General features: G+C 33.7%; 8 protein-coding genes across 15 annotated transcripts in view; 5 read left to right on the forward strand and 3 right to left on the reverse strand.

Annotated features, from left to right (window-relative positions):
- The first annotated feature begins 9261 nt into the window (after positions 1–9261).
- LOC105115997 (wall-associated receptor kinase carboxy-terminal protein) lies at positions 9262–10597 on the forward strand. Its single transcript, XM_011013125.1, is given in 3 exon segments — positions 9262–10198; positions 10324–10355; positions 10357–10597. Coding segments are annotated over 3 exon segments (843 nt in total). The 5' UTR covers positions 9262–9420; the 3' UTR covers positions 10390–10597.
- Positions 10598–14103: 3506 nt separating this feature from the next.
- Positions 14104–26617, forward strand: POK1 (phragmoplast orienting kinesin 1). 2 transcript variants are annotated; one of them, XM_011013137.1, is made up of 35 exons: positions 14104–14778; positions 14864–15019; positions 15143–15226; positions 15314–15433; positions 15528–15641; positions 15725–15817; positions 15906–16066; positions 16140–16214; positions 16295–16382; positions 16492–16550; positions 16649–16712; positions 16790–16855; positions 16950–17102; positions 17201–17305; positions 17487–17722; positions 17817–17886; positions 17970–18023; positions 18105–18163; positions 18648–18711; positions 18802–18861; positions 19063–21076; positions 21154–21230; positions 21409–22722; positions 22818–22925; positions 23139–23302; positions 23385–23472; positions 23577–23651; positions 24093–24332; positions 24812–24910; positions 25003–25077; positions 25154–25212; positions 25627–25738; positions 25847–25957; positions 26077–26243; positions 26322–26617. In XM_011013137.1, exons 1-35 carry the CDS (start codon positions 14263–14265, stop codon positions 26335–26337), a joined length of 7116 nt encoding a protein of 2371 aa, XP_011011439.1. In that variant the 5' UTR covers positions 14104–14262; the 3' UTR covers positions 26338–26617. The 2 variants fall into 2 exon arrangements, with proteins under 2 accessions (XP_011011439.1, XP_011011448.1); XM_011013146.1 differs by lacking the exons at positions 14104–14778; positions 14864–15019; positions 15143–15226; positions 15314–15433 and having other exon boundaries at positions 15551–15641; positions 15730–15817.
- Positions 26618–26826: 209 nt separating this feature from the next.
- LOC105116021 (calmodulin-binding transcription activator 3-like) lies at positions 26827–33925 on the reverse strand. 5 transcript variants are annotated; one of them, XM_011013164.1, is made up of 13 exons: positions 33510–33925; positions 33235–33354; positions 33009–33124; positions 32421–32509; positions 31927–31972; positions 31352–31634; positions 30607–30887; positions 30132–30515; positions 29284–29981; positions 28220–28799; positions 27564–27872; positions 27142–27213; positions 26827–27012 (listed from the first exon to the last, which is right to left on the reverse strand). In XM_011013164.1, the coding sequence occupies exons 1-12, from the start codon at positions 33553–33555 to the stop codon at positions 27163–27165; spliced, it is 3003 nt and encodes a 1000-aa protein (XP_011011466.1). In that variant the 5' UTR covers positions 33556–33925; the 3' UTR covers positions 26827–27012; positions 27142–27162. The 5 variants fall into 5 exon arrangements, with proteins under 5 accessions (XP_011011466.1, XP_011011473.1, XP_011011482.1 ...); XM_011013171.1 differs by having other exon boundaries at positions 26827–27213; positions 30616–30887; XM_011013180.1 differs by lacking the exon at positions 27142–27213.
- A 3930-nt stretch (positions 33926–37855) lies between these two features.
- Positions 37856–40749, reverse strand: LOC105116046 (S-adenosyl-L-methionine-dependent methyltransferases superfamily protein). Its single transcript, XM_011013199.1, has 9 exons — positions 40501–40749; positions 40269–40382; positions 39879–39947; positions 39757–39776; positions 39573–39625; positions 39423–39453; positions 39241–39319; positions 38409–38548; positions 37856–38209 (listed from the first exon to the last, which is right to left on the reverse strand). The coding sequence occupies exons 1-9, from the start codon at positions 40673–40675 to the stop codon at positions 38165–38167; spliced, it is 726 nt and encodes a 241-aa protein (XP_011011501.1). The 5' UTR covers positions 40676–40749; the 3' UTR covers positions 37856–38164.
- A 3911-nt stretch (positions 40750–44660) lies between these two features.
- Positions 44661–54603, forward strand: LOC105116067 (protein serine/threonine kinase). 2 transcript variants are annotated; one of them, XM_011013249.1, is made up of 16 exons: positions 44661–44931; positions 45038–45138; positions 45468–47618; positions 47840–48164; positions 48252–48467; positions 48590–48662; positions 48755–48960; positions 49049–49108; positions 49548–49756; positions 49891–50002; positions 50121–50642; positions 51117–51424; positions 51519–51762; positions 51832–51905; positions 53750–53888; positions 54332–54603. In XM_011013249.1, exons 1-16 carry the CDS (start codon positions 44797–44799, stop codon positions 54479–54481), a joined length of 5025 nt encoding a protein of 1674 aa, XP_011011551.1. In that variant the 5' UTR covers positions 44661–44796; the 3' UTR covers positions 54482–54603. The 2 variants fall into 2 exon arrangements, with proteins under 2 accessions (XP_011011551.1, XP_011011541.1); XM_011013239.1 differs by having other exon boundaries at positions 44664–44931; positions 47837–48164.
- Positions 54604–56442: 1839 nt separating this feature from the next.
- LOC105116059 (autophagy-related protein 8i) lies at positions 56443–58507 on the reverse strand. Its single transcript, XM_011013227.1, has 5 exons — positions 58292–58507; positions 58151–58206; positions 57282–57334; positions 56947–57065; positions 56443–56813 (listed from the first exon to the last, which is right to left on the reverse strand). The coding sequence occupies exons 1-5, from the start codon at positions 58329–58331 to the stop codon at positions 56725–56727; spliced, it is 357 nt and encodes a 118-aa protein (XP_011011529.1). The 5' UTR covers positions 58332–58507; the 3' UTR covers positions 56443–56724.
- A 3175-nt stretch (positions 58508–61682) lies between these two features.
- Positions 61683–63873, forward strand: MTO3 (S-adenosylmethionine synthetase family protein). Its single transcript, XM_011013213.1, has 2 exons — positions 61683–61795; positions 62296–63873. The coding sequence occupies exon 2, from the start codon at positions 62306–62308 to the stop codon at positions 63491–63493; it is 1188 nt and encodes a 395-aa protein (XP_011011515.1). The 5' UTR covers positions 61683–61795; positions 62296–62305; the 3' UTR covers positions 63494–63873.
- Positions 63874–68408: 4535 nt separating this feature from the next.
- Positions 68409–69135, forward strand: part of LOC105116086 (pleiotropic drug resistance protein 3-like) — a 28725-nt gene continuing 27998 nt past the window's right edge. For both annotated transcript variants that reach the window (XM_011013277.1, XM_011013269.1), the window contains exon 1: positions 68409–68919. In XM_011013277.1, the coding sequence (XP_011011579.1) occupies positions 68597–68919 (323 nt within the window). In that variant the 5' untranslated portion in view covers positions 68409–68596. The remainder of the gene's footprint in view (positions 68920–69135) is intronic.

Raw genomic sequence — 69135 nt, forward strand, 5'->3', positions numbered from 1 at the left:
TAAAATTCTAATTATATATCAAAAAGTCTACATATATATTTAATTAAATAAATTAAAAATTATATGTGCCAATAAATATATATAAAAAATTTTGACGTGTTTATTCATTTCGTCTCATTGCAAGTTGAATAATTTTTAATACAACATTAATATGTAAATATTATTAATATTTTTTAATATCAAGTAAAAATTATAATCATAAGTAAAAAAATTAACATTAACATATAATAAATATTATATGTATTTATAAAAATATGTAAAATCTCAAATTAATTCCTAACGTGTCAAAACATATAATAATGTCATAATTATTATAGTAAAACACTATTTTTTTAGCCTTTTGTATGATATTTTAAAAAATATAAATAAAAATTAATATTTTTTCAAAAAAATAAAGAAAAAACAAAAAACAAATAATGAAAAAATGAAATCAAGAAAAAAATAATGTTAAATAGGCAAAGTGTAAAATAATAAAAATAACAAGTTTAAAAAGAGAAAAAAAAACTTGTTTCCTCTAAAAAAAAAATACAACTACAATTACAATTTTTAATTGAAAAATAATATTTTTACTAGCAACATAGTCTATCAAATAAAAAGAAAAAATAATTAAAAAAAATTAAAAAAATATGCCAATGAAAAAAAAAGTTTTGACGTGTTTATTCATTTTGTCACGTTGCAAGTCGAATAATTTTTAATAAAAAAATAATATGTAAGTATTATTAATATTTTTTAATATTAAGTAAAAAATATAATCATAAATAAAAAAACAACATTAACATATAATAAATATCATATACATTTATAAAAATATGCAAGATCTCAAATTAATTCTTAACATATCAAAACATATAATAATGTCAATTTCAAAAAGTGATTTTTAAAAAATCACTTTCCAAACTTTCTTGTATTTGTTTGTTGTCAAGAAAGTTGATCAATGGAAAACACTTTTCAATCAAAGAAAAATCTGACTTGGTTTTCAGAAAAGTATTTTCCTGGAAAATTTGGACGGAAAATACTTTTTGAAAGTTGTGAAAAAATTAGAAATATCATTTTCTACTGATTATATCAAATTTGATCCCCAAATTTTTTACTCCTATATATATTTTATTTTGAATATTTACTTTTCAATTTAATTTCTTAAAATTTAATTTTTATATTAACTTTGATCCTCATTTTGATAAATATTATTTGCTTCTCTTATTTTTTATTTTAATTTTTTATCTGTCAAATTTAATTCTCATTCTTTTGATTGTTACTTATTTTATTTGAAATACTTTATGAAGTGTTAATTATTATTATTTTAATTTCTTCATTTATTTTTTTTAGATTTGATCTTTATTATTTTGATTATTGTTTATTTTATGTGAGGTAATTTATGAAATTATATTTTTTTAATTTCATTTTTATTTAACTTTTTAATTTATAAGATTTGTTCCTCGTTATTTTAATAAATTTGAGAAAAATAAAACATTAATAAATTATTTTTGAGTTCATTTTTCATAACACAACTAAATATTGAAAAGTGTTTTTCAGTTCATTTTTTATAACATTATCAAACATAAAAAAATAATTCACTTTTCATAAATTTATTTTTTCTAGAATTCACTTTCTAAGAGGCAATAACTTTCCTGCAAACAAATATAATTTTAATATGTTTAGCATTGTAGTATAGAGTGTTTATTAGAAAATAATTAATTAAAAATACATTAAAATTATATATTTTTTATTTTTAACAATTACACATCATGATTATTAAAAATAAACAACTAAAAAATACTTAATATTTTTTAAGGTTAAAAGCAATTTAAAAATCACTCACTTGAAGATACAAACTCAAGTATCTCAATCTCATTTGTGCATTGATTTCCAATAACTCGTGTCTGATTGCAACAACGAAGGTGGAATATTGATTCAATCCCCACAACTCATCAAAACTGTGACACGAAAAATCAATTTAACTTTCCATTTTTGTAGCCTCGCGGGTAAAATCGTGTTTTCATGGAAGCATGTCTACACGCTGCTACATGACCGTTGAGCTTTCTAATTCGTGATAGGATGGCAAGATGAGACGAGTGTAAAAAGATTTGTTAGAATGGCGTGTTTAATGTAATTTTTATCTGTTAAAAAATAAATATATAAACTTTTTAAATATTTTTATTGATAAAATTCTAATTATATATCAAAAAGTCTACATATATATTTAATTAAATAAATTAAGAATTATATGTGCCAATGAAAAAAAAAGTTTTGACGTGTTTATTCATTTTGTCACGTTGCAAGTCGAATAATTTTTAATAAAAAAATAATATGTAAGTATTATTAATATTTTTTAATATTAAGTAAAAAATATAATCATAAATAAAAAAACAACATTAACATATAATAAATATCATATACATTTATAAAAATATGCAAGATCTCAAATTAATTCTTAACATATCAAAACATATAATAATGTCATAATTATTATAGTAAAACATTATTTTTTTAGCCTTTGTATGATATTTTTAAAAAATACAAATAAAAAATAATATTTTTTCAAAAAATAAATAAAAAACAAAAAACAAATTATAAAAAAATAAAATCAAGAAAAAAATAATGTTAAATAGGCAAAGTGTAAAATAATAAAAATAACAAGTTTAAAAAGAGAGAAAAAAAACTTGTTTCCTCAAAAAAAAAATACAACTACAATTACAATTTTCAATTGAAAAATAATATTTTTACTAGGAACATAGTTTATCAAATAAAAAGCAAAAATAATTATAAAAAAATTAAAAAAATAATGACTTGAAAAAAAAGAAGAAAAAGGTATATTCTTAATCAGAAAGCTAACTTTCTTGATCATGCATTTTTTTATTATTTTGAAGAAAATATTTTTTTTGTTATAAACATTATTTTAAAAGCAAAAACTTATGATGATCATTAAATAAAATTTCAATTAAAAAATAAAAATTGTTAATTGATCATTTTTTTCGCGAGAGTACTAGTTTTTTTTTAATATTTACTTGATAAATTAAAACAAAACAATAAAAATAAAATCTTCATCCTCTTTTGATATTAACGAGCGGGCAATATAAAAAAAGTTGCATACCAGGCCGATACATGCTTGCTAATAAAGCGATCAGCAATATTATTATGAAAAGCCCCACTCTTTTTCAAAACAGTTGCACAACTGGACAATCCTTGGATGTAACTTTAATAAATCGATCCAGGTTTTTTTTTTTGTGGATAATCAAGAAGAAAAGGAAAAAGAAAAAAGGGATATTTTTTTTTAAAAAAAAAGGCATAAACGGTCATGGAAGTGCAGGCCCGCATACCCAATTGGCGTTTTGCCCGTCCTATTTTTCTTAAATACATGGCAATATAGCAGAAGACTTGTTGTTTTCTTATTTATTTATTTTTTGATATTTTTGATGGATGAAAAATTATGATTCAAATTTTTAAATTTAAAAAATCTAATTTTATTTAAAAAATACACCAAAAACATAACAAGAACCTCAATAAAACCTGTTTCAAAACCCAAAAATACCTAAAATATCTTAAAAAAACCTCAATTGAATAAAAAAAAACCCTGTGGATCCTGTTTTATTTTTTATGACATGTTCATATAGAAACGCCATCTCAACTCAACTTTTACATCTAAATCAAATTTATTAACACTAAAATCAATATTTTAAATTGAAAACTCAGAAGTAGGAACAACCCTTCTCTATCTCTCTCTCTCTCTCTCTCGCGTCCAGCTCTCCATCCTTTAAAATCCAAGCAAATGAAATGTAAAAGAAATGAGATTGATGACAAAAACGTGAAATTCTGAAAAAAATAAAAAATCAAGGACTATAAATTAAAAAGTGAAAATTTCAAGAAGTAAATTATTTGAAAGAACGAAATAAAAAAATATCAGTGGTCGAAACGAATAATTATTCAAAGAAAATAAAAAAGGCTAAAACTAACAGTGCACGGTGCATCTAAGTCTTGAACAGCAACATAATAGACAATCATACCTTATCTTTTATAAAATCTCACAGTATAATAAATAAACAACCTCCAATTTAATTAAATCACTAGAATTATAATCAATTAATAGATACACTTTTGACAGTACCGAGGTCGATAACCTTACTGGTGACCGTTAATGGGTGTTTATATACGCGGTAGTTTTTAAAGGAAATTATATAAACATTATATTTGGTGATATTAAAACTTATTTCATTGTTTATATGGCATTCATGTATGATATATTGAAACAGCCGGTTTACACAAAGCAATTGAGAGCTGCTTCTTTTCCTGCCGGGTCTATGCCAGGTAAATTAATTCACTTGAAATAATGTCTCTACAATTTATTAGATTGTATTTGATCTTGTAAAAAAATTATTTTTTAAATTATATTTTATTTAAAAAATTAAAATTTTAATATTATTTAATAATATTATATACATTACAAGGACATTACATGATAACATAGAATTTATAAAATTTAATTATAATTATAATTATATTTTTAATAATATGTTACCTGATTCTATTACACGCTTAAAAAACTATAAAAATTATAATTTTATCAAATAAATTTTATACATGATGAAATTATAAATAAATTAATAAAAAAAATTGATATAAAATATTATTTATTTAACGATGTAATGGTGGTGATTAAATTTATAATATTTAAATTAAAAATCATTAATATTAATATATTTTTTTAGTTATTTTATAATCTTAATTTAAAAAATATATTTAATTAAATATATCAAATTATTTTTTTATTCAATTTTAATTTCAATTATAATTATAACAAAATATATATAAATATTAAACCAATATTAATTAAATATACATTTTATAAAATAATTGTTTTCAAATTCTGCTACAATATCAAACAGTGCCAATACCAGGATACAAACGACAGGTCATGAACACAACGCAAGAGTGACAGGTAAGCAAGACTTTCCAGAATGAGGAGCCAGGGTGGCCCATCCACATAAATCACACTCGCACGCGCATAACATGCCCCGGCTATAGCCCCGATACGTGCCACGTTCTCTCCACGCAGACACCCTTTAAACTCCTCTACCGGGGGCCCACCTTCCACATTTCAACGTCACAGTCGCAAAAACAAACAAACAGAGACTTCATTATTTTTCAGACTCTGAAAATGCCAGGCCTTACTTTTGGAGCCCGGGGATTTTTTTTTCATTGAAAAATATAAAATTTTTATTTTTTCAAATTATTTTAATATTAAAAATATTTTTTAATAATTTTCAAATAAAAAATATTTTAAAAAATATTTACTACCATGTTTTCTACCACCCTTCTTCTAATAAAAATCACCAAGTTTTCAACTCTTGAAGGTATAAGGTATGTTTATATTTTATTTCCCATGTTTTCTAGCACCCTTCTTCTAATAAAACATCACCAAGTTTTCAACTCTCGAAGGTATAAGGTATGTTTATATTTTATTTAAAAAAATTATTTTAAAATTTTTATTTTATTTTTAAAAAAATATACACGAGGCCATCAAAACAATAAATACTGAAAAAGTATTAATTTATTAAAAATATTTGCACACCGAGCTTATTCAGATGGCTTCTCATGCTCCGGAATTTGCTAAGAGAGGAGCCAAGCTTTTGGGACTGTCTCGTGACGATGTTTTGTCTCATGCTGAGTGGGTTAGGGATATTTAAGCCTGCACTGCAAGAATCTTTCAATATAAATTATATTTGTTAATTTGGTCATTGGAAAATATTCAACAGAACAATATGTAAAGAATTTTGCAGTTATATGAACTTTGTCCAATAATAATGTTTTCATAGCAGTGATATTTTATGATTTTTTAATAATTACTAATTGTGTGCACAATTTGTGCATGCAGCCTGGGTGCAAGGTTTCATACCCAATTATTGCAGATCCTAGCAGAGAGCTCATTAAGTAATTTAATATGGTGGATCCACACGAGAAAGACTCCCCTGGGCAGAGTGTTCCATCTCGAGCTCTGCATGTTGTTGGTGCTGATAGGGGGGCGAGCTCGAAAACCAGAAGCAACTTTTCCATTTTTCTTTTAACTGACTTGGTTAGCCATAGAAAAAGGACTTTTTTGCTTTTAAAATTTTAAATTATTGTCACTGTATACCGATTGATGTAGTTGATTTAAGCTACTAAAGTTTCGCTAATCAAATTTAATTAATTTCCGGATGGTATCATATGATCGAGCCGAGCTTTCTATACCCAGCGAGCACTGGTCGCCGGGGCGTAGCTAGGTTCATCTTATATGGAGGCCAAAACTAATATAATAATATATATATATATATCATTAAAAAATTTATTTATTTAAATTACAAATATTAAATAATAAAAGATTTTAAAATATTTTACAGGACCCGAATCCCTACTTGTCATCCTCTAATTCCGCCCGTCGCAACATGGATGAAGTAGTGAGAGCCTTGGATTCCCTAGAGCGAGCATAAAAGAATGAGATAGCAAATTGCGATGAGCAAAAATGCTGAAATATTTTTTAGGTATTGTTTAGAAATACAGTGGGAATTATGTTTTTAAAAATATTAAATTTTTTATATTTAACTTTTTTGTTTAAAATTTTTTAATTAATTATATAATAAAAAATATGGTTGCTTGTAAAAATAAGCATTAACTCAACATCATGATATTTGTTTAAAATCTAAATAACTCTATATGAAATAAATTATAAGATTTGATTTTTAATTAATTATAATTAATTAATTATAACTATAACTCGAGTCATAGATTTAATCAAGTTTGATATTTTTTTATAATTTTTATTTGATTATATGGAACAAATAATAAATAATAATAGTATTGAGAATCAAATAAATATATAAAAAAATTATTTGAAATTGAAATAAATCTATAAATATAAAATTAAAAAAAATTATACTGTCCAATTAAAAACAAACAAATCACTGAAGAAAAAAATTGAAAAAATATTCAACAATAAAAATCACTTTTTTTCTTTTTACATGGTGGATGTCTTGCTCTAATTCTCCTGAGAAAAAAAATAGTAAGCGACACATTGCATGTCATGGTAAATAACCTGCCTATAATTTAATGACTGGAAGTTGTTGGAAAGTTGGGTTAGGGGTATTTAATATTAAAAAAATTGATGTTAATTTTTTTTTATAAAAAAATATTTTAAAAAATACACACTATAATAAATCAATTTATACCCTTAAATATCTTTAAAACAGTAAAAAAAACATAAAAAACACTCAAAATCCAAAAACTTTCCCATATTAGATACAGATTTCAGGGAATTTAAGCATGGAGTACCACCATAATAAAATTGTTTTCACTTGGTAGAGTTCTTTGGCAATGATATTGATATTTTTTATGATTAAAATTACTATCAAACAACACATTTTCTCTTCACCTCTATAAACCAATGACTTTTTTCTTTCTTAGCTTCAAACTAGGACTATAATAAATAAATAATTTTTTTATAAAAATATAAATTTTAAAAAATAAAAAAGATGAAAACCATGTATGTTAAAATTTTAAAAAACCAAGGTCAAGTTTTTCAATAATTTCAAAATGAATCGAGAGTATTTGAAAGTGTGATTTTGGTTGTTTTTTAAAATATTTTTTATTTAAAAATATATTAAAATAATATATATTTTTTATTTTTAAAAAATTATTTTTAATATCAGTGCATTAAAATAATCTAACAACATAAAAAATATTAATTTAAAATAAAATCAACATAAAAAATATTAATTTAAAAATATTTAAAAATATTTTTAAAATATAAAACAAACAGTGTCGCGACACTGCGGCTAGTGAGGTTGATTGTCTGCCATGATTATTTATGCTTGGTTACGTTAAAAAACGGAGTTTTGTTTTGGTAGACTCCAGCATAATTACGACTGTGCCTAAAGTTAACAAAAGCGAAAAATCGTTGTTTCATTGCCCGCGTTCCACACCATCTCCGTGCGGAGTGAATAATCCACTTTGCAGCCGGGCTATGCAGAGTGAATTAAAAATCACTTGCACAGTTCGCCTGAATTCACTGTTAATGGCTGAACTGGGTTCAGTTTAAACATAAAAATATTAGACCGAGTTCTTACTGATTAAAAAAATTAATTTTTTAATTATATTTTATTTAAAAATATAGTATCCAATATTATTTAGTGATGTTATACAAAAAAAATTATATGATAACATAATATTTATAGATTTTGGTCATAATCTTAGTTTTATTTTTGGTAATATTTTACCTGATTTTATTACAAGCTACAAAAACATATAAATTACAGTTCTTGTAGAATGAATTTATATAAAATATTATTTATTTTATGATATAATATCATTAATTATATCTATAATATTTTAATTAAAAATTATCAATATCAATATATATATATTTTTACTTATTTCATATTTTTAATTTTAACTATCGATATCAATATATATATCTTTTTTACTTATTTCATATTTTTAATTTTAAAAGCATTTATAATAAAATATATTAAATTATTTTTTATTTAATTTTAATTTTAATTAAATATATATAAATATTAAATTATTTTTAATTAAAAATAATTTTTATAAAACAATTTGTTAAAATCAAAAGCACATAAACTATTATACTGCCAGACATACAGGCCTCTACCCACCGGCTTTTTTTTTTTTTTTTTTTTCCTTACACCCTGCATTTCTGCATTTCAAATTTACTATCCCTTGACAAGATAGAAGTAATTAGGTTTTAATTTGGCTATAAAAGGATGCAGCAAACAAAAACAAAAAAAATTAATGACTGAAAAAAAAAATTCAACTGTGAGAATCTATAATGAAATGTTAGAGATGCTGCCTGTCATGGACCAATAATATTTTCCCGTGTCTTTTAGTGATTTCATTATTATATAAAATTAACCATTATCTTATCAATTTAATTAGTTTTAATTTTAATTTTAACTCATCTTGTTAGTCAATCTAATTTTAATCTTAACAAGAAACCTTCTTGGCAGGATTACTAAATGGACGTTTTTTCAGTGGAAGACTGCAACTGCCTTTTCGAAATATAAGAATTCAAGAGCTGAATTTTCAATATTAACTCAACGCAATAAATTAAAATCATCTTGCATTCGGCTCTTGCACGTTCTTCAATTCTTACACCTGGCCGCTATGTTTGAAAAAGACTAGCCAACTTTTCCTCCATTTTCAACTAGTGGATCCCAGCACCAGGCTGTCTCATTCATAACGGTCAAAAAGCTCCCCATCCCATCACAGCCAGTTCGAGTAAATCATGGAGATATTGCCAGTAACTATGCCTGCCTTTCACAGGAATCGAAATGGTGCCAAAGTCATTGATCTTTCCCCCTCTTCAAGCTCGTATCATAAAAAAACCTTTTGCCACATTAATTTTTCTGGTTCACAAACAAAACTATCCAAGAAATGCCTACAGTAGCACCACTCATCATTTTCAAGCTGTCCATATTCATAATCGTAACACTTCAGCCACCACCAGCCCTTTCTCTCAGTCCCTGCAGAACCTCCTGTGGAAGCATCGCCATAAACTACCCCTTTGGCATCGATGATGGGTGTGGCGCTCCGCAGTTCCGGTCCATGCTGAACTGCAGCACTGATTTGTTCTTTTTAACCCCCTCGGGAGGCTACAAGGTCCAACACATAGATTACGATAAGAAAACAATGACAATATATGATCCTGCTATGTCAACATGCTCCATTCTACAACCCCACCATGATTTTATCATGACAGACATTCAATCTGTCACTATCCCTCCAACTCCAGATACTGTTTTCGCTCTTCTCAATTGCTCTATTGACTCCCCGGTACTTAACCATTACAAAAACCTTTGTTTCGACTTCTCTGGCCATTCCTGTGATGAGCTATACGGCGCGTGCAATGCTTTTAGAGTTTTCCATTTCTTAACAAATAGTTCTCCACCTTGTTGTTTTACGGGGTACGATACTGTGAAGTTTATGAGAATGAATATTTTGGACTGCACGCATTACACTTCAGTGATTAACACTGATAATTTGCGGGGTATTGGACCTTTGGACTGGGTTTATGGGATCAAACTTTCTTTTACTGTGCCTGAAACAGGTTGTGAACGGTGCTCACAGTCTGGTGGGACTTGTGGGTATGATACTGAAACTGAAGTAATGACGTGTCTGTGCTCGAGCACCACTAACTACACGAGAGAATGCGGTAAGAATTCTTTAATCTTTGCTTGTCAAGAATCATTGGAGAGGTTATTTGAGCGAAATGAATTTATTGTATGTTGTGAGCACTGAGGTTTGCTGGCTAATTTTTTTATTCATCATCTGTTTCAGCTGGAGGCAGTCTTACCGCAGGTGATCAGAGAAGCAGCCATTCTCCGTGGACATTCTTCCATGTAGCTATCTTGCTTGTTTTGAGTTTATTACTAGTGATTTAATGATCATAATCGTATTGTAAATCATCTCTGAATCTCACTGTTTCTCCCTGTATTTACTTCTCTGTTTTGGCCGAAGTTTTGGAACTTGGAAGTAGAAAACACTCACAACATGGCCAGTGACTTGAGAAAATGTACTGAATTTCTTTTAATGTATGCAAGGTTGTTTTGGTCTCGCAAAGATAACAGCAGGAAGGAGCTTTCACGAAAAATTGCTTTCGCATCCAATGGCGAGTGCCAACAACCCTGCACTAACCTTTTATATATATATATATAAGCTACATTAAATTTTAGCGAATCTTGTTAACTGTGGCGGTATTTATAATCAAGGTTGTGAATTTTATTTCAGTAGGTATTTTGTTTTTTTAATTGAAATAGAAGGTTTTGGATACGGAGGGTTTCGACATGATATTTCAAGATCACACACACACACACATATAATATTTAAATTTAAAATAAATTAATTATAAATTATGTAATAAAAATACAATGTTAAAAAAATATAATTTTAAAATTTAAAATATTTATGAATAGTCAATATTAAATAGAATTTTAATTTAAAATAAATTAATTTAAATAAAATTTTAAAATATTATGAAGATAAAATATTTTAATATAAAAGAAACATAAATAAAACATTATCTCTATCATTAGTATAGAAATAAAAATCTTTATCTTGTGGTAGTACTAAGAGAAAATTAAACATTCAAATAGTTAATTATTTCCACTAAACTCATTATCATCATCAAAACATATCTCTATAAAGGTACTTTAATAGTTTTCCATCTTATATTCTCCGCAACCAAAAAACTCTTCAATTCAATGGATTAATATTATTAATACTAATAAGATCCAAAGTATAATTTATTTTGCGTATAAACATAAAAAAACAACACAAACATAAATTATATATATTAGTGATAAATTTAAGAACATAAAGTGATAAATTTAATTTTTTAAAATTAATATTATTGTTAATGAATAATAATTATTATTTTCAATATTATTATCAATATTATTGTTATTGAAAATAATAATGAAAATGAGCCTTTTATACCTGGGTAGTTTAGTTAATCAAATTAAATTAGATTCAATGATTTTTTAAGTCAAAAACAAAATATATGAAATAAAATCAGAACATTTGGGTTAAAACTTATTTAAAAAATTTGAAACGGACGAAGATTTAAAATAAAATAAAAATTATTATTTTTTAAATTAATGTAAAATTCAAAACAAATTTGACAATTTTATTTGTAATATCCTGTTCTGATGTGATGCTCGTCCTCTCCTGAAGTTCCAGACCGAGCCAAAAGCCCGAGTTTCCGACGAATGTGTCGTATTTGGCTGTTGGCTTGGATCTGAGGTTGAAAATTGTTAAAGCCAGTTATATATTGTATGAACTGTGCCAGTAGAGGATAATAATCACTACAATCAAAGTTTATGAGAAATATGCGTGGATTTCATATTAAATCAACGACACAAGCATAAGAATCGCTGGAATTTTGCTCCTGTTCCTTTCAACAGAAAATCGTCTCGTCTCTACTTCTTTTCTTTTTTAATGTCTCTCGTTTTTTCATCTTGACAAAATTTCGAGGATTCCATTTTTTTTTAACCTGTGATTAAAAAAATTAGCCAGTCCAGGGCTTCTTGCTCTTTGGATTTCTCCATGTGTTTTAGATAACGGGCTTTACGTTCTATTTCTTTTACAACTGGGCAGGGCTTTACCAGTCTAGCCCACCTAATAATTTTTTTATGCTGTTACAAAAAAATACCAAAAATATTTAGTAGTTTTTCTCACGTAAATAGTCATGCCAGTGGCCTTTAAAATAGTGCACGAGAATGAATTGTCCTGTAAAATTGTAAAGGGGAAATGTCACTGCAGAAAAAAAATACTAAAACTATCGGTTGTTTTTAAAAGTAATTTTTTTAAAAAATATATTAAAATAATTTTTTTATTTTAAAAAAATTATTTTTGATATTATCAGGTAAAAATAATATAAAAAATATAAAAAATAATTTAAAAAATTCAAATTTTTTAAAAATAATTTTAAAATGTAACAAACAGTTACTATATTTTTGAAAGATTCGTACAGTTGTCTCGGTGTGGGCCATCAGTCGCCACGTTGTTGTGCTTAAGCCCGCTCACGCTCCTGCAGCCGTTGATTTGAGTGCTATGATCCATGGCCTTTTATATTTTCGTTGCCATTATGATGGTACACAACCATTTGGGCCCATTAACAATCATTGAATTCAAAGCCCACCTTTTCTTTAGCTCACTCTTGGACGGGTGCTTTAAGACGTTGGATTCTCTTCCCCGCCAACGTAAATAAATAAAGATGCGAATTTTGGATTTTATGCTCAGAATACCTGGACCCCGTAAGCAACTAGATTTTCTTTATTCTTCCACCTTTCTATCGTTTAATTTCCCTCCAAGTCCGTTTGACACTTGACAGGGATAGCGCTCCCAGGATCTAAATCTGTGCTTTAGGGACAAAATGTACCGATTACCATCATTTCTCTCATTGAAGTTATCGTTGTAATCAAACAAAAAGATGTTATGCTAATCACATCTAATCTTTTAAGCTCATGATGCATTGTGGTGCTGCTCACATCCAATATAATATTGTTTGATTTTTAATTATAAATATATTAAAATAATATATATTTTTTAAAAAATATTTTTTAAATATTAACATATTAAAATAATTAGAGAAATAAGAAAGAATAATTTCAAATAAAAAATTAAATTCATTCGAAACACCGTTTGAAATTTATTCCCAAGCAAAATTTTGGTAATAAAAATCACCTAAATTATATTTCGTAGCTTTCACTTTTATAGTAAATGTTAGCTAAAGAGATATTTAAAAATATAGTAATAATTATTTTTCAAAGTATTTTTTATTTAAAATATATTAAAAAAATATTTTTTTAATTTTAATTTTATATCAACATATCAAAAAATTTTGAAAATGTTAAAAAATATTAATTTACAACAAAATTAATTTAATTTTATTAAAAAATATAAAAATAACCAGATTCTAGCTATGGCTTGTAATATATTAATAAAACTAACTTGTTCGCGGCGAGCAAGTTTGTTCTCACCGTGAAACAACAGTGTTAGAGTAATTAGTTTTGTTCCAAATAAATATAACACTAACCATTTAACCCCTGCAATAATTAATTAAAGACAGACATCAAGGTTTTAACGCTAGTCAATTTGATTAGTATGATCTAATAACAAGAAGTTTGTGTTTTTCTTAATTTCTAAATTCTTCACTTGAATGAGTTTTAGACAACCCGTTCATATTTAAACTAATGTATTCGTAATTTTTTAAAATCAATGCCATGCTTAGGAATGCTGTCATGTGCAACCCAATTTTTTCAAACGAATACTAAATCTAATTGATAATATATAGAATAAACTTACTTACCATATAAGCTATATAAGCTAAATAATACCGCACAATGATGTTATAAATCTTAACCATACAAAATATACAGAAAAGACACATGTCGATAAATTTATTGGATAAGCAGAAATTAAATATATTTTGTTTTCACAATATTGCGACAATTGGACCCAAAATATTTTAAATCCGTTAGGGTCAAATTTTCAATTCTAACAAGTCAAGGACCCACTTCCTAATAAATTGCAAATTCAAATTGAAAACGAGCGGGCCTGAATCCATCCATTGCTGCTGCTCTCTCACCACCACCAACTGCTCAGCTTCATCTTTCAAACTCTATTGACGCCACCCTCTCATAGCACAAAAACGAAATTTTCAGAAACAAAATTACGAGCTCCATGTTACATTTTCAAGCTTAAAGGAAAAAAAAAATGTCCAGCTCAAGACTTACCGTAGCTCGAAACCCACACTCTAGTAATCAACAAGAAGAACCTTCAACAAAAGAGAACGAATTCGAAACCTCTTTGAATTCTTCAGCTCACTTTCCGCCGCCGCGAACACCACTAAATTCGATTCCAGATCCAACTCAGTGTCACAAAGAAACACACGAGTCCGGTTTTGACGGTAAACTCGAAACTACTCGATCTGGCAGATTCTCAACTGGAACCCCTAGGGTTTTGATTCGCCATGGGAAAGCAGCACAATCAGAGCCTAACTCTGCACATAACACGCCTGCTAGGAGTGTCTCAAGAGCCTCGCTCGGTGGTGCATTGGGAGGTTATGCTACCGGAACTAGGAGTTTGCAGTTTACTAAAGGGAAAGATGTGAGTTTTTCAAGCTCCAGGGTCTCCAGAGGGATTTCAGTGGCGAATTCGGATTTTTCTGTTGAAGTTCCACATTTCGAGCTCGATGAAGATCCTTCATTTTGGAAGGATCACAATGTGCAGGTTTTTTTTTCTTTCTAATTTTATGTTTAGTCGGATAAATTTGAAAGTTAGTGTTTTGTATAATTAGGAGATTTTTGTGGTTTAGGTTATGATAAGGATCAGGCCATTAAGTAATATCGAAAAGGTTTCGCAAGGGTATGGTCGGTGTTTGAAGCAAGAGAGTGGACACACATTAGTGTGGCTTGGTCATCCTGAGACTAGATTCACATTTGATCATGTTTCTTGTGAGACAATTTCACAGGTGATGTTTCGATAGCTTGTATTGATTCATGAAGAATTTTTGTAGTTCATTTTTTTTTTCTCAAACAATGCGTGGTACGTGCGTGGATTTTTATTAGGCGAACTGTTTGATTTTGACATATAGGAAAAGCTATTCAAGGTTGCTGGACTGCCTATGGTGGAGAATTGCATGTCTGGTTATAATAGCTGTATGTTTGCTTATGGCCAGGTAAGTGTGTCAATGCGGGTTTGCACAGTGAGAATGGTGCTGTTTGGGGGTTAGACTACTTCTGATGTTTAATATGATGCCTTGCAGACTGGAAGTGGCAAAACATATACCATGATGGGAGAGATAAATCAGGTGGAATGCAAGCTCAGTGCGGATTGCGGGATAACGCCTCGTGTATTTGAGCACTTGTTTTCAAGGATTAGAATGGTATGCTAATAATTATTCTGCAGCTTTCTTGTCCATGGATTTTTGGCGGCAGGGGATAAGTGGATGGTTGTATCAATATAATATATTTTTGTAGGAAGAAGAGAGCAGAAGGGATGAGAAGCTAAGGTTCAGTTGCAAATGTTCTTTTCTGGAGATATACAATGAGCAAATAACAGATCTCTTGGAGCCATCATCAACTAATTTACAAGTAATTTCAAAATTTTAACTGATTCGCGGTGAGAATCCTATATTCATCTGCATGTAATAAATCCTCAGCTATTTTTTTTTTAGCTCAGAGAAGACTTGAATAAAGGTGTCTATGTAGAAAACCTCACAGAATACAATGTGATGACCGTTAATGATGTCATCAAGCTTTTGCAACAGGTGACTGAATTTTGTGCCTCCATCGTCATTTACAGTGTATTTCATGTTTGCACGGAAAATTAATTTTATCTACATGCACACTATGCAGGGCGCTGCAAATAGGAAAATGGCAGCAACCTATATGAACAGTGAAAGCAGCCGCTCCCACAGTGTTTTCACTTGTGTCATTGAAAGCTGGTGGGAAAAAGATTCCATGAACCACTTTAGATTTGCGAGATTAAATTTAGTAGATCTAGCTGGTTCTGAAAGGTAAGTTGCTCTTTTTTACCCCCCCTTTCCATTTCATGTTTCCATAATGCTGACTGAATTTCAAATTTGTTAGGCAGAAGAGCTCTGGTGCTGAAGGAGATCGTCTGAAAGAAGCAGCAAATATAAACAAATCCTTGTCAACTTTGGGGTAATTTGATCACAGGCCTGTTTCCCAGTTTGTACGTGTCATTAATTTGCCTGCATTGATTGGTTATGGTTTGCTTTTAGCTTGGTGATAATGTCACTGGTTGACTTAGCGCATGGAAAACACAAGCATGTTCCCTACAGAGATTCTCGGTTAACATTTCTACTTCAGGTTGAAGAAATAAAACTCTCGAACTACGATTCTGCCTAGTTTAAAATGTTCTAATCTTCAACTTTGGTACGTAAATGTAAAGTGGTTATATCTACATCTTTGAATCCAGGATTCTCTGGGTGGGAACTCAAAAACAACAATTATTGCGAACGTCAGCCCATCAACATGGTCCGTCTTAAAATCAAATTGCCTCAGCTCGACATTCATAATTTTCTTTTATTTGGCTCGTGACACTTCTCTGTATAATTCAGAATCTTTCCTTGCAGCTCTGCACATGAAACGCTGAGCACCTTGAAGTTTGCCCAACGTGCCAAACTCATTCAGAACAATGTACTTACTTGGACCTAAGATACCACTGTTTTAATCAAAACTAGGGCACACTTAAATCTTCTTTATTCCCTGTTTAGGCTAAAGTGAACGAAGATGCTTCGGGTGATGTTGGTGCACTTCAGAAGCAGATTCAACAACTAAAGGTATGGGTTAGCAGCATGTTTGTGGCTATGTGCTAATTTTATCTTAGAAATGTTATGGCTATTAGAATTAAACCGTTTTTCTATATTCATGCAGGATCAATTGTCCTTTCTAATGAAGCATCATAACCTCTCAAGGCCTCTTTTGAGTTGTATGCCGAGTTCTGAAGGGCCCAAATTGGCTGATCATTCCTCAGAAGACAGACGAATAATTGACAACCATAGTATGCTTAGTATAGAAAATAAGAAGGTAACTCCATCACTCCCATGATTAAACGCAAAAGCTTCTGTCCAAGGACTTGCATGATATTGATGTGGACCAGCAATGCTAATATATCTAAATGTCAGGTGAAATGCATGGAAGCTATTTTAGCTGGCGCTCTTAGGAGAGAAAAGTTGGCAGAAACTGCATTTCAGAAGTTGGAGAATGAAATGGAGCATGTGAACCAATTAGTATGTGATCTTACAAGAAATAATTTTTTTATCCACAGTTTCTTTCTTTTTTGCTTTTTTGCCAATTCTCTATAACTTCCGTTAGTACTAGGACTAAGTGTATTAGGCACCTATTCTGTAAAAACCTAAGCAAAAATAGTCATATGCAACGGGAGAATTTATGTTAGAAACTCTCTTGCAGACTTGCCAAAAGGAGGAGGAAGTGCAGCATACTAAATTGATACTAAGGTTTCGAGATGAGAAAATTAAACAACTTGAGTCGTTAATGGATGGTTCATTGCCGGCTGATCATTATCTCATGGAGGAAAACAAAGCTTTGAAGGAAGAGATTCAGCTACTTCAACCAAGGCTTGATAAAAGTCCAGAATTGACACGTTTTGCTTTGGAAAACATGAGACTTCTCGAGCAGCTTCAACTGTAACTCCATTAATCATATGCTAATATTTGCTATGGATTTCGTCTTTCTCTTTCTGCTGACAAAGAACTCGCCTTCACATACTTTTGATGCCAGGTTCCAAAAATTTTATGAGCAAGGGGAGCGAGAAATGTTGCTAGGTGAAATTTCAGAATTGCGTGACCAGGTTTCAGAATAACTCAAGCCTCTTCTTCTTCTATAAATACAATTCCAAAAGTTACATTACAATTTCTTTTTCTGGACACGCAGCTCCTGGTTGCACTTGAAAGAAATCTTAAGTTCTCCTCAAGACATGAGAGTCAGGTAGTAAAGCAATCCTCCCACCCCCCTCCCCCACAATTCTACCATTCTCTTGTCTGTAATATCTACACTCTGACCCTGCAGGATAATGACACTGTAAAAGAGTTGGAGGATTGCAGGAACATGAATTCCAAATTGATGAGGTATCATTGTAAATCCGTTTATTTTCTTGGTAATTTTAAGGTTCAATCGACACACTTGATTAGAAAAGAAAATTCTCGTCCTTGACTTTTCTTGCCTTCTCATTCTTTTTCTTTGATTAATTTAATTGAATTTTAGCTCTCCTAGTCCATCTCCTGAAAACAATCTGCACATTTCACTGCATGGAAGAATAATTGTGGCTTTAGGTGCTGTGCATGAGGTCTTAATGATTGCCAAGCATGCCATTTTTCAGGCATTTTTATGGGCTATTCAACATAGCTTGATGTCGATGTGCTAACCCTTTATTCTAGTATTTATATAGTTCTGTCATCAATGTGACTGCGTTTGTCCTAAACTCTCATTTCCCCTTGTTTTACAAATGTTAGTTGGTGCTAAGAAGATCTGAAACACACATTAATGTTCACACACTATTTTCCTTCATCTTTTCTTTCAATATTATTACATTATTAATGGATTTGCCTACAGAGAGGTTGATGAATTACAAGAACTCAAGACACACCTGAACGACAGTCAAGCTGCATATGATAAAGTAAGGGTAGATAGCAAACTTTTGTAAGGAGTGGCTAGTGAGATAGCTTGGTCTTGGCAGTGGGTAATTTATGTTTTGTATCCCTTTCAGGGAACAGATTCATGTTCTAAGGATCCTGAGGAGATAAGGCAAATTGATAAATGTTCTGTGGTGAGTAATATGCAGATTGCTTTCTGCTTACATTTCAAATAATTTTCAAACCTAATGCGCTTTAATTTACCATTGCACATGAATAATTTGATTTAAAAGGGAAAAGGGGTTCAATAACATGAGTGCGCTACATGAATTCTAACATTTGCACGATTCAGTTTTCGTTAAACTAACCGGCACCTTTTTTAACCACCATTACAGGTTGAAATGATATCTGACGGCAGTGAATGGGGAGATGAAATGACATTTGTAACCCCAACAGATTATATTTCTCCTCAAAACAAAAACAATCTACGCACAAGCGCTGCCTCTATTCATTCTGGCAACACTCAAGCCGAGTTGATGGAAGCTAGACTGTTAATTCAGGCAATGGAATCTGAACAGGTTCGTCTAATTGAAGAGCTGCAGCTCATGCAGGAGCATAACAACATGTACATTGAAATCTTAAAGAAGAAGGACAACAAAGTAAGAGAATCTGTGCTTGAAACTGGAAGTAACTGTCTAGAGTTAAACAATCTAAAAGAGCAGAATGAAGTTCTGGTAATGGAGGGGAGCAGAGAGATCAAGAGCAATCCTTTGCAAGCCAAGCTGGACAAACTGAATAAGGACCTCGAGGAGGCCAGATCACTCAATTACCATTATCAAGAAGATCAGGCATCAAAATTATATCAACTGCATCAAGCTGAATTAGTTTGTGAAGAAGTTGAGACAGAGACCACCAGAACAATTCTTCATTTACAGGAGGAGATTACTGCTCTTCAATTGGAGCTTGATGAGAGATTATACTGCATGACTCAAGAAAACACGGGACTAAGAAACACGGTTGCTGCTAAAGAGGCAGAGATAAGGACACTTTGTGGGGAGTGGGAAAGGGCAACCTTGGAACTAACAAACTTTCTTACAGAAGGTTCTAAATCTCTCAAAGACGCTTCTGGTCAGATTGAAAGTATTGCCAATGCATTTCCTAAATTAAATGTTTGGATCGGTGAACATGCTGAGAGGGCTGCCAGAGCTTGCGTTGACAAGGAGGAAACAATCTTACAGCTAGAGAAAAGCCTGGAAGACGCTCGCAAGATGGTAATGGATATGGAGATGAAGTTAAATTCCTTGAGAGAGGCAACAATGGCTTTGAATGATTTTCCGCAGTCAGATAATGATGAAAGCTCAGAAGAGACAATCCACTCAACCATGCAATTGAATGAGAAGATCAATATGGTAAAGATGTTAGAGAGTGAAATCAAGTTGAAGGAGATTCACATTAATGAAGCAGAAAAACGTGCCGATGCTGCTTTCTTGGTTGTAAAATGGCTATATGAATGCCAAAAGGTTGCTCACAGTGATGATACCAGGAGGCGCATTCCCATCTCAAAGCTTCTTTCTTCCACTAATATGGGCTATCATAATACTTTTGATGAGAAGGTTGATGCGTGGTCAGATAACGATGCACCAGCTGGGTGGGAAAATTTAATTTTGGAGTCTGAAAGTGCTATTACTGCTTCCTACAAGGATGTAGAAGTGCATATAGCTGCGCTTCAAGCAGAGGTTCTTGCAGCTTTCGCTTCTTACAGGGACTTGGTTCAGGATCTGGTGAAAGAAATTCATGAGATGAAGGGTAAAATTATGGAATTAAAAGAAAGGCAGATGGACTTTCAGTCTTCTACCATGAATTGGAAAGCATGGGAACCGCTTGAATTTTTGAAGTTTGATAATCAGTTGCACATTTTGCAACTAATAAGAGTTGAACTAGCTAAGATTAATGATAGAATGGAAATTGTTTCTGATTTTGTTGAAAAAAAAATAAGCTCACACAACTGCCTGTTAAACAAAGAAGATTTTGTGGAAGCAGATGGCTGGAGCACTGATAGTTCTGCATCGTGTTATTCCATGATAGGCTCTGATCTTTTCCCTGAAAGTGTTTCTCTAGGAAACAAATTGGATGGAAAGTCACATGGTTGCTGCTCTAAACTTTCCAGGAAGATAACTGAATACATGGACCTGGAGTCTCGAAAAGGATCGGTTGTCCAATCTGAACCAGAAGATTTTCAGTCTGGATCAGAATACTCAGAGAAGCCTTTGAAAATTCCACATCCCACTCGAACAATGACATTAGAGATGAAAAGGGAGCTGGATTTGACATTTGATGCATTCAGCAAAATCTATGTTCATTTAGGCACAATTTTCAATGAGGATGATTTGATGCATTGCACTTGCCCAGGTACATATTTTTTCTGAGCAATTGCATGTGTATATGATAAGAAAATTAGTAAAGAACTTGACTGGTTTAATAAATGGCAGATATCAAGGAATCATTTCCATCTCTTGGTTCAAGGATGAAGATCGTTGAAGCATTCTGCCATAGTACTGGAAAGGTACAGTTTGATTTTGAATAACTAATTCATTTGACCTTTTGCATGTTTTCGCAAACTAAATATGAAAATTTGGTACATAATAGCATTGCTGTTACTTTTGTGGTTTGATTAATACCAAGTTACCCAAATTGTTCAAAAATCACGAACTTCTATTGTGAGCAATATTTCAAACATGCAGGTACTTGCAGATGATAAAGTAAGTCATGCTAGTATCTTCTTAAGAAAATGCGAGGAAGCCAATGCAACCATGAAAGAAGCTGATTATATGTTGAATGCATTGATGGAAGCAAATGAAAATGCAAAACATTTGAGTGATATGTGGAAGCAAGCCAATGACGAACTGATGGTAGACAGGTCACGCTTGGTTGAAGAAAACAGACAGCTCAAGTCTTCATTATGTTTGAAAGAAGAAGAAAACAAAGTACTGTTGGATGAAAACTGTCATGGTTTGGCAGAAGTAGCAAATTCTGTGTCTTTGCTTGAAGCATGGTTTCTGCAAATGCAAAGGGAAGAAGAGGAAAGGTACAAGGTCATTTATTCAGATGTCTTATCTATGGGAAGAGAGATGCTTTCCTTCATTTGCACTTCAAGATCATCGGTGGAAGATATTTTCTCTGAGATACTGGAGAAGGGATTTGCTCGCAGCATCATGTACCATTGCCTTGTAGGAGAGGTTGTCCACAAAATTCCAAGCTTCATCGAACAACAACGTTTCAGTTCTTTCAGCCAACAGGAACGCCACATGGTAATGGATACTTCACAAATAGTTTGCTCGACTGGTCACACTGAAAGCATTGTCAATAATAAACAGGGAAATGAGGAACAGCATCTAAGAGACTCTTTCACAACTCCGGAGGAAGGGGAGGGGCCATCACATGATAAATTGATGTACGAGAATTTGTCTCTTAAGAAGGATTTGGAAAGGAAAGAAAGTCTACTGAAGGGCTTGCTTTTTGATTTTAGCTTGCTGCAAGAGACAGCCTCTAATCGAACAGACTTCAAAGATGAAACAGAAAAGTTAATTTTTGCTTTAAGTGAAGTTCAACATGAGCTAGAGAAGAAAACAAGTCAGATTGATGACCTGTTGGTTCAGCATAGAAAAGTTGAAGGCTATCTTACGGATGCCGAAAATGCTTTATTGGTATCGATATCTGATCTTGCACAAGCCAAGGAAACAATAGATACCTTGTCAGATGAAAATGCTGAGTTGAGAATGCTTCTTAAAGATATATATCTTAAAAAATCTGAAGCTGAAGAACAAGTGGAAGAACAGAAAGAGGTGACCAAAAGCTTGGAAGATGAAATTATTCACTTGACTTCCTCTACCGAAAGTAAATTGCACTCAGCAGTTGAAAGCCTCGAGGAGGAGTTAGAAAAGATCAGAAATGAGAGAGACCAACTCTGTGAAGAAATCCGCTCCTTCAATGATAAGCTTGAGATGGCATATGGCTTAGCTGATGAAAATGAAGCTATTGCTGTTGAAGCTCGCCAGGCATGTATTATTGCTGTTGAGCTTGTTCTTTTGAGCCCGTAAGATTATCGCAGCTTGATATAAATACGCATTAATTTTTTGTAAAAATATTTCAGGAGTCAGAGGCAAGTAAAATATATGCTGAACAGAAGGAAGAGGAGGTCAAAATTTTAGAACATTCCGTCGAGGAGCTTGAGAATACAATAAATGTATTGGAGAAGAAGGTTAGTTTCCTGGCCATCAAAAGTTCACGGGGTACCCACTAAAAAGTGTCTGGAATCAAGCTGCATTTAGATTATCCAAAAGGAGTCAATTTTGTGCCTATTGGAAAACTAATATTTTTTCTGTGCTTGCTGCTGATTTTTAGTTTTTTCTTTAAAGCAACTGAAATGCTATTGAAAAGCTATTATATTTTATTAATCGTTTCCCTCTCTCAGGTGTATGAAATGAATGATGAGGTAGAGAGACATCGATTGATCAGAGACTCATTAGAATTGGAACTCCGAACATTGAGGCAGAGATTGTCAACAGTTGAAAACATCACTGACATTGCAGATTCTGAAGATGCAGATTCTGTACAAAAAGAAGATTCTATAACTAGGTGAGCAGTGCTTTTTTTCACTGGCATGAAGTGCTGATTTCTGCCTTATTTTGTTCTTGGATTTAAAAATTATCTGATGCAGGCAACTGCACAATAGATTACTGGAGCTTCACGGGGCTTATAATCGGATAAGACTTCTAGAGAGGGACATTACAGAAAAAGATAAAGAGGTGCCGCATTAGCATATTGCTGGTTTTGTTAACTAGAAAATTTTAATACAATATACTCCATCTGCATTTTCTTTTTCAATAACAACGTTTTGTCCATATGTAAGATCAAACAATGCAAAGAGTACATCTCCGAACTTGTACTACATTCTGAAGCTCAGGCATCACAGTTTCAAGAGAAGGTAACTTTCTCAGATTTAGACTGTTCATTGTGCTATCAAATTTTGTAATATGCAAATTCTGAAATCCAAAGTGATACAAGACACAACTGGTCTATATCTTCTAGAGCTGTCTCGATCCTTTAATAGCCAGTGGACAATTCTGAAACAGGAAGCTATATAAATAGGAGTCCGCTTATAGTGCAGATTTTCTTGCGCATAGTTTGGTGATCCAACATTCAGTCAATATTGTCTTATAATATATTATGCCAAAATTCAAACAAATTCTATGAAGTATTCATACCAGAATAAAATGGAAAGATAGTTAGATTGTTGGGAGATTCGATTGTAAGGTTTGAATATTCGATGTTGACTTTCAACACATGTTTATCGTGTCAAATTGTTCTTTAATGTCAGTTTGACACATGGATCTCCAGTAACCTTTTTGTCTATTCAATTTGACAGTATAAGACTTTGGAAACCATGGTTCGTGAAGTAAAAACATATTCGTTGGACTCAGCATCAGCTTTACAAGTGGTAGAGAAAAGTGAAAAAAGCTCAATCAGAACTAGGGGTTCTAGTTCACCGTTCAGATGCATTGCAGGTTTGGTTCAGCAGATGAATTTGGAGAAGGATCAAGAACTGTCGGTGGCAAGGCTTCGTATAGAAGAGCTAGAAGCAATGCTTTCTAGTCGGAAGAAGGAGGTTAAGTAGTTTTTTCTCCCAGTTGCATTTATTGTTTCAGTCGTTATGACTATATCAAGCTCTATTGGTTGCAGAAGTAAGAATTTGGTTGATCCATGAATTGAGATATCTTTACCTGACTAAAATATCGAGGTTTTAACATCTCATAAATAATGCCACTTTAGAATTTCGTAGCAGCATGGATATGAGTGAAGTTTGACTCTCTCACTTTATATATATTATTTTTTAGATTGAATTGTGAGTTATATTCGTTTTTCAAGAATATAATTCGTTTTGTGGATGGCTAAGCCATGTTGCTCGTGCTCTCTCTCTCTCTCTCTCACACACACACACACACACTCACACGTGCATGTGCAATCATGCAAATCATACTTGGCCAGAGCTAGATGCTTTGCGTGTATCTGATTCTTCATGAAGTAATGTTCATGTACTTATTTAATAATGAGAATTAACTGCTGACTCAAGCTATACCGGATCAGGTATGCGCACTAAATGCTAGACTGGCTGCAGCAGAAAGCATGACACATGATGTCATTCGAGATTTACTAGGTGTTAAGTTGGATATGACCAACTACGCAGTAAGCTTCAAAATTTCCATTTCAAACATGTTAATTTTCTATTATAACTGCATTGCTTATCTGTGTTCATCTTTCTTGTTGGCATATTGTAGAACCTGATTGATCAGCACCAAGTTCAAAAATTAGTAGAGGATGCTCATCAGCAGACAGAAGAATTCCTTGCAAGGGTATACCGAGTCTCTTCGCTTGATTATGTATTGGGTTGAGATGAGATGCTGATTACTATTCTTTTCACAATTCTAGGAGCAAGAAATCCTGAACTTAAGAAAACAGATAAATGATCTCACTGAAGAAAGACAGAGGTAAAGACTTTATCCACAGTATAGAATCAAGTTTTGGACTTTAGTTTCCCTGTAAAATACACTTCAAAATGAGAATTGCAATTCACAAGTTGTGTCCCTAAGTTAAAAAAACAACGTCAAGAAGAGGAAGTTATTTGGCAGACCGGGCCAATAAACATAACACTCACAGACAAAATATAACAGTACCCCCGCATGATGATTTATGGATTCTACGTAATTTTGTCTAAGCGGCTTTTATTTATTGACCTAGATTATGAATGGGATAGCAGTCTCGTAGAACAAGTCTACCTAATATTTTCTTATAGAGAAGGGAAAAATCTAACAGCAAGAGGGGTGTGCCATGAAAAGTGAGGTGCCTACATAACTTTTCTATTTGTCACTGATATACTCTTTATTTGTCTGAGTGTACTGCAGTTGTATAGCTGAAATAAATCTTAAAGTAGCTGATATGCTTGCCGCCCAGATGGCTGTAGAGCAACTTAAAGAGCGAGATCAGTTGCTTTCAGCGCAGAATGAAATGTTGAAGGTGTCTATAATTTAACCGTTTTAATGTGCAACCATGTAGCTGTTACTGGATTGCATGCTGCCTTCAACAGAGTTCTGTTCACATTTGTTGTCGCATTTGTTTCTGCAGGTGGACAAAAGTAATCTACTCAGAAGAGTTGCAGAACTGGATGAAATGGTGAAAACTCTTCTTGGAACTCAAATTACCCAACAGCGAGCTCCACCGACATCCAGTGCCAAGGCATGTGTCTAAAATTTCAATGTCTCGATTGCTTGCATTTCGTGTCTAAAATTTCAAAAAATTTCAATGTCTCGATTGCTTGCATTTTTGAGTAAAACATAGTTTTCACGATCGAACAGGAGAAACGTGTATTGAAATTGGGTGGTGCTGATTTAACCAAGAGGCTTGCGCATTCTGAAAAGCTTTTGTCTCGGGTGAACAACGAACTTGCTCAGTATCGCAGCAGACCTGATGCTAGTCATCCATATGTCAGGACTAATGGGCAGGGCTTGGAACTAAACAACAGGTAAGTTTATCAAGAATGGTCGGTCCATTGACATTATCTTGTTGCAAAACCAGGGCTGTAACCTCTGATTATTTACAGGAAGGATAAGGCTTAACACAATTTTGCAGAGACCTCTTCTTCTCCATGCCTTTCCATTTTATCTTCTGGAGGATCGCCTGTGCCATTTTGTTAGCTGAAAAGTTGCGCCCAGTGAATTTGTGAGATCATGTGTTGAAGTGATTTACAGTGGCTCCTCAAAACTTATTTTTTAATTTCAACAGTTTCTTCAATGCATTGGCTTTTACCCTGTTAGAAATTAATAGGTGTACATGTAATTATTTGTAAATTGATAAAGCATGAATTTCCTCCTCCTCTGTGAAACCTTTTATATTTCTCACCATCAATTTTTTTTTTTACTGTGTGCACACTGCAAAGAAAACAATCATTTCAGAAAGAGACATTCAAGTTGAAAAAACACTCCCATATGCAAAAAGCATGAACATTCCCATAGCAATAACGGGTAGATGAGTGGAGTGATATATCGATAGAAAGAAAGTGAAGTGTGATCAAGAAATTTGAAAGCTGCAGATGCATTTGGTATAAGTTTTAGTTGGTAAACAAGAAGTAAATTTCAGGGTTGCAACTCCTGAAAGCCATTTCGTTCTTTCAGTGACGAATGTATCGTTCTGTTCCCCACTATATTCCTGGTTTGAATTGACTACTGCTCATAAGGACAAATACATGTACAATCTCCCCCCTATCTTCACCTTTTCTCCTTTTGCTTCCTTACCTAAATTTTAGTCACAGAGAACCTGTTAAAAGTTAAAACATGCTACACGACAATTGCAGGTAGAACAGTTACTACTAGCAAGCACATAATTAATGTCAATTAGTTGGATCATTGATCAGCTGTAAATACATGAAAATCTTGTATTCCGAGCTATCTGGAACTTTCATCCTGCTGGGACACACTACACCCTTCGTCACCCATCTGTTGAGTCCAAAAAATGCATTATAAAACAATCCATAGCAATTTTTTTTTTAAAAATGCTCAATCAGACCAAGCAGGAAGGGTCAAATAAGAGATAAAGCAGATTAAATTTAAAAAAAAAGATTCTCTGAGATTCTTCGAATATATGTCATGCCATGTATCAATTTAGAGAAAAAAATGCAGCAAAATCCAGGAGGTGGCAGGTATGCTTTGTGCCTTTCTTTTGCAATAAACAGGAGAGCAATGCAGCAAACAAGAACCTTTTTACCACAGGCAATATAGATGGTGACAGCAATTCAACATGCTTTGGCAGCTTGGAGATCTCAATGCTCTGAAGAATAAAGCATTACCTTGATATTCTCAAATTTTGTAACCATCCTCATGTACTGCTCACGTGCTTCTGGATTGCGAACCATTGATGTTACTCTTGCCAGAGCCTTTTCAACTCCAGCAAATTTCTGTTTGCGGCTTAGTCGCAGGAAATCATATTCGTCTGCTTTCTCAGATTCTGGTTTCACATCTCCAATTTTCTTTTCCAACCGAAATCCCCGCAAACCAGTACGTTTCCGCCTCCATCGCAATATGGCCTTTTCAACAATGCCAACTGACCAAACTACCTTTTTGTACTGCTTTCGAACTTGATGTCCCCTCACATGAGCCTGAAAGCAATCAGCATTTGCTTTTCTCAGATATTGAAACTAAACTTAAGTTGATTGTTCAATATGCTTACAAGGGGGAAAAAGGAAAATCACCTCATTTGGTAAGAAAAAGCAACCACCAGAAACATCAAAAGATAAAAGAGAACTACAATTCATGTGGAAAAAATAAATTTGGTTCTAACAACTCAGACAAGCACACAGGTCAACTAATCACAGTACATCTAAATTCATATCCTCTCTCTAAAAGGTGATACTCACAATGCAAGCAATTACTCGGTGTAAAGAACAAGTAATTTATGGTGAAAAATGGAACACACATGGCATGGGAAAGCACAGTATTGAAGTACCTGAATTTTTACAATTCGATTGCGTATTTTCAGAAAATCTTTCCTTCCCTTCCAGCCACGATACTTTTGCTGGATCTTTACAGCTGCAGAATGTAAATAATCTTCAAAGTGACCCCTCCTTTGAACCATGTGTAAAGAACCAAGGGCAGCTAGGTCAAGTGAAATTTCAGAAATATCATCACTGCTCTTTGCTAATTGTCTTTGACGGAAAGAACTTGTTCGATAGGCAGCATGAATGAGAGCCACTGCACGAGCAGATTTTCTGACAGCAGCCAGAGACCCTTTCAAGGAAAGAAGTTCGTATTCTCCCTTACTTGACAAAGAGGCAACTTGGGCTGCAATATCAGTTTCCTTTTCAGCTGCCATAGCTGCAGTATCATGATCCATCTCATTTTGGTCAATATTCAATGATAAAAGATGCCTACTTAAAAAAGCTTCAGCCAAGTATCCAGAGATTCCCTTGTGGCCACGACATGAAGCTAAATCAGCTGCACTTTGTCCTCCAGGAAATGCTGGAGTTGGATCATCAACAGCAGTTGGATCCGCATCCAATCTAATGAGTGCAATCACTGTTTGTTCTCTAGACGAGGGGAACAGCACAGCAAGTTTCAGTAAACAGTCATTAAAGAATAGAAGCAAAAATTTGGACATCAAGGCATTGATGATTCTTCTAGCATACAATTCACACCAAAATGTCAGGATTGGGGCAGCAGAAGTGGATAATTATCCCTTTTAAGCATTTGAATTGTAACACCTGCACTCTATAAAGATATAGCACAATAGGAAATTCTCCAAATAGGACTGCAGTCCTGAAAAGACAAATCAATGTGATCGCGCACGCGCACACATGTAAATAAATGCATCCATGCATCATGCATGTATGAAGTTAGGAAATATAGTTTTCCAACAGAATAAAAAGCCATCGCTAGCAACAGCAAATAATATGAGAAATCAAAAGAATGATTAAAAAATTAAATAAAACCACAACAATAATGTTCTAGAACTAGGAGCTATAGATAAGGTTTTAAACTGCAAGACAGTAGAACTCAGAACAGCAGTCTGACCTCCCAAAATATGATGCCCAATGAAGTGCAGTTCTACCTCGTGCATCTCTAAAATTGGGATTGCCACTAGCAGCAACTATGAGGTCCATGGCCCATTCATAACCAAGACTGGCAGCCAAGTGGATGACTCCTTGACCTTCTCCATCCAAAACATCCGGTCCTTTACCTCCTTCATGAACTTTACAGGCCAGCCACTCACAAAGTCTGTCCATCAGTAAACTTTGGATCAACTTATCTCTAAAACCAATGCCATCACCTAGAGCGACCAAACAATTATCTTGGACTTTTCCCAAATCCCTTTTACTATCATTTCTCAAGGAAAATAAAGTACTTCTTATTTTGCATCTTTCACAATCCTCGATGGAGCAATTCAACGACTTCATCCCAGGGCCTAAATATAATAACTTTGATAAACGCATTTGAAAGAGAATTTCCTCCTGTTGACCACTTTCGGCAGGCAAAGAAGCAGTTCCAGAAGGATTTTCACGATATTCAAATTCCCTCACCTCACTGCATGATAGTCTGTTACGACAGGTGACATAAAATGGAACACGCCCAGGAGCATGTTGAGGAACTTGACATCGGATGACACAATCATTCAAAACCTCGGCAGAAACTTCAATCTCGCCAAACATACAACCCCATTTAGTTTCACTGGAAAACTTCTTGCTTCCCAAGAATGTACCAATGATCAGAACCTGATTAAAATCAGCACAAAGCATATTTCAGATTCTTGGTAACAAATATTTTATTGCAATAAGAAGCTTGTAAGTGGTTTCAACTCATCAGCAACCAAAACCCCCCACGAACTGCAGGGGTAAGAAGGGATCAAGATCAAGTATACAAACCTTAGTGTCAACACCAGAATAAGCCCAATCCGGTGAGAAATCACGGATGCTAAATAGCTGGTCCTGGGAAAGAGAAGGGCCCAGTGAATCAATGTCCAACTGCATATGGTGCGACAAACTGGAAACTTCCTTGTCTTCATTCTCAGCACTCAGTGTACTCCAATAATTGCCGGAATCCGAAGCCATCAAAGAATCATCACAATCTCCACCAATTTCTTTATCCATCCATCTCCCGAAACTGTCGAGTTTCTTTAGCTCACCTGATTCAATATTATTTGCACCTCCATCATTGGTTTTGTTCTCAACTTGGGCAGTAGAAGCAGCTACTGTTTGAGTCCCAGAGAGATTATGAAGTTGGGGAGAAATCAAATTGAAATCAAGCTCCTGCGACACCAACAAAAGCGTAAAGTGTCACTTTGCAAATTTCATCACAGGAACCATTAATCAGTCTAGCATATTAACGCAAACAGCAGACCTGGATTACATTTTGAGGAGTTGCTGTTCTATCAGTGATCAATCCAGTTTCACCAACCACAGTATCCGGAACTGCAATACCCTCTAATGTAGCATCTGTTAGCTTATGAGTAATGAACTCAGCTCCATGAGGTTGGCCAACAAAAAAATTCTGGCCAGGCAATATTGATACACTTCGTTCAGAGCTGCTAATTTCAGGCAACAGAGATGATTGTGTACCATGATCAAATTTTGCTCCTGCAAGCCATGATCCAGGAGGATTCTTTGGTAACACATGGAATCCTAAAAAGTAGCACAAACAAAGTCATGTGATTAAGGTCTAAAAACATGTGAAAAAAGAATCAAATAATATGCAATGACATAGAAACATCTTGTATGCACGTAGAAACTCATAAAACTTGTAACTTACAAAATGCAATCAAGCAAATGGGGAAAAAGCATCGAAAAGGGATGAAATTTTGAGTAACAAGAGTTATTCAGGTGGCACATTAGCAGTGATAACTGTGACAGTGAAGCAAACAGCAGTTCTACTAGCTCAAACACCTGTATAGACCACTTCAATCTTACTTGCTAATAGCAGCATCAAAGAAAAAGTGAACACACATACAAAGACTTTAAATTCTTTTATTGATTATTTTGAGGGTCTTAGTGAAAAGCGACATTAGGAAACACATTTGACATGCTATCAAATGTATTTAGCTGCACCAAATATACATAAAATGTATTATTCATGCAATGTACCTTACCTTCAACTCTGGGGGAAAGTAAAGATGAATTGTGTGACATAGAGCCATGAATTGATTGAGAGAGAGAAGAGGTTCCTGGACCATTCCTAGAATCCACATCCTCAAATTCTGAAGATAATGCTTTTCCATTCCAGTCAATTCTGTTTGGACTTGATGCATAAGATGTCTGAACTGTAGATGCAGGTGAGGCTGCTTGTGCAACGGAAGTCGCCGGACTGGGTTGAAGGTTTTCAACCTGTGTACCTGAATCTTCTAGTAAACGTGATACACCAGACTTGTATCCCTTCATCACAGAAAGAATAAAGGAACAAGTATGAAAATTCTAATAGCACATGAAAGTATACACTTCAAATTTTGGCCATTATAACAAGTATTTATAATAGAATACTGAGAGACAAAGAGATAGGCACCTAAATTAGCACAATGAATGCCTTTATCACTAGAGCAAAAACATATGATTCAAGTAGATTCTTAGTTTCTAATGATTATTATTAAACTTTAACACTGATTTAAAATTTTAAAGCACATTACCATAGAATCCTGAGATAGATAGAGTGTAGATCAACAAGGTATACCTCTTTCACTTCTCTGTAGTGTACAAAAACAATATGCTCTAACTGCCTGAAAACCACAATAAAAAAAAGAAAGGTAAATGGTGTAAGCATGCAAAGCAGTGCTTATTAACAAATAATTAATTCATGGTCCATCATCTTTATAATTACAAAATATGAAGAATAGCAATACAAAAGAGTACCAAGTCCTTGTCAACCATATGCAAAAAAATCATGTTTTTTCCACATTTAGGGGTTGGGAGAACATATGAAAATTAAATGCACTTTAGACAAAAAGGCTGAGAAAGGGATATGACTGTCTTAACTATGGAAGAGTTAAAAACTGTGAAATTCATTTAAAACATCTTTGTACCGTTGTGCGTGTTTCCTCCAAAATGTCTATGGGAGAACAGTGTCCCACGTACTAGGCTGTCAAATACTTTCTACATTGACTATTAGAAGTGGTGTGACATTGTGAAGAGTTCCAAAAGCCACAACAACAAAACTAACAGACTCACCCATCAAGCATCCAATAGCACCGCCGCTGAAAGTTCTCATTATCCTCCCCATGGGCATAGTAACAGTGGAGAACATCCACACTGCCAGCCTGCAGAAACCAATTGAGAACTGAATGACTAAATAGCCAAAGAGATTTACTAATTCCAACCATCCACGATGAAGAGATTTAGTAGAGCATCAAATTTGAACAATTAAAAATATAACACTGTTACAGCAAAACATTTGAAATGTCGCTATATAACCCTATAGAGAACGATTCCTACTGCTGGACTTTGCATACAGCAACTCACAATGACAAGGACATCTCAAAATAATGTTCCTCTGCTCGTTTTTCATGCCAATATACAATCAGCACTTTATATGAAATAACTAATGCAAAACTATAACCAACATTTGAGGCTTAGGTAAGCTAAAGTAACCAGCATTTGAGGCTTAGGTAAACTAAAGTAACCAGCATTTGAGGCTTAGGTAAGCTAAAGTGACTCAATAAGTTAGAAGTTTCTGTAACACATATGGAATCACGTTATCACAAATTCACAACTAACCAAAAAAAGGCGAACTTACAACTAACAAATTGAAGAGCACACCTTCAACTTTTCGTGAGCTTCTCGGACAGTTTTCCCATCTTTTTTCTTCCTCCAACGATGACCATCTTTACGAAAATATCTAAGTGCTTTTCGATCAAACAAGAACATAGACCCAGCTGAAAACAACAAGCATATAGAACACAAAATGAAACCCAATGCCCCAATTTCAGTAGCAAGAAAAATGATCACTTGAATCAAATAAAACAGCATGAAATAAAATGAGAACCTGCAGGCCTAGCTGGTGGCTCTGCAGTCAACTTAAACTTCTGGTAATTGCGAAGAATTTCCAATATTTCAGTAGGTCGAAGCCAACGGTGCTTTGCTTCTTCCAATATCTGCTCTATATCTGCCAATTTTGTTTTTTTCAACACAGATAATTAAACACACATACACAAAATCCATTTCACAATTGAAACTCTTAAAGCAACAATATTTAAATAAATATGAAACCACATTCAATGTATTGAACACACAAACAGGAAAAAAGAAAAAGAAACTCACTTATTGTATGATCAGGGATGTATCTTCTAGTCTCAGCCATCAACATAAACCCTTAATTTCATCAAATAGTAATAACAACAACAAACACCTATCTCTAATTGATTACAATAATTCGAGAATAAATAAAGCAGTAAATAACAAAAGATTCTCAGAAAAAAGAGAGGAAGAATTTGAGAAGAGAGTGAAACTAAGGAGAAAATTAATTTTGACTATCGAATCGAAAATAAAATAAATAAAAAACCCTAAAAGGAAGCAAAGATTCTAAATTTACAAGCAGGCCTGAGACGAGGGTGGGGGCGAGGAAGGTTGAGACGAGGGAGGGGAGAAAGGAACGTGTGAAATCCACTGCATTAACAGGGGAGAAAGGAACAAAAAGTCAAATGACTAAAGGGTTTGTGTCCACATTGGCATGTGGAGTGAGGGAGGAAAGAGGATTTATTTGCTGGATTGTGGGTCATATCTGACGTGGCATGGCTAGAACATAGGCAGGATTTCTGGTACGGTAACCTCCGTATCTGGTCCACTTCGGTCTAGTTACTTGCGTCGCCTGGTTTGTGTCGTTGATTGGCTGCCTCTTCTCTTCGTGATTTAACGGATAATTTTTATTTTCGATGTTTTTATTTTCTAGAAATTATTATATATGCCAGAAATTGCAATTCCGTCCTTTTCCTTTCACAAAAACACAATATTCACTATAAACATAATTTATGCATCCTGTGTTTTTATGAGAAGAACGAGTTATTGGTAATTATTTATCCATGGCTAAATCAACTTTTAACTGATTCTTTAGTGATTTATCTCTTTTATTGCTTCGATTTAAATCTAAAATCATCCATAATTATATATAAAAATACAAATTCTATATCAAGATATCTTATTTAATAAAAATGCGTAAAAGTGTTGAATTAGATCTTGATTTTCTTCTATTTACATGTACTAGATCCATTTTTGTTGTTTTACGTTAATTTTTTTATCCTCTGGGACAGAAGATTCATGAAGTTTTTGTTAACAAAATAATTCATAAAATTCATGTTCAAGCCTGTGTTTTCAATTTCCATGCACATATAAATATAATTAAAATCCAAACATAACAAATTACATTAAAACTCAATAAATTATTAAATTTGTCATCTTTACTGCAATGGTCGAGTTAATCAAATCCTCACAGCTCTTCCCGGGGCCCGGCATTTATTTCCAGGTGATGAGATCGCAGTCACGAAGTGGCTGGTGTAGCTGAGGGATACGAACTAGGGTGTCAGAACTTTGCTTGAATCTGTTCCCTTCACGGAAGGAATTAATATGCACGGCAAAAACAGATAATTTTTGTACTAACGAGTCAGTATATCTCAGCTATACTGCGGATAGCATTGAAATGATTTTCCGACACGACAAAATAACGTGTTTTTCTAGTGTTACAAAATTTGTTCAAGATAATGTATACGCACAATGGAGCTGTTAAAATATATATTAAATTAATATTAATTAAATACTAGAATGAAAGGTTGATATTTTTATAAAAAGTAAAAAAAAAAAAGAATACAAATATCTTGTATCAAGTTTTCCTTTTTCCTTTTATATATTTTCTTGTATTTATCTTGTATTTATTAATATTTCTGTAAATAACAATGTAGATACTACTATCAATAGTGAATATCGTCACTTCTATTAACAATGAGATAACCAAGATTTCTCTACTAAACATTTTTTATATATTTTCTCTTGATTTTATCTTACATTGCAAACCCTTATCTTACGTTGTACACTCAAGTTTTCCTTGCATTATTTCTTTCCTTTTATTATTAACATAATAATATTGAAAAATTCTCCTTCCACATTACATTTTTTTTAAAAAAAAAAATATCTAAGTTCAAATATGAAGCTCTTTTAAAAAATATCTAAGTTCAAATATGAAGCTCAACTTGCACGTCTTGGCCCTCAAAAACCTAATTTCTATGTGAAGCTAAGCACCCGTCGTGTCCTAGCTTGTAATGTTAATTTTATTTTTTTTCATTATTTTCGATATTGGTAAATCTTAAGACACAATATTTCGTATGAGCGACGACAACAGCTCGCGTTGCCTTGCTGATTCAGAGAGTGCCTGGAAGAGCTAATACACACTTGTGTCAAGGTGGTTGGTGTGTCATTATTGACAATGTACACGTATATATGTTGTGATTTTGATTAATTAACAATATTAAAATTTTGATGATACAACTCTCAATTTTTAAAAAGGAGATTCACCAGCATGGTTGATTTTTTTCTTTTTACAAATATGCATGAATATAAACTAACATGTTATGTGGAACCCTTGTAACTGAATTCAATTTCGAGAATTAAATCAATTTTTATGTTTTGAACTCTTCTAAGTATATTGATTTGAATTCCAAATGGAATTCAAATCATAAACATTAGACAAAAATAAATTAGACCCTCTAATTTATAAATCAATTCCTCCTCAAATTAACACTGAAAATACCATTTCAAAAACACCCTCTTTCTTTCCCTCAACAAAATCTTGATTTGTTCGGGAGGTAACCAACGAAGTAACTAATGAAGTTGCTATGGATGATGTTTCTTGTATCTTGGCCACTGTCATGGAGTATATATAGCATTAAGCACTGTTCGGTATCAGTTCTTTTGTCTCTTACATGTATTTTAATGAGTAATTACAACATTACGTGCTGGAACTGAAAAGGTACAAGGAAACGGGATTTCAGGACTGTATTATTGGTGAACGAGGGAGTAGATATAAACCTCATATTATCCTACCAGAGACTCGTACTTCACTGGCCAGAGCAGAGGAGGTTTCTACTGCATTGGGTTTTGACACTGTTGTTAGAGTGGATGCCAATGGTTTTGCTGGTGGTATACAGGCTTCATGGAATTCTCAGACGATTCATGTCTGTGTTCATCACATTCATTCCCGTTGTTTAACTTTTGTCAGCGGTGGATTATTCTGGGTTACAATGGTTCCGCTATGCGAGCCCTCTCTCTGTTTTCAAGGATAAATCATGGACTCGTCTCCATGAATTTTCTGCTGGTTTGCAGGAGCCTTGGGCCTTGGCAGGAGACTTTAATGGCTATTTTAATTCAGCTGAAAGGAGATGTGGCCATTTTAATTTGCTTTAACGGACCCTTGCATTTTAAAGAGAGGATAGATTGGATATCGGCTTCAAGAGGAATAATTTTGCTTATGCTCGAAAATGCCATAATGTTAATGCTGCTCGTGTTCGGTTGGATAAAGAGGTTTGTGTACTGAAAACTGTCCTCTTTCATTCCCTGAAGCATTTTCAGTGTTAATTTTAATGAAACTATTATCATTACCACCTACCTTGATGTTTTGTGTGCAGTGAATTGCAAAGTTCTTGAAGAAGACAATATCTTCAATGTGAATAAATACCAAGGAAAATTGTTACTTGTCCTTTTCCTTCTTTATTTGCGGACATTACAAAGATATGGAAAAATATTCTTTTGAAATGGGAAGAAGACAGCTAAACATATCTTTTGCAATACAAAATATAAATAAATAAAAGATAAAATAGTCAAAATTGCTAATTCAATTCAATCAATTCCATAGGTATTTCAAATGGTATAATTGAATTCAATTATGTAATTTAGAATTTTATTCCAATCATGATAATTATAACAAGTCATCACTAATTATTAGTGTAATTGAATTCAGTTTTACTTGTAATTTGATTCAAAACAGGCTGTAAAGACACCACTGCAAAGGAACCAAATGGCATCCACGTGATTGTGTTCCTCGAAAGAGATTTGGTTAACCCAGTGGTCAGCGATTACTTTGTTTACCGGAGACACGGTTTTGAAAGAGTCGTAGGCCACTCGGGGCACCAATGGGGCCAGATGGCCCTTGTTTCCTGCCTTTTTAAGACCTCAAAACAAGTTGAATCATGTTGAGATGATAAAACTTTGTGTTAAAGGCGTGTGATCATCGAAATTCTTGTTTCATGGAATGTTCTCCAGGTCTCGGTTCAAGCCTGTCATGGCCCACATGACGAATTTTCACCGCTACGACGGAATAAATTATTAAAAAGGAATTTGGCCTCATGTAAATCTCAAAATTCGTCGGTGACAAACTGTAAGCGTGCCCGTCTGAAGAGGAAAGGAAACTAAAATGAACGTGGTAACCAATCTTTACATGTATCGATGCACCATTAATCATGGCTAACCATCCTGCAGCGAGTAATCGTCATCTACTTGACCAAATTATCTGCCTAAACCCATCACAAGCCGACCCTTTTTCCGATAGAAACATGCCTCCTTGCAGGAAGCCCCTCTGGGTGTTGAAAAAATGGACCAACCAAAGCCCCTGGGTGTTGAAAAAATGGACCAACCAAAGTGCAGATTTACTACAAAAATGATCAATTTCAACAAATAATCCCATGCATGCAAACAATCCAAAATATCAATAGTGCTATAGGCATCACCCCTTCCATGCTATGTGACTGCAAACTAAAAACAGTTCAATTACAATCACAACATGGTGCCAGTGGAGAAAAAATCACATGATGGCCTATCATAACACAAAGAACAAAGGTAACCGTTGTTGTTTCACCAAAACATGTCCGAGTATTTCCATAAGTAGCATAAACGAACTGCAATGCAAAGGGTGTGGGGGATGCTACTAGTTCCCGCTAAACTAGCTCTTCATGCTTTTGCTCGGGCTTCAAAGATTCATCCTGAGGGGGGAGAAAAAAGGTTTCAGATTGCAATCTATCCAAAATACATAACATCTCGGACTTGACTGAAACCATTGACAATTTCCCAGATGCACGATAGATAAACTATTGAGAGTATCATTTCCAAAGTTTTTCAGGTGATCAAGTTGTGGCTAGCAACAGAAAGGAAGTGCAGAGAGGGGCAATTGCTTTCACCAACCTTAGTACAAACATAAATGTAGTGAACATCGGGATTCTTTCCAAGTACTGCTTCCACCGAACTCCCATTGTCATCTATCGGTACAGGATTCGTCAGCTCCTGAACTGGATGTCGTGAGCCTTCATCTGAAAAAAGTTTATCTGCCATCAAAGACAGCAAGATGAGAAGCATTTCAAATTCATTGCTGTCAATACTTAAGGCTCATTAAGAAAGCTGAACACACACACACACATGCATATATGTATGCATGCATGCATGCATGCGTGTGTGTGTGTGTGTATGTATCTGTACGTATGTATGTAAACTATTAAACAAGCAAAGTCTAGTGCAGGAGAATGGTGCAAGACTAGTTTTTCTTTGGTGCTAAAATCCTAAGCACTAGAAATTTCTTTGATATGCACTAGAAATTTCTTTGACATCAATTTTTATCCCTTCTTCCATTTTTTGGAGGTACATTTGTAATTGGCTTGCAAAAAGAAGTGAATGGTTAACCGTTCCACAATCAGTAACCAGTATTAAAATGTAAATAAAAGACTTAAAATTTAAAAATAACTTGCTATGCTGTAAAAGGAAGATTAACTTTCTTCAACAATCTAGACATTGAATTCCCCAAATCTTTTCAAAGACAAACATGTGCATGCTGTATACACAAGCAAAACTCAAAGAACAGAAGAATAATTTTAACACAGGACTTCAAAGATACAAAAACTGAAATAGGAAAAACAACTACCAAACAGGTCCCAGAAAAAATAATGCATTGCATAATGCAACAGTGTGATAAGAGGAATACTAGGAAAAGACATCTGAAACATCGGTTACGAGTTTAATAAACCTATAACATGGAGCTTTATCCTCCACGAACATGATTCCCTTAATAATTGTAAGCGATACAATGGAGCTCCATATGTAACCTGCAATCATTTATCCCACTAGCTCAGCTAAAGGCATAAAGTAAAAAAGCAAACACATCATATTGTTTTTGCTGGATTGATCAAGCAAGTAGAATGCTTTTACCAGAATATACACTCCATTATCCTTGAGAACCCTATAGTTTGTCATCAACTGCTTCAATATATCGTGAACATATCAAGCAAAAAAAAAAAAGAAGTAAAAATAAAATCAAGAAACAATTTGAACATTGCTGTTTACAGCTTATCATTCTACCTCCAAACTTCATTGAGCATCTTGGGAGCATTTTTTCGTGAATCATTCCCACACTACAAAAAAAAAAAAAAAAACAAGCTGATTGCTGTATATCTATCCAGGATACAAATCCCAAATTCTAATTAAGTATTAAAAATCAGCTAACTTAATCAATACCAAAGACAGCATCCTGCTCTGCACTTACCAGGATAGAGTCCAAAGTTCCTGAAGAAAAAAATCATATCAAGCAAACATTATGAAATGCCTTGTTACAGCATTTCGCTTAAATGTAACCCAGTTATTCAAAAGATTCATTGAAAACAGTACCTTTATCAATAACAGCATTAAATGAACCAGATTGAAATTCACTCATATCTTGTGCATCCATTCCAATATCTGTTAAAAAAACGTTTACTGGATAAATAAGTCTAAAAAAAAAACAAAATCATGGGTTTAATTTAAATTTATTGTTCTCTCGAGTGTTAAAAATACATCCATTCAGTCATCTGCTTAAAAAGAGGACCTTCATTGCATAAAAAAGACTTCCATAACAAGCCATGGGTTTAATTCAAAATGTTGAATTTCTCCCCAGTGCTAAAAATACATAAATTTCAACTGAGAAATAACAACAGAACACTTACTTTTATTGCATAAATAGCGTTCTTAAGAAAAAAAGAAAATCATGGGTTTTCTTTAAAGTGCTAAAAAATTACGTACATTTCAATTGAGGACGATTGCTATACTTCTTTTTCATGGCCTCAATTACCACAGAAGATATATCAATGTTAACCACATCTTCATATCCATCACTCACCATCCCTTCACTAAATGCTGCCACGTTTCAAATAAACAAAAACACACACCAAAAAAGAAGATTAAAGTAGGTCTGATCTTGTGATTCGGCGTGTCAAATAACAAGGAGCAGATAATGCAAGGGCCGAATTCATACCTGAGTTGCCACAACCAACGACGAGGATTCGAGGATGGACATGACGAGGGATGTAGAGGTTGATGAGAGGAGCCAAGGAAGGATACTTTTGGTACCAATCAAATGGTCCTGATTCACTGGAATATCTCTTGTCCCAGTACCATGGCTCGCCGTATGCTTGTGTAGATGTTCCCATTGTCAACTACTCTTCTCTCTCTCTCTCTCTCTCTATCTATCTATCTATCTGGTTTCTCAAATCTTCTTTGTAAGTTCAGACAATCAAGAGTTGCAATTAACTTTGCCATCACTTGGGTGTAAATTTTGTTGTTGTGTAAGGGGATTATTGTCATTTCGAACCATGATAACGGAAACGACAGGTCATTCATTCAACGAGTCCAGGTCACGATAAATTCTACACTGCTCCAGACAATCAAATCCTCTTGTTTTTTTTGTACTTTCATGATGGGATCTTGGGGGAAAGAGAGTCAGGCCACGTCTGTCTATTTTTTAACGGAACAGATTATCGATAAATTATATTTTGGTACCTGTAAATTTAGTAATGTTTCGCTTTGGTTTTGTTGTTTACAATTTTTCAGTTCCGTTCTCTCTGAAGCTACTTGGCTGGCTCAAAAAAGTGCGTGGGCAAAAATTGTGCTGGGATTGTTATAATAGAAGAATGGGCAAATACATGAAATCTCGATTCTATATTTCCATCCCGAGAAAGGATGCAATTGTTAATTTATAGTCTACAATGCTCACTCAACAGTCTTTCACCGAAGATAATAATTATACAATCTTTACTGGGCTCCATTTATTCACTAGGAAGTAATTTTGTTTTTTTAAAATAATTTATTGAAAATTAGATTTTTTTGGATAAGATCATAATAAATAAATTAAAAATATTTTAAGTATTTAACTATACTATACAAAATAAATTAGAGAAAAACTTATTAATGCTTTCATTTAAAAAAAAATATTTAAAGAATGAGGACCAATGATTGATAAAAAAAAAATTAAAGAGTGATAAAATAAAATAAATAAAATTTTAAATAAAATAAAAGGTAATAAAAAATAAGGATCAAGATAAAAAAATATTTAATTAAAAAATAATAAGAAAAAAAATAACAATAAAAAAATTAAAATTAGATTTGATATAAAAACTAAATTAAATTAAAACCCAAAAGACTAAATAGAAAAGAAAAAAATTAAAATAAGATATATAGTAATTAAAAGTTTAATAATAAAATTTAATATAATTAATAAATAACATGATATTTTTTAATTTATTATAACTTTTAAAAATACATCCCATCCAAAATAAAAAAAACTTTACTTAGAATTAAGTAAAGCTTAACTATTTTGTTTAAAAATATTTTTTATTAATTGTTTTTTATAATAATAAACCACCAAGAGAAAGTTTCGAGAATAATTTTTAGAAGACAGTACAACTATAAGACGTTATTTTACAATCTAATCAAACACAAAGTCCAGCACTACATGCATCTTATCATGCAACCAAATGCAGTGTAATAATTCATCATTTTTCAACTATAAATGATCTGTTAGGGATGGAAGGGAGATAAATTATTTTATCGGAGGAGTGTTATCATGCAGAGATGCTCCTTTTGTTTTGCTTTCGAGTTAGCCTTCTTCCTCTCTCACTCTCGATAACGATGTGTGTGTTCAAACATATCCTTTATACATTCTCTTCCTCGTTGTTTCATCCTTCACAGAAGAGAAGAAATGGATGGAAGCTGCTACGGTTGTTCTTCACAAAAAGGAAGAGAAGAAGTTTATTTTAGCTTCCTCTTTATTTTATCAAGAGTTGTAGTGAAAAACAGGAAGTGGGGAATTTACCTTTGACTCTTGATAAAATACTTATTTGCTTGCTGTTTTTTATTTTAGCTTCCTCCTTTTGAATTTTTTAATTCCATCTAATTTGAATTAAAAAATTCAACTCTTGATAAAATGCAGAGATGCTCCTTTTGTTTTGCTTGCTGTTTTTTATTTTAGCTTCCTCTTTCACTGTTAAAAAACCAAGCAACTGCATCCACCTGTGTTGGAAGTTTATTGAAATAAGTTCTTGGCGTGTTTTATAGAGTTGAATTTTTTAATTCAAAGTAGATGGAATTTTGAGGATTTTTTATTGTCTATAAAGAAAAAAAGAGGAATGAACTTTCCAGTCCCATTCAGTTTCAAATTGAAAACTTACCAAACACATCACACATGATCAGCTAAATTTTCCACTTTGTATCACTATTTGCTGTTTTTTTTTGTTGAAAGATGATGTTACAACCTAGGACCTTCAAGGGTTTAACCACCCATTTTTTATGAACAAGCTAGCCATGCTCTCATGGCTTTCAGTATAGTCTCCAGATTTTAATGGTGAATTTTGAAAGATATTTTCCCCTCTGGGAAACTTGGCTATCAAGGGCTAAATATTCACGAACAGTCTCATATTTGTGAGGAATTTTGTCCTCGAGAGCGAGCGGTATCTTTAGCATTCATAAATCTATTTTACCATTCATGGCTGAATAGAACTTACAGTGATATTGCATAATTTCCAATGGAAGATTTGGAACCAGCACAATTGTGTCTCTCTTGTGAGTTTTCCAGAATGAAAAAAACGAGCCCATCTGATATTTCTTCCAGTATTTTCTATTTTAGATGATACTGAGAGATTGTTGGTGTTGATTTTGAAGGTTTGAGCACCTCTAGACATGACTGCATATAACAATCATCTTACGTCTTACGGAGTGTTCCAACCAAGTACAGGTACATCTTCAAATAAGCCTTGCCGACTAATCAATTCTCTATCACTGAGTGCTTTTCTCCCATGACTGGTTTTGATAGGACATGGCCAAGTTGCTTGAACTTGTATAGGTGTTAGCTGTCCCCTCTATAGGAAAATCACAGACCAGTGGAAGGGTGGAGAAAAGAGCAGAAGGGAGGCATTCTAAAGAATAAATTGTGTGTGTGTGTGTGTGTAGAAGAAGTGGGATGATATTGAACATGTGGGTTTGGCTTGTTGAAGAAAAAGAAGGAATCGTGTGAATAAATGAAATAAATTGTATTCCAAATGTTTAAGATTTTATCCTTCACTACCCGTGTTCAAATCAGCTACTATTTGCACAAGTAGCTAGCTTTACAGCACATTTGGTGCCCTGAGTTATCGAGCAAGAGGTAATACTCGTAAAAGATCACAAACTGTGTTGAGCTACTTCTTTAGCTTTATTTGTTTATTTTATTTATTTATTTTGAGTTTTAGGTATGAGAATCCAAAGAAAAAAAATCACATACTCAAATTAGGTTTAAATTTTTCTTGGAACAATGATGATGCTAACAATTCCTTTAAGATGAGATTTTTTTTTAAATCAAAGTCAACACCAAAAAAATATCATAGAAAACAAGTTTAGTTTGAACATGATTTTTATTTTGCCATTTTTCTCCAAATAAAAAACAATATAATATGAACATATTTTTTAGTTTTTTGGGTTGGAAAAATGTTATGAAAATTTTAAAATAAACATCTATTTTTATTTTGTTTTGAAGAAAAAAAAACTATAAAAAGAGAAGAAAACTGAAAAAAAAAAATTAGTGTTATTGAACATGGCCTTAATCTCCTCTTTCAAAAGTTTCCAAGGAGTACTAATTTCGTTTACAACATGTTTAATATTTTTTATAGTATTTAGAAATTCTAAAGCAAGATGTATACTATGGATGAATTTAGTAATGAAAATGGAAACCCAAATAAAATTGGAGAATTCTACGAAAACTATTAATTAATATATTTAAAAGAATTGAGATGTCAAAACTTTCAGATCTTGACATTTCTTCAATCTCTTCTATGAAGGTATAAAAAGGATTTTGAAATAGTAGCAGTGATTGCTTTTTAGAGTATTTTTTTTAGAAATGTATTAAAATAATATATATTTTTCATATTTAAAATTTATTTTTAATGTTAATATATCAAAAAAATAAAAAAAATTATTTATTTATTTCAAAATTTCTTAAAATTTTACATCCACCGCTGCAGTACGTGCTTCAAGAAAAAGAAAAAGAAAAAGAAAGTGAAAGGAATGAGGTCCAATTAGAAGGATATCAAAAGTCGAAGGACGTGAAAATCAATTAATCTTAGTTTCCTTAAACGACAGAGACTGGTTTAAACGACACGTACGAAGAAGGCAAAACCTGCAACAAACCGTGCTCTTCAGTCGGTAGTCGTTCATCTACCCATCAACTCAAACTCAGTGACTTGTACCTCACAGGCAAGAGCAACAAAAACCAAAATTTCAATCCAATAAAAAATGAAAAGAAATGGAGCAAGAAGAGCAACAATCTTGCTTCGAATGCCTTAAACGACGAATCAATTCCGATTTCTCAGACAAGCTAATCTTCTCTTATGCTCTCTCCGATTCTGCTTTCCCCTTCGCCTCCTCTGCCGTCGTGCAGGTACTTATCATCATCTTCTTCCTCTTCTTATTTTTAATTTTTTCTGGTTGACGTATTTAAATTAGCAGCATAATAATTGGTGTCGTCTGTGTTCGAAATGGAGCAGGTGTCAAATTCTAATGGAAATTCATCTACTTCGGCTCCGGCTTCTCAGTTTGTGCTGGTGCAGTTGCCGAGTCATAAACACAATTGCTTGACCGAATACGTGTAAGATCATTTTCTCACGACTTCAATTTTCCACTGATTATGATTCCTTCCGAGGCTTTAAGATAGGTTTATGCATGAGCTGCTTAATCTGCGAAGAGATTCGAATTCTCAAGTGAACAAGTGCTGTTGCCTAACTTGCCTTACCAATCTCGACGATGAACAACATAAATGAGATTTCTAGCATAACCGCATGGTTTTTAATTTCTCAAATCATGACTTTATTTATTTATTTAGTCCAAAGGGCATCATCATAAACTATGCAACATACGAGTGTGAAGCATTTGCACAAAATAAACTAATCTCAAATGAATTTTTGTTCTCATTGGCAGTAATGAGTGTGTTCTGCAAGATAATGAAGAAAGCGATGGTCATGTGATTGGTGATAACCAAGATCAGGCAAAGGTCAATGGTCTGACTGCTGGGCCAGCTACATCAGATTCTTCATTAGATCAATCTCTGTGTTTACAAAACGGTGACAAGATAGCCAATGTAAATCATTCAGGGTTTGGAAGTTCTACTTGTGCCCACTCTAGTAGGTTTGCATGTGTCCGAACAATACCTGCATTGGTCCCAACTGCGAATATTGGTATTTCTTCCTATTCCAACTTCCAAAAGATTGCTTCTGACTTCTTGTCTGGGTCTCTGGAAGATCATGTATTGCGCTCCCTCAGTCTACTTATTGAAGGAAAAGCTTCAGGGAGAGACGGTGTGAATTTTCTTCGATTAATTGGGCTACCTTCATTTGAGGAGAGTGGGATTCCAGGTTGCTTGAGGCATCCAAACATAGTTCCTGTTCTTGGCTTGCTCAAAACATCCGAGCATGTCAATTTGGTGCTTCCTAAAACTCCATGTACCTTAGAAGGCATTCTGCATTACTGCCCCAAAGCCTTAAAGTCTGAGTGGCATATAAGGTTTCTGGCATATCAGCTGCTGTCTGCACTAGTTTATTTACATGGTTTAGGGGTTTCCCATGGTAACATACACCCATCCAATGTAATGCTAACTAATTCGTGCTGGTCTTGGCTTCGTATCTATGATAAGCCTATATCAGGATTGAATGCAAGTTCAAGAAAAGGTGAATCTGATACTCCTTCTGCCTCTGCAAGATTATGCTGCTGCACTGACAGCTGTTTTTCTCAAGTCCTCTATGCGGATTTGAAGCTTTCACCTTCTGTAGAGTGGCATTCACAATTTGATCAGTGGTGGAAGGGAGAGCTGAGTAATTTTGAGTATCTGCTCGTCCTAAATAGATTAGCTGGGAGAAGGTGGGGAGATCACACATTCCATACAGTAATGCCATGGGTTGTAGATTTCAGTACAAAACCAGATGAAAATTCTGATTCAGGGTGGCGGGACTTGAGCAAAAGCAAGTGGCGACTGGCAAAAGGTGATGAACAGTTGGACTTTACCTTTTCAACATCTGAAATTCCACATCATGTATCAGATGAATGCCTCTCCGAATTAGCTGTCTGCAGTTACAAAGCTAGGAGGTTACCCCTGAGTGTTCTGCGTCTGGCTGTTCGTTCAGTGTATGAACCTAATGAATATCCTTCTAATATGCAAAGACTGTACCAATGGACACCTGACGAGTGCATCCCAGAGTTCTACTGTGATCCTCAAATTTTTTATTCTCTACACTCTGGCATGACTGATCTGGCAGTACCTTCCTGGGCAGGCAGTCCAGAGGAGTTCATCAAACTGCACCGAGATGCTTTAGAAAGCGAGCGGGTCTCATACCAAATCCATCACTGGATTGATATAACCTTTGGCTATAAAATGTCAGGGCAGGCTGCTGTTTCTGCCAAGAATGTTATGCTGCCTTCATCAGATACTGCAATGCCAAGGTCAGTGGGACGCCGCCAACTTTTTACACGACCACACCCTGTGCGCCGGGTTGTTGCCAGGAAGAAAAATGATAGTGCCAATACTTCTATGAATCATAGCCAATTAAATGTCGCAGAGAATGATACACCTCTCCTTTCTGAAACTGTTCATTTGCAACAATTAGAAGAAGTAACTGCATTTTCTGAGCATGCTGGGTATTTGAGTCCCTGCTATTATTACAATCCAGAAAACATTACAAAGAATGTGCCTTCTGTTAAAGACTCAGCAAGGGAGACATTTGAGAAAAGCATATGCAAACCACTTGAAATGAGCAGAAACCACGGGGTGCCATGTAATATTAATTTAAGCTATCTTCTTGAGCATATGGAGGTGGAGGGTGAAGGTTCCTTGGGATATCAAGAATTATTGCTATGGAGGCAGAAATCATCTTGTTCAAGGGCCCTTTCAGAAGATTTTGCGAAGGACATATTTTCTGTTGGTTGTGTCTTAGCTGAACTGTACTTGAAGAGGCCCCTTTTCAATTCAACTTCTTTAGCTTCATACATTCAAAGTGATATTTCACCTGGATCAATGCAAGAACTTCCTCCTCACACTAAAGTACTTGTTGAAGCCTGTATCCAGAAGGATTGGGCAAGGTATTGGTTTTTACCTTTATATATGTACTAGGTTTTGTTTTTCTTAAGATAATGAAATAACATGGTTGGGAATTTTGCTCTTCTCATCCAATGTTTTAAATGATTTTGTTTTACTTATTTATCTTATTCATATGCACATGGGTCTACTTTTGCATGTGTTTGTGGCAGTGTGCATGCATCTGAGCTATATCTCTTCCTTTATCTCTCTTAATGATCAGGAGGCCATCTGCCAAAAGCATTCTAGAATCTCCATATTTTCCTGCAACAGTGAAGTCAGCCTACTTGTTTATTGCACCACTTCAGCTTCTAGCAAATGATGGATCCCGTCTTCAATACGCTGCAAATTTTGCAAAACAAGGAGCATTGAAAGCAATGGGGACTCTTGCTGCTGAAATGTGTGCACCTTATTGTTTACCTCTTGTAGTCAGTCCTCTGTCTGATATTGAAGCTGAATGGGCTTATGTTCTGCTGAAAGAATTCTTAAAATGTTTGACACCAAAGGCAGCAAAGGGCTTGATCTTGCCAGCTATCCAGAAGATTCTGCAGGCTAGTAATCAACTTTGTTATTACACATCTCATTTGTGTGCGGAATTTTCGTTTCTTCCTTTGTACTTATTTAAATATTTTGTTCAGACTGCAGGTTATTCACATTTGAAGGTATCTCTTCTCCAAGGTTCATTTGTGCAAGAGATATGGAACTTCATCGGTAAACAAGCATATTTGGAGACAGTACATCCTTTAGTTATTGCGAATTTGTGTATTGCTCCTCACAGGAGTTCAGCTGCCGTTGCCTCTGTGCTACTGATTGGCACAAGCGAAGAACTCGGTGTACCTATCACAGTTAACCAGGTTCATTATATGTAGAGTTTTGGCCTTTGTAAATGGTGGTAGAAGAAATAAATTCATACGCCCAAATCTACTTGGATATGCATTTTTTTTCCTTGTGGCTATAAGACTGTCTTTTGTTGCAGACGATCTTGCCTTTGATATACTGCTTCGGAAAAGGACTCTGCCCTGATGGAATTGATGTGCTGGTTAGACTTGGTATTCTCAATTCTTTGGTTTATGGGACTATTGTCCTCTCTGGAATTTGCACATTCAGCTTACTAAGATACCTTTATGCTTTGATGTTTCAGGTGGTCTTTTTGGAGAAACCTTTATTATCAGGCAGCTGTTGCCATTGCTTAAACAAGTTGCCCGTTCTTGTGTCGATGTTTCAAATACCACTAAACCTGAGCCCGTTCAGAGCTGGAGTGCTTTAGCTCTTGTAGACTGTCTAACAACATTAGATGGTCTAGCTGCTCTTTTGCCAGGGGAGGTGGTTGTAAAGGAGCTGGTTGAAGTATGGATGTCATTTGCAGCTCTCATCAAACTTGTTCTCTTCACAATGAAGACTTAACAATCTTAACGTTGCATCTTTGATCATGCAGGATAGAAGTTTACATGTTATGGTTCTTACACAGACCAACTTGGAAATTTCAGTGCTTCAGGTGGTCCAAAATTCAAAGTTGTTTTCTTCATGATGCAGTTGCTCTTGATTTAATTTTTTTTTCTTGAAGGCTTTTGTAGCTTATTGATTCCGTATCTCAAACGTGATTCATATGAACCATAATTATTTTTCATGCATCAATGTTTGAAGCACAACTTCTACCTGTTCAACGCTTGCTTATTTCACTCTAGCATTTCTTGTTAGCGAGATGCTTATTAGGCACTTGAAAAGTGCACTCTTTGATGCTTTGAGCTGGAGAGCTGTCTTGATTATATTTGTTTATCATCCAACTGTCATTCAGTTAGCTATTCTGAAGTTCCCTGCCCTCATTTATATGAAGTTGATTATCTTAATGTGCCATGACTTTTATTCCCACTTTTTGTTGACCCTAATTGTATTTCTGTGTCTCTAACAAGTAAAGTGACCTCTCTGTTGGCTAGGTTGCTGCTACTACTTTGTTAGCAGCTTGTCAGAGAATTGGACCAGATTTAACAGCATTGCATGTTCTGCCACAACTTAAAGAGTTATTCGATGAGCTTGCTTTCTCACAGGAAGCAGTGACTGGCTCTGGGTCTTTTGGCCTAAACTTGAAAATTTCCAAATCGAAAGTAGATGGGGAGGTTCAAATTGGAAGCCGTATAGATCTTGTGTGAGTGTCAGTCATACTTATTATTACTTTTCCAATAAACCTATTTGGCTTGGAATACACCTTGCACTGATAGCTGATTTGTTTTATTCATGCTTGTCTCGATCTTTAATATGGCTCTGCTTGTACTTATTCAGGTTGCTTTTGTATCCTTCTTTTGCATCTCTTCTTGGGATTGAGAAACTTCGCAAATGTTGTGCCACATGGTTGCTTCTTGAGCAATATCTCCTACGGTATCATAATTGGAAGGTATGCAGCCATCATGCTCTTACTGCTAACATGAAACTTTAGTATGAAAATCTGTGTGACATGCATTTGCATTCATGAGCTCTTTGCATATCATATTTCTGAACCTGTTATGATTCAGTGGGAATATACAGGGGAATCACCTCGAAGTGGAGCGGAAAATACAACTCCTAATAGATCTTCTTTGAACAAGGGTTCAACATCTGATTATAACCCTGCCAAGCTGTTACTTAATGGGGTTGGGTGGTCAATTCCACAATCACAAGGGATTAAAGGTGCAAAAAACCTGATGCCTCAAAAACGATTTGATGACATTCATCAAAGGCCAGTCGAAAGCCATGCTGCAACTTCAACCCTTTTGAAGTCAGAACCCTGGTTTTGGTTCCCCAGTCCAGCTGCTAGTTGGGATGGTCCTGATTTCCTTGGCCGTGTTGGGAGTTTGAAAGAGGAATTACCATGGAAAATTAGAGCATCTATTATATATTCAATCCGAGCTCATCATGGAGCCTTAAGATCCCTTTCTGTTAGCCAAGATGAGTGTACGGTTTTCACAGCAGGAACTGGTCCAGGGTTCAAAGGAACTGTTCAGAAGTGGGAGCTCTCAAGAATAAATTGTGTTTCTGGCTATTATGGTCATGAAGAGGTTTGTATCTTCTATTGTCTCATACATAAGCTGTTGCCTTCTGTGTTGTAAACTAAGCAATCTTTAACTAAAAAAAAGTATGTTAACATGCAAACTTGCACATACATAAACGCTGGTACTTGAATACTCAATGGGAATGCAGTCACGGTAGTTTTCTGCATGCTCCTATTATCAGGGGAAAGTAACAAAGAAGATATTTGTTTGTTCTTCTCTCTGTACCTTTTAATTTAAGATTGTCATGTTCCTTATGGAGTGAGGATGGTATTGCACGTATTGGTTTATAAACATAAGAACTAATACCAATGGCTCTGGTATTTTCTAAAACCTGAGGCTGTAACTTTAGTTTCTAATGTTCCAAAGTTGCTCCTAATTCTTGTCAATTATCAGCTTTGCATTGATGTTTGCCACACCTTAAGCTCTTTTTTTTATGTGGCATGGTTGTTTCCTATAGCTAATTGGTTATGATACCCTTAGGTTGTGAACGACATTTGTGTATTATCATCGAGTGGAAGAATTGCATCTTCTGATGGAACCATTCATGTTTGGAATAGTAGAACAGGAAAAGTGGTATCAGTTTTTTCTGAACCATCTGTTTATTCTGCACATATTTCAAGTCCATCATCTCAATCAAAGACAAATGATCACCATTCGAACATGCTGAACTCTAATACACTATCAAGTGGATTATTGACTAGTGCATTTGATGGAAGCTTATACACTTGCATGCATTATTTGGAATCTCTTGAAAGGCTTGTGGTTGGCACTGGAAATGGTTCCCTCAGGTGAATTTTCTTTGTGATTCCATCTTGAGTTGATGCGGAGAACAGTCTTATTATGATGCAGTTAATAGTTTAAAAAGTTTACTCAACTGCACAGGTTTATTGATGTTTCCCAAGGTCGAAAACTTCATCTTTGGAGGGGTGAATCTGCTGAATTTTCTTTTCCTTCTCTTGTCTCTGCCATATGCTCATGTGGATTTGACAAAACGCCAGCAGATGGAGCTTTTGCTCAACCTTCTTGGGTTGCAGCTGGGCTAAGTTCTGGTCATTGCAGGTTATTCGATTTGAGAAGTGGAAATGTTATTGCCTCTTGGAGGGCTCATGATGGATATGTGACTAAGGTATGATTAAATTGCCGAAGAAAGATATTTAATTTGAAGTGGTATTCTTCTTACTTTCCATGCATGCAGTTGGCTGCACCGGAGGACCATTTGCTTGTTTCCAGTTCTCTTGACAGGACCTTGCGAGTTTGGGACCTGAGAAGGTAGTGTCAGATTTTCTTATTTACATCTTTTGAGTGCTTTTAAATCCCTTACTGGCATATTGCATCTATTATGTAATCTATGGAGCTTAATTTTGTTTTAAATTAACAAGAACCTAAAGCCCGTGGGAGAAGTACTTAGAAATGCCTTTATTCAATATGGATTGGATCAGTGAAATTACTTTTTTTTCCTTGTAAAAAAAATGGAATTTTCTATTAGGGGTACTGTGGTCTATTCAAATGGTTCATTGGTCATTATAGAATTGATCGGGGTAGCTCGGTCTTTTCATATTTTTTCATAGTATAATTATTTAATTCCTCTCAAAAGCAAAAGATTATTTAACTCGGATTTGGGAGCTTTTTCAAAACAACACAGTTAAATGATTTTATTGCCTTTAAAATGAATTTTTTTTTGGCTTGCTCCAGCAGCTCATGCATCAGCTTATGGTGGCCAAAAACAGATTCCTTGGTCTTTTTGGAATCGCCATGGCAAGGCCTACCTCCCTAGGCAAACGTGTGGTGTAATTCTCTCTAATTGGGTGCCAGTTGACTTTTCTTCATTTTGCCCCTTCTTTTCTCTCTCCTTAATTTTCATGTCCAACCTTCGAAAAATTCAAGGCAACCCTTGAATTTGTTTTTCTTTCAGAATTCGTTCTTGTTCTTTCAATTGATATTTTATTTGAATTAATTTATAGAATTGAAATTTTTATCTGTCAGATGTGATTTACATTTCTTTGATTGCTATGTATTTTCTTTGAGATCATTTTCAAAATTTATTTTTTTATGATTCCATCCATTTTTTATTGATTTTTTTATGTTTGCAAATTTTTTAAATTGATTTTTTTTTTCATTTTCATTCTTCAATATTAAATTGAGCTTTTTGATTGAGCTCATGTATAGGATTTAATTGGTTGTGAATTTAAAATATTAACTTAAGTTTGGAGATTCGTCTGAGTTTATTTTTATTTTAAAGCTCATGTTTTTTTAGTTTCATCATTAATTTAATTGGTAATTGAGTTCTGTTATTTTTTTTAATTTACTTTCTATAGAAACTTTCACTAATTTTGAAAATGACAAGCATTATCTTAGGCCTTTCATTTGTTGTTCTTTTGTTAAATTTAGCTTTTTGCAAAAGAAATTTTAGTTTCGAATTAAATTAAATCAATTGCTTAAATATAAGCATGATATGCTCACTTTATGATATTTTTGTTGGCTTAAATATGGCTGTTTTGGTTTTTTTTTTAATTGAATGATTTTTTCATTTTCAGCCTTTAATATTTGGTTGATTAGAATTGGGATTTATATTTTGTTTTGACTTGGGTTTTCATGGGGGTTAACCATGGTTTACCTGAGTCGAGCTAATGTATTGTTGTCTCAATATTTTTTTTTTTAAATGTTGTTCAATATGTCAATGACTCAATATTTTTAGTATGCATCAAATTTTTTACTTTCTAACATCTTTATAATTTTTTTCAAGGTTAGAAAAAAAATATTTAACACGCGGAGCAGCGCGGGCTAATAATCTAGTGAATTCTATAACAATACAAATGCCACTACTAAATTGATGAAACTTTTACAGTGTCTGCTAGGTTTTAAGTATGCAAGTCTTTTTTTTTTCCTTGCCAATTAGTTCTTAATGAGTCCTGTCCCTAGATCAATGTTAGAACTTTCATTCTCACTTATCTTTATGCTAGTCTTACAAATCTGAAATATTTTCCTTTACATTACCGTATTCTGATAAATTTCTTTGAAAACATGATGGTCCATTCTGACTTGTTTCTGTCATGTCATTTTGTGTTTTCAAATTCTATTTTCCAATTTAATGGACTTTTTAATTTTTCTTGCAGGAATTGGCCTCCACCACAGCCTTCTGTTTTAAGAGGTCATACAGATGGTGTATCTGGTTTCTCAGTTTGGGGTCAAGACATTATTTCCATTTCCAGAAACAAGATCGGGCTCTCCACCTTATCTAGATCTACAGAAGAAGTACGTTAACAGCCTTATAATTCAAACGATTCTTGTTTAAGCACATAACTTGCATCAAATGTATGAATTTATTTTCATATTGTTTGTACTGATTAATGCCAAGCCTAATCGTAAAAACAAGATGAAAATATATGCTCTCACCTCATTGAAAAACGTGATGGAACTATCAGGCTTTCTGAGTGATTTAATTTTTAATCATTGAAACAGAATTGGTAAAAGCAGCCAAATAGACTAGTGCCATATGATTGATTTGTTCTGATATTTATAGTAGTAATAGTTAATTTGTTTTGATGATTTCTTAAAAGCCGCCAATAGACAAGTGCTTCTGATAATTAACCAAGAATTGCCCAGCTCTTTATCAGATGCACTTTATCAACTGTCGTCAATGCATTCATTGCTCTCTCTTTCTCTCTAAGATGTTTTCAATGAATTCCATTTGGCAGGATGGGCAGCAGCGGATCACACCTCAGAAACTATACGCGGCAGATAATGGAACAAAAAACGTCTCAGTATTATCGAGCATAAGTATTCTTCCTTTCTCACGATTATTTGTAGTTGGATCTGAAGATGGTTATTTGAGAATATGTTGTTAGTTGTGCCTGCTGATAAACCCAACTTGTTCTTTTTTATACTGAATGGTTTTGGTAATATTTTTATTAATACTTTGTAAATAATGATTAAATTTGTAATCTTTGATTCGTTTTCTATGGTCCGAGATGGCTTCTGGTTGCATGAAAATAACAAAACAAATCAGGCTCATTAACCAATTTACACTAATCAATGGGAAATGCTACATGCTTCTCTGTCAAAAAAAACCTAGGCAGATATGCACATGATGAATCTATCACATTTGTTGAACAGGAAACGGTACTTGTAATTTCCCACAGCTTGTGAGATATATAAATTGGCTAGTTCCGAGGCCACCAGCTGCTCTTCATTAATTTTGAAGATTTATTGTCAGGACATAGTGTGGTATTTTTTTCATGAACATGCAAGAAGATAAAAAAATATTAGGGCGTTGTGTTACAAGTTTTAGGGAGTGTTTGGGTAAACTATGTTTTTAAAAATTTTGATTTTTTTTAGCTTAAAATAATTTTTTTTATGTTTTTATATCGTTTCGAGGTGTTGATGTTAAATAAATTTTTAAAAATAAAAAAAATTATCGTGTTGATGTTAAATAACTTTTCAAAAATAAAAAAAATTATTTTTATATATTTATAAGTAAAAAATACTTTAAAACATCACTGTTATTACAATTTTAAATATGTTTTTTAAAAAATATATTTGGAAGTAGGTTAAAATTACTTTTAAAAATATTTTTATTTAAAAATATATTAAAATAATATTTTTTAATTTTTAAAAATTATTTTTTATACTAGCATGTTAAAATAATTTAAAAGTATTAAAACAAAGGTATATAGTCAGCATGTGTAGTTTAGCATTTGAAGTTCGACCATATCGTCACAATCCGACAAATACCTAGGCTGAAAGTGCTTTGATGCTCTCAATTTGATTGAGCTGCTCTGTAGACTGTAGCAACTATTTTTTAATTATATTTATTTTTGTATTTTAAAAATATTTTTTAAAAAAATTTAAATTTTATTTTTTAAAATTAACTTTTTTTCAATATTGTTATATTGTTTTGCTATGTTAATATTAAAAATATTTTTTATTTTTCAATTATGTTTGTTTTTGTATTTTAAAAATGTTTTTGGAAAAAAATAATTTTTTTTTTTATTTTTTAATTGTTTTGCTTGTTAATATTATCAGATTCATCTTTTCTGATATCAGTTAGCCTGGTGCAGTGCCTGAGTGCAGCATCCATTATATCACGAGGTTGAATGTGAGAACTTCTATTTACTTTAAATTCTTAAGATTCATCTATGTTTTTCCTAGTTATTGATGTGTATGTTCTAAGCAAGTAATAATATGCATATTTAAATGAAAAGGAAGAAGAGTGATTTCACAGGCATGCAAAGCATATTCTAGTCGAATGCCATGGATTTCAGTTTGACGTTTTCCTGAATCTAAGATGCAATGATTCCCCCAGGTAGGTACTGGCGTGCGCATATTGTTGTGTTTAAGTCTGGCAAGATTGTCAGTTTGCAAGGAAATAGTACATGCGCATTCTGCAGACATATTTTAGAGAATCGATTCTGTTTCCAGTTTCAAAAGTAATGCTTATTCATGCAAAGGGTAGTATATCCTCCAACCACTAGAAGTTTTGAATAACTACTTTCTCTTAAATCATTCAAATAGGGAAAGAACATTTTTGTTTTTCCCGTGTCCTGCACATCTTTAAGTGGATTTTGTTGCCGTGAATGATATTGTCACCGTCATGCCAGATGTTGTCAGCGACATCACTCCCCCTCCTGGTATCCCCTCTTTCCTCCCTCCACCTCTCATCGCTCAGCATTGTGTTCTATGACCTGACCTTTTCTCTGCTGATGTGCATTATCATACAAACCCATTCGGGTACATCCCTATTCTCTTGTTTAGGAAAACATGTTTGGATTAAAATAGCGAACATTATTAATTATTCTCTCCACAAGCAAGCAAAAACTGAGGACATGGCGGTGTTTATATTAATACAGTTGCCAGACAAATCGTCAAGTATAAGATTACATTGGCCACGGTAATTGCCAGTCAATCCATTCGGCTATAGAAGTGAAAAGAAGGTTTAATGTACTTTACAGAATGTCATAATTTACAGAAGGAATCACGTGAACACTTATTTGCATGAGTTTGGCGTTGAGCCTCACAAGTATGTCCACACAGAATTATTTGATACTTACAAAGACAGAAATCAACTATTCAGGGGAAAGGAAGGTACAGCTTAGCCAAATGTTTTCTCGCTGCTATAGCACATATACAGAAAGCCATCATCATCCTTGTAAGATTCATAGATTGAATCCATTTGACTTGCTGTAAATAAATAAATAGCACGAGTTAGCAGGTTGCTGGACTTGCTGTAAATAAATAGCACGAGTTAGCAGGTTGCTATAAGAAAGCTGTGTATAAGCTACAAAATCGAGGTGAATCAGGTGTCCAATTTTACCTGTTTGAGGCAATGTGTTCTTCACAAATACGAACAGAGCCTTTCCAGGAGTCAACTCTAGCCTACTACTTAAAATGTGGATGAATTGCCCGATGGTCATGTCTCGGGGAACCAAGAATCTGGAAAAGAGAGAAGGATAATGATTGGAATCTTACAGATTATGCTGTCTAGAAATTTGGTTATGAATTTAAGAAATCTATACGTCAAATAGGGCCATCCGGATATATTAATGCAAGATTAACATGGCGGTGGCGGGTTAAATTGTTTTTGTTTCAGATTAACAGCTGAAATTTTGTCGTTGTATAATACAAAGGGAATCAGAGAGATAGACATACTTTCTCTTTTCCATTGCCGGCAGGTCCGTCCTCGAATATCTTTCAATAATAACCTTAAGAAAATCGAAGAAAAACCGATGAGCTCGATTGGGTGAAGAGAACAAAAAAAAAAAAAAACCTTTTATTGCAAATTAAATGACATCGATGAAGTCAAATTTAGCTTAGCTTTCTCAGGAATCAAGCTTTGGCTTAGTTTGCAAGGTTACGTAACTTACAAAAGGTACATCATTCTAAATACAATTCCAAAATTACTTCTTTTTGTCCTAGTCAACCAAGACCAACAATATTCGATAACAATGACTGGATTCCTTTAACAAATGCCTTGCATCAACTAGTAAACATTTTCTCCAAGAAAACATATAGGATGATTTTGATTGCCACGAGAGAGCAACCACCTTAGCTATTAAAAATTCATCATCATTATTTTTTTTTTAAATAATCATCGTTATTGAAGCTTTAACACTTGAAATGGCAAATCACAATACAAAAAGAACATACAGGAAACATCTGTATATTCAGAAAACTTGCACATCCAAATCACGAGGAGGAATTTCCACCTATTTTGGGATTTTCAGATTTATTTTAGAATTCCAACCGTATAATCTTTTCTTTCTTAGGTAGGGGCTAGCTTTCATTCACCGAGCCCTCCTAGATCAGGTATATGGCTGCGCATTCTATATGTCAAATAAGACAGAGACCCCGGAAAGCACCCAGATTAGAAAAGAAAAAGGACAGAGCGCAAAAATCTCAAGAATAAAAATTGTGCTTGCAGAAAGAAAACCAGAGAAGCAATCGCATGATAAATCAATCAAATCAGCTCAAAATAAAAGAAATACAGAACAATAAGAGAGACATGAGAGAGAACTTACAGGAACTCGATCTGGGTACTTGACAATAATATTCTTTGATTCTCCAAGTCTCTCATCTATGAACCATAGACACCCGCAAGTCAATATCAACCAATAAGAAACCATCAGAATATATATGAACTATGAGGGGAAAGAACCAACCAAATGTGAATTCATTCTTGAAAGACGTGGCCTTTCCCATGGATTTGATGCAAATAATGATTTTCTTCTAGAGTTTTTGTGTCGGTGATGAGACAATTTGGAGGAAATGATTATAGCAATTAGCAGGAATGAGGAGGAGGCGTTGGAATTATTGTTTAAAAGACAGCCAGAAATAGATTAGCCAGTCGTGTCAAGTTATGCGCTGTTGCTTGCCAAAAGACACGTAGGTTGTCAGCGTCATCGATCAACGAAGGGCACGACAAGGCAACTACAACTGCTTGTAGTATTGTCGTTTCTTGAACGGTGGGGATGGGCAGGCCTTCATAAACTGGGTCTAAATCAGGCCCAATCAATAACGTCTGTATGGGCCTGCACTTTTTCCCCTGTTGAAATGACATGGTGTCTGCCAAAGCCGGTTGTTTTCTTAAAAGAGTATATTTTTTATTTTAATTTTTTTTAATATATTTTTAGATTATTTTTACGTGATATTAAGATTTTATTTTAAAAATAAAAATAAAATACTATTTAACTAGATGTTAAATGCATCATTCTTATATTATTATTTAAGATTGTATTTTAAAATAAAAATCATCATTTATGATTTTATTTCAAAAAAATAAATTATTAGTATATTGTTTTATACATAAATAAAATAGTTTGGATATGAATCACTCAGGTAAAACCCAAATAAAAAGTCTATTTTGATAAATAAAAACTAACTTCATAGAAAAACTGCCGTTTAAATAAGAAGAAGATATAACAGTGGAAGAGCACAATCTGAATGCTGAGAGAACACAAAGGGAAACAAGTGTGGATTTAAAAAAAAAAAAAATTTCTTCGACAGGATTAATATTAAACATGGTATGAGCTTGTCACGTTCGAAGTTCAATCTATCAACGACAAGAATGCTTCTCTGTACAGGGATTTGCAGAGCGCGTGGTGAGAAAATTGAACTGGCAATAGGCACGCCTACGCGTTGTAATTTATATATTATTTTATATTCTTTGAATTGGATGTCAATTATAGTTTTTTTTTTCCCCTGGGGTTGGTGGATCGAGGGGCGGGGGGTTGGTGAGGGACTGAGAGTATCATCCAAATTCAATTTCATGCGCAGTTTGTTTTTGTTTAAAAAATGTTTTTTAAATAAATTTTTTAATTTTTTTCTTTGTTATAAATTAATATTTTTTAATATTTTAGTATATTAATATTAAAATAATTTTTAAAAAAATAAAAAATATTTTAAAATATTTTAAAATAAAAAATACTTTTAAAAAATAAGTATCTTAACTCACCAACCGAGGAGAGGAAAACTAGTGTCCACTTCCCAGACAATAATAGAAAAACCATATTTATACTGACAAGTGGCCTTGTATATAATACAAAATTCTGAACATTGCTGCTATCGTTTTATAGCGAAAGATTTTGAGATTTTTTTTCTTTTTAATTTTTAATTTTTTGTATTTTCAGACTCTTAATTTTCGGGGTGGTGGATCCGCACCAAATGCTGACCCTTAATTTGTTTTGTTACGAGTTTCAAAGAAGCTGAAGTCTTCTCGTAGAGCCCCGTCATCGTCCAAGAAATATCGAAAAGGATTAATTAATCGAGGAGGGGAAATCATAGCTCTCCGCCTCACATGTTACTGTTCATTGTACCAGTAACAGTAACATTTTTATTTTTAGTTGTGCTTTTTATAATATTTTTCTTATTTCATCTATTCAAAATTAATTTCATTGCAAAATATACTTTATTGTTTTTTTTCCCTATATAAGCTATTTTAATCTAAAAAAATATTAAATTATATAAAAAATATTTTTTAATGATTTTAATAATATGGTATTAAAATAAAATAATTAAAAAACATTTTTAAGATGTATAATAAACTAAAATATAAAAATATTATTTTAATATTTTTAAAATATAAAGAGGAACACAACGACAAACACTGGTGACTGCAAAGTGGGCTTGGCAGTCAGGATACAAGCATAACAGCCCAAGTCATGGGTTATTAAAATAAATAATAAAAAAACAAAAGTCCAAGTGATGGTCCACTCATCGACGACGCGTCCTGTTTTTGTTTTTTTTTGTCCCTCGACAGTTATTACCAGCTATAATCTCCAGCGTGCTTAAAAATCAGATCGTGCAATCTTACCTGCCAACATTTAGTAAAACAAGTCCTTGTTTTTTTATTTACAGCCAAATTAAATCTTTTATTTTCAGATAACCAATAATTAAGTCCATTTTCATACCTAGGCAGGATTTGTTTTTGTGTTCCAATTGCGTTTTTAATTTTTTTTAAGGTTCTTGATTTTTTCTTGCTTCAAATTATTTATTTTGATGTTTTTTTATTGTTTTGATATGTTGTTATAAAAAATATTTTTTATTAAATAAATAAATAAATTATTTTAATATATTTTTAAATAAAAAATACTTTAAAAACTCACTGTTGTATAACCATTTAACATGTATCCTCAACTAGTCCAAAAAGGCTAATTTAAAAGTTTTTTTGAAAGTTTTTATGATGGTAATTCATAAATTGTTGTCAAAATAAAAAATAAAAAATCCACTGTTGTTGTATAACCATTTAACATGTATCCTCAACTACTCCAACTGTTGTATAACCATTTAACATGTATCCTCAACTACTCCAAAAAGCTAATTTAAAAGTTTTTTTTGAAAGTTTTTATGATGGTAATTCATAAATAGTTGTCAGAATAAAAAATAAAAAATCATTATTCACTTGTATAAAATAAAAATCAATAAATATATTGTTCAACTTAAAAGAAAATCAAAGTTCAATATCATTACCTTTCTTCTTCTTCTTTTTCTTTTTTTTTTGTTAATTAATCAAGTTATCCTAAATAAAAGAAAAAATGTGCACGTTTTAAACTAAATAAAGTTATCCTAAATAAAAGAAAAAATGTGCACGTTTTAAATTTGCTCTCTGTCTCTAGCACCAAAATATAAAGTCTATATTGAATAAGTTTGGAATATTTATTAATATTGTAGATAGCATTGAAGTAAGTTTTTTGAATCTAAAAAAATAATTATAGACATCATTTTCCTTTTAGAAAGACGCACTAGAAAACAAAATTATTTCTATCCGGTCCTGAAAGGGTTGAATTTAACGAAAAGTAATGTAAGAAAGTTAATTGAATCAAATTTTGAAGCTGAGGGACCGTAAGTGATTTATCCTATCCTCCACCGAAGGCGTTTCTCTCGCCTATCAGGCATTGCTAACGCGTAAAGCGTGCTTTCAAGGGCTGCGATTAAAACACAAAAAATGAAAATCAGCCATTGGATCGAACAGCGACTTGTGAATTACACATAAATGAATGAATCTAGTCCAAATTACGTTTTTCAGGGCCAGCCTGCACTTGCCTATAAATTACCACCTTTGCCTCTCCTTCTGAACTCGCATAGCTTTAGCTTGACAAGAAGAGGGAACTCCCCATTTTCTTTCAAGCAGCAACTCAACTCTCTCTCCTCTATACCCTCCTCTCGAGGTTGGTAGCTCCTGTCTTTCTAGTTACTGGGTCATTGGATCTTAATGTGTTTGTGGGTTAATACGGGTTTGATTTGTTGTTTTTATGGATTGCTTTCGGGATTTTATATGTTGAATGTTGAAAATTGAGTTTCAGTCGTGCTTGTCACGCCCATGTTTATCGTTAGTTGCTTGTTTAGATCCGAGTTTATTTGCGTAATTCTGTGTTGTTAATGGTGGAGCTTTTTAGATCTGAATAGTTAATGTTATGCAATAATGTTTTTTTATCCTTCGAACGAACGAACTTAGGCTTAAATAATTTATGTTATTTTGTCTGTGCTAGTTAGATTTTCTTTTCGGGAATAATCCTGTTTGCGTCGTGGAAAAGAGGGATTTTGTGAGGGTAAGGGCTAATGGGGCTTTGAATGAATTGAAAAGGAAGTAGTCATTGATTTTTAAATCCAGTGCTATTAGTTGTGTTTGAGTTATTTAATGATGGGGTTTTATTTGTTCTATGTGCAGCTTGAAAGAAATGGCAGAGACTTTCCTATTCACATCTGAATCAGTGAACGAGGGACACCCAGATAAGCTCTGTGACCAGATCTCTGATGCTGTACTCGACGCTTGCCTGGCACAAGACCCTGACAGCAAGGTGGCATGCGAGACTTGCACTAAGACCAACATGGTCATGGTTTTTGGCGAGATCACCACCAAGGCTAACGTAGATTACGAGAAGATTGTGCGTGATACTTGCAGAAACATTGGATTCACATCTGATGATGTGGGTCTTGATGCCGACAATTGCAAGGTTCTAGTTAACATTGAGCAACAAAGTCCTGATATTGCTCAGGGTGTGCATGGCCATTTCTCCAAGAGGCCGGAAGAGATTGGTGCTGGTGATCAAGGCCATATGTTTGGCTATGCCACTGACGAGACCCCCGAATTGATGCCTTTGAGCCATGTTTTGGCTACCAAGCTCGGTGCTCGCCTCACTGAGGTTCGCAAGAATGGAACTTGCGCGTGGTTGAGGCCTGATGGAAAAACCCAAGTTACTGTTGAGTACTACAATGAGAATGGAGCCATGGTTCCTGTCCGTGTCCACACTGTTCTCATTTCTACTCAACATGATGAGACCGTGACAAATGATGAGATTGCAGCTGATCTCAAGGAGCATGTCATCAAGCCTGTGATCCCAGAAAAGTATTTAGATGAGAAGACTATCTTCCATCTGAACCCATCCGGTCGTTTTGTCATTGGTGGTCCTCATGGTGATGCTGGTCTTACTGGCCGTAAGATTATTATCGACACTTATGGTGGCTGGGGTGCTCATGGTGGTGGTGCTTTCTCTGGAAAGGACCCTACCAAGGTGGATAGGAGTGGAGCTTACATTGTCAGGCAGGCCGCCAAGAGCATTGTCGCTAGTGGGCTTGCTAGGAGGTGCATTGTTCAGGTCTCCTATGCTATTGGTGTTCCTGAGCCTTTGTCAGTATTTGTAGACACATATGGAACTGGAAAGATTCCTGACAAAGAGATCCTTCAGATTGTGAAGGAGAGCTTTGATTTCAGACCTGGTATGATTTCCATCAATCTTGACCTCAAGAGAGGTGGCAATAACAGGTTCTTGAAGACTGCAGCATATGGACACTTTGGCAGAGATGACCCCGACTTCACATGGGAGGTGGTGAAGCCCCTCAAGGGGGACAACAAGGTCCAAGCTTGATTAAGGTCTCTATACCAGTTTCAGATGCATGGATATTTTGCCTATTTGCTGCAACACTCTGTTATGGGAGTCTGCCTACTGCCTATTGCCTGTTGGCTTTTAGCTTTTTATTGTTTTTTTCATTGATATTTGGTAGATTGTTACCTGAGGAGCAAATTAAAAAAAACAGAGAGGGTGGTCTCATATGTTTTCTGTTGCTGCGGCTTAGATAAGAGCTAATGCGCGGAAGGAAGTGAAACGGCAGCTGAGCTGCAATATATGATTTTTTTGGCTTTCAAGATAATGCCTGCCGCGTTTGGTGATTTCCTATGGGGCTTCTATTTTTCTGGGTTTGATACGTAATAATCTGGCTGCTGGCAAATTTTGTTGTCCATTTGTTAGCAGATGTTCATTTTCTTTGTAATATATAGCCTACTGTTCCTGTTAAAAGCTATTAACGCCCTTGTTCGTTTTTAAAATTTTAAATAAATGAACTTTATAAATAAGATCACAGGCTTAAACTACCATGCTAGTTAAACATCAATCTTTTTTAATATAGAAAACCTTTTTTTTTTTTTTAATCTCAGCAATTCATTTCTTAAACTGATGTTCACATTTAATTTAGCAACAATCCATTTCTTAAATTTATGTTCTTAAACATTTAGTTAAGCAAATCAGATTTTAATTTCGCTCGCGGACGAATAATAATATCTTGCCAATCTTGATTTGATAAATTTTTATTTGTTCCTCAGAAAACTCTCACACCATCTCATCTAAATTTTTTGACATTCTTTTATCAAGGTTGGTTCCGAGAGAGAAAATGGCATCCCTTTGCTAAGGTCGGTTTCAGGAGAAAACAATTGCTGGAGTAATGTGTACAGAGAATGGAGGAATCGTAATTACAATGTTCTCTTTTTTAATACCAACCATGAACCAATTATTTAATAATATACGAATATGGTTAGAATTAATTCTCTTTCTGACACATTCTTTTTCTTTCGAGTTATACAAAATGATTAAAAATTCTAAACGCTCCAGCTTTTATTTATTGATATTCAATACTTTTAAAAATCTGCATACATAACGCTTAGTCTTTATAAAGAGATTATAAGCTTAAATTATAATAACTTGATAAAAATTCTAAATGTTTGTTAAAAAAATATTCTAATTAAATGAGCATATATATTCTTCTTTAATCTAGGAAACATTTGTGCATGAACATGTGTTGGTGAATGGATGCCTCTCTGTTTTATGGAATGCTGCTTTGTTGCTTCGAGGAGCTGATGTCCTCGTTATTGCTACGAGCCTACGACAGTTGATGAGAGCCCTAGGGTCCTTTCTACCACATGTGACATGGCTATCCTTGCCCTCTGAGAAGGCTTGCGCAGGTGGCTGGTAGTTCTGGTATGGAGCTGCTTTAAAAATGTCGGATCTTTTATAGTAACAGTTACAGAAAATGAACCACATGTGGCCATGGTGGGCGGATGTGATCTGGGCAAATTTACAGGCGTTGGAACTTGTTTCAAGCCTGGACAATCGATCTCGTATTAGGAATTTAGGATAGCACAAAAACGAGTCCTCTCAGTTTTCAAACAGAGTCCTCTTTGTTTTCATCTTATCCACCGACGAACATGGAATTTCTGAAGGGAGGGCGGAGAAGCTCTTGGCACAACCTTGATTTATATATATATATATATATATGTAAATCCCAAATTACCCTGTTACCACACGAACAGACTCACCAAACTCCCCTTCGCCTGATTATCGTCTCCCCTTTGCACTTTCATTTCAAATTGCGAAGCCAAACAGGTCATTGTTTGCACTTTATCTTTGTGTTGTATATCTTGTCAATTCTTTCAATGTGAGCAAGGTGGCTGCTGCTGTCACCTTCATTCTAAGGATGCACGCATGAAAACCAACTTGATGGCAGATGCATTTTCACCTCAATTGTATCTGGAGCTTACACCTGATTGCATTTTTTCTCAAAACAGCACATTCCCTCTAACCTCTAGTGATTGCTACAAGCCAAAATTAGACAGATGCCAGAGACCAGGGTCAAACTCGCCCGTTCAACTATTCGGGCATTTCTTCAGCTGAAATGGCTCGCCGATCGTCGGACGTGGGATGTGGGTCAGCCGGAATGTCCACAGTGCTTCGTTTGATGGCGGTGCTGTTGGTTGAGTTACTATTCTTTTCGGGTGTAGTGGGCTTACGGCTTGGGCTTATTCTATGAAGGCTTAGAGCCTTGTGCATTGTCAACCGAAAAATTCCTTTAGGCTTCTCCATGCCGATGGCCTCGGAAAACAACGATAATAAAGATAAAGAGCAAGATTCATGGAAATCCCCCACGCTTGTTTTACATGGAGGTGAGCATTTCAATTGCTAGCTTTTTTCAATTGATTTTTTTTCCCAGTAGTTTTAAATTTATGGAGACGTGCAAGGGGAATCTTCATGTTAAAAAAAAAAACGTTGATACAATATTAATCTGTTCAAAGAGTGAATAGGTTAAAGAAAAAACAAACGTATATAGTTTGCCTAAATCTAAGATAAATTATCTATACATGGTTTTGATAAATTAATGAAAAATTCTTCCTTACTATTTCTATTTGGATTTGAATCAAGATGATGCATTGCAATGGGGTGGAATATTTATCCAATGAGTTTGTGTACAAGGTAATGCATGAAAATTTAATTAATTTTCTGATTCTTAACCTGATTTGTTTTTTTAAACGAGATGACCATTGTATCATATTTAATATCTATAAAAATTTTTTATTATATATTTGAGAACTATTTAATAATTAAATAAGTGTAATTCAAGGAAAAAAGAAAGTCATAATTTAGAAGAAAATTATAAAAATAAATGTCATTTATAATGAAGAAAAACTGAACCTCTTTCAAAATAATCGAGGGAAAAAAAGTCATAATTTAGAAGAAAATTCTAAAAATAAATATGTCATTTATAATTAATTATTCAATGAGTTCGTGTGCAAGGTGATATATGAAAATTTAAATAATTTCTTGATTCTTAACTTGATTTGTTTTTTTCAGACAAGATGACTGTTGCATCATGTTTGATATCTATAAAAAATTTCTTCTCATGTATTTGAGAACTCTTTAATAATTAAATGAGTGTAATACAAGGAAAAAAAGAATTATAATTTAGAAGAAAATTTTAAAAATAAATATTTCATTTATAATGAAGAAAAACTGAACTTTTTTTAAAATAATAGAGGGAAAAAAAAAGTTATAATTTAGAAGAAAAATCTAAAAATAAATATGTCATTTATAATTAAAAAAAACTGAATCTCTTTTTAAATAATCTTTATCTTTAATAGCCTCTTGGACTCTTTTTATTGAAGATTGAAGAGAAAGAATTAAATATAACCAAAATATTTTTTCCTTGTTATGATATACTATATTTAAATAATAAGATTTTCTGAGGTTAAAAAATAACATATATTACTTGAATAAGATTAGAAATGAGGAGTATGATAATTCACTAAATCTATATATATACAGAACTTAATGTTTAATTGAATATATAAAATAATAAATTATTATTTATCAATAGCCATTTTTGTAGAAGAGCATATCCAAACAAAAATAATAAATACTACCGATAAGCTTACCTAACATCTAAGCGTGAGGTCAAGACGTGATGATAATAATAATTATGGCTATTTATTTATTTAAGATGGGGGCTTGATTAATCAACGAGACAAAACAGCACTGATCAAACAACAAAGAGTGCATTGATCAAGGGCTTGTTGGAAGAAGCCTTTGATGGAATGGTAGGGCCCAGCCCTATGATATGTCTGAAAAGCAGACTTTAATGCGCAGTAGGCCCAATCCTTTCAGTGGAAGCAAGCAAAACGCTCTTTTTTTTTTTTTTTTTTTTCCTGGTTTTCCAAACATGATCCATGAGCGTGGCTTATTGTTTTTTAAAATATATTTTTTATTTTTCAAAATTATTTTCATTTTTTAAACATTATTTTCAAATCAGAATACTAAAATAATATAAAAATTAATTTTTAATATTTTTTTAAATACATTTGTTATCCCAAATCAACACTACAATTCTTTTTGTTTTTGTATTTTAAAAATATTTTTAAATAAATTTGAAATTTTTTATTTGTAATTATATTAATAATTTTTTTGATGATTTTAATTTTTTTTAATATGTTGGTATTGGAAATAAATATTAAAAAATAAAAAAATATTAGTTTATTATATTTTTAAATAAAAGCATTAAAGATTAAAGATTCTCGACGCTGCTCAAGAACATGCATTCTTTAAAAGAGAGATTTCAGCCTAACTTAAATCGTCTACTGAGAGACCGGTTGACCATTGACCCTACCTTGTTCCATCTTGTTTATTTTTTTTAGATTAATATAGATGTTTGGACTAGCTTGCGTGTACCATGACTAATTTCACAGGCTCTAAAATTAACAATTATATAAGTTTTTAGTGGCCATATGAATAACCAAGAACTCAAACCTGAAACCACGGAAGAAACAAATCTCTTAGTCTATCTTTACCTTGTTGCACCTTGTTTATTAATTGCTGACGAGGCAGGTCGCTTTCCTTTATTTAATCAGTGATATGAGCAGGAATAAATAATTAAAAAGTACTTTACAATAAGCCCCCACAAGAAATTTGGTTCTTCCCATTTCCACCGGGACTCATCTGTGTCCAGTTTCTCTGAGGTGGAGCAGATTTCATCTTTTTGTTTGCCATTTTGCTAGACATAAAAATTAAGTGGAGCCAAATGAATATTAAAAAGGAATAAGAATAAAAATAAAAATAATAATTAGAAAAAAATATCTGGTAATAAAATAATATGAGGTTACCACGTGAAAACCGATTCGGCAAAAAAACAAATCGTCTTTCTTTAATTTGCTGTCCTTTCATGTTGTTTCCATTCCGTCACCGAGGCACTAAAAATGGAATTGCTTTGCCGATGAATCTCCAACCAACTTCCTTTCAAGAAATATCAATGCAGTTCACACTGATTTTTTACTCAGACACCAAAATTGCTACTCACAGCAACTTTTAAGAGTTATATGAACAAGCCACTGAAGGGGCTGAGGAGCACAAAAACTAGCATAGCAATTGAAAATAATGGAGCTACCAACTATAGGAAGAAATGCTCTGTCATCATTTCCACGAGGCACGATAAGTCTAGATATGGATGCAGATTCTATTCTAGAGGAGGATGAGGGAGTTCATTTGCAGTGGGCTGCGATTGAGAGATTGCCAACCTTTAAAAGGATCAAGACCTCACTGTTTGAAGCAAGCAATGCGAAAAATGGCGAAGGGAAGAAAGTAACTGATGTTACTAAGCTCGGGGCAGCTGAAAGACATCTCTTCATCGAGAAGCTGATAAACCACATTGAAAATGATAATCTCAGGTTGCTACAGAATCTCAGAGAAAGGATAGACAGGTAGGTTTGCCTCACGTTCTTAGGACATGAAACTTTTAATATCAAAATCTTTTAATGTTAGTGTTGACTGTCAGTATTTCCAACAGATATTTGTTCGAATATATTCCGTAGAATGTATTCACCCCTGCAGTCAGGGAAATAGCAACGTGGACCAGATTTCCTGACTTCGAGTCACAGTTATTTATTTGGATCAGTCCTATTCCTAAATTTAGCAAA

The sequence above is a fragment of the Populus euphratica genome, unplaced genomic scaffold (genome assembly GCF_000495115.2).
Source record: "Populus euphratica unplaced genomic scaffold, PopEup_1.0 scaffold5.1, whole genome shotgun sequence".
In the NCBI taxonomy this organism is placed as follows: domain Eukaryota; kingdom Viridiplantae; phylum Streptophyta; class Magnoliopsida; order Malpighiales; family Salicaceae; genus Populus; species Populus euphratica.

What these genes read in the sequence shown, in the direction of transcription:
- POK1 (XM_011013137.1), top strand. Translation starts at nt 14,263, where the DNA reads ATGTCCAGCTCAAGACTTACCGTAGCTCGAAACCCACACTCTAGTAAT. An exon ending in TGGAGCATGTGAACCAATTA is followed by an intron (nt 17,306 to 17,486) that starts GTATGTGATCTT and finishes ACTCTCTTGCAG; the next exon opens with ACTTGCCAAAAGGAGGAGGA. An exon ending in CATCACAGTTTCAAGAGAAG is followed by an intron (nt 23,652 to 24,092) that starts GTAACTTTCTCA and finishes TCAATTTGACAG; the next exon opens with TATAAGACTTTGGAAACCAT.
- LOC105116021 (XM_011013164.1), bottom strand. Translation starts at nt 33,555, where the DNA reads ATGTTGATGGCTGAGACTAGAAGATACATCCCTGATCATACAATAA. An exon ending in TGCTATTGGATGCTTGATGG is followed by an intron (nt 31,973 to 32,420) that starts GTGAGTCTGTTA and finishes TGTGGTTTTCAG; the next exon opens with GCAGTTAGAGCATATTGTTT. An exon ending in CAAAATTTGAGAATATCAAG is followed by an intron (nt 27,214 to 27,563) that starts GTAATGCTTTAT and finishes TGGACTCAACAG; the next exon opens with ATGGGTGACGAAGGGTGTAG.
- LOC105116046 (XM_011013199.1), bottom strand. Translation starts at nt 40,675, where the DNA reads ATGGGAACATCTACACAAGCATACGGCGAGCCATGGTACTGGGACAAG. An exon ending in CAATCGTCCTCAATTGAAAT is followed by an intron (nt 39,948 to 40,268) that starts GTACGTAATTTT and finishes TTTTTTTAACAG; the next exon opens with ATATTGGAATGGATGCACAA. An exon ending in ATAATGGAGTGTATATTCTG is followed by an intron (nt 39,320 to 39,422) that starts GTAAAAGCATTC and finishes AAATGATTGCAG; the next exon opens with GTTACATATGGAGCTCCATT.
- LOC105116067 (XM_011013239.1), top strand. Translation starts at nt 44,797, where the DNA reads ATGGAGCAAGAAGAGCAACAATCTTGCTTCGAATGCCTTAAACGACGA. An exon ending in ATCCAGAAGGATTGGGCAAG is followed by an intron (nt 47,619 to 47,836) that starts GTATTGGTTTTT and finishes CTTAATGATCAG; the next exon opens with GAGGCCATCTGCCAAAAGCA. An exon ending in CGAGTTTGGGACCTGAGAAG is followed by an intron (nt 51,906 to 53,749) that starts GTAGTGTCAGAT and finishes TTTTTCTTGCAG; the next exon opens with GAATTGGCCTCCACCACAGC.
- LOC105116059 (XM_011013227.1), bottom strand. Translation starts at nt 58,331, where the DNA reads ATGGGAAAGGCCACGTCTTTCAAGAATGAATTCACATTTG. An exon ending in AGTACCCAGATCGAGTTCCT is followed by an intron (nt 57,335 to 58,150) that starts GTAAGTTCTCTC and finishes GATTTTCTTAAG; the next exon opens with GTTATTATTGAAAGATATTC. An exon ending in GAACACATTGCCTCAAACAG is followed by an intron (nt 56,814 to 56,946) that starts GTAAAATTGGAC and finishes ATTTATTTACAG; the next exon opens with CAAGTCAAATGGATTCAATC.
- MTO3 (XM_011013213.1), top strand. Translation starts at nt 62,306, where the DNA reads ATGGCAGAGACTTTCCTATTCACATCTGAATCAGTGAACGAGGGACAC.